The 71537-nt window shown below is 47.8% G+C and overlaps 3 protein-coding genes and 1 long non-coding RNA gene across 4 annotated transcripts; all 4 read left to right on the top strand.

Annotated features, from left to right (window-relative positions):
• The first annotated feature begins 4268 nt into the window (after nt 1-4268).
• On the top strand, nt 4269-8974 carry LOC120639317 (polyubiquitin-like). The gene is made up of 3 exons (XM_039915285.1): nt 4269-4279; nt 4934-5150; nt 8528-8974. Exons 1-3 carry the CDS (start codon nt 4269-4271, stop codon nt 8972-8974), a joined length of 675 nt encoding a protein of 224 aa, XP_039771219.1.
• A 7247-nt stretch (nt 8975-16221) lies between these two features.
• On the top strand, nt 16222-18674 carry LOC120711283. Its single transcript, XR_005690234.1, has 2 exons — nt 16222-16421; nt 16795-18674. It is a non-coding gene; the product is annotated as an uncharacterized LOC120711283 (long non-coding RNA).
• An 11683-nt stretch (nt 18675-30357) lies between these two features.
• LOC120711282 (receptor kinase-like protein Xa21) lies at nt 30358-34483 on the top strand. The gene is made up of 2 exons (XM_039996747.1): nt 30358-33188; nt 33282-34483. Exons 1-2 carry the CDS (start codon nt 30434-30436, stop codon nt 33641-33643), a joined length of 3117 nt encoding a protein of 1038 aa, XP_039852681.1. The 5' UTR covers nt 30358-30433; the 3' UTR covers nt 33644-34483.
• Nucleotides 34484-47300: 12817 nt separating this feature from the next.
• LOC120711281 lies at nt 47301-48159 on the top strand. The gene is made up of 2 exons (XM_039996746.1): nt 47301-47568; nt 47655-48159. The coding sequence occupies exons 1-2, from the start codon at nt 47382-47384 to the stop codon at nt 47969-47971; spliced, it is 504 nt and encodes a 167-aa protein (XP_039852680.1). The 5' UTR covers nt 47301-47381; the 3' UTR covers nt 47972-48159.
• The last annotated feature ends 23378 nt before the right edge of the window (nt 48160-71537 follow it).

Raw genomic sequence — 71537 nt, 5'->3', positions numbered from 1 at the left:
TCCCATGTCTATCAGGTACCTAATTAAGAAAATCTGTCTCAAGGTGCCTTTGGATTTTTGCCCGGTAACTCGGCAGAAGTTCCAAATCCATCAACAAGCACGTCGTTGTTTCATGAATTTCTTTCCCAGCACACAGCCGAAAAGAAGGGGCAATTTGGCCTTGTTTGGTCCGTTTCTGTGCTAGGAATAGTTATATTTTGACCGCTAATTATGGTGTCAAACAAAGCCAATTTACAAAATTAACTTCAGAATCCCTACGTTAGGAACCCTGAAGAATCTAATGAGATCTTTGACCGCGTGATTAGAGGATGGTTACTGTAGCATCACTGTAGCCAATCATTAATTAATTACAATCATTAGATTCGTCGCGAAAAGTTACAACCATCTCTAAAAAAGTTTTCCAAATAAACTTCATTTAGTACTCCATACATATGAGATTCTTCTCTCGGGAAATATGCGCGCAGGAACCAAACAGGGTGTTTCCTGAGCTGGAGCCTTGAGCGGATAACAAACTCCAAGTTTGTGCCCACGCCACTGTTTCACAAATTTCGTCGAATTTTCAGCGCACAACATAAAAAAATAAAACTTGCGTTCACTGAGCTGGAGTATACTAGTAGATAGTAAACTCCAATGAGAACGAGGAAATGAATTTTGGCCGCTGTCTGCGCCAGCAAGTTGACTGAGATTGGTCATTGAGAGCTGCAACTTGACTAACTCTGAATCCCCACAAATCGAGCGTGGCACACAGTTGCTGACTTTTCCGGGATGCATACAACCTCGCTCTGACCAAGTCAACACACGGATTCCCTCGTGCGCACTGAAACTGCAGCTTTCTCCTTGATCTGCCTCTGAAGTCTGAACCTGGCTCCTACTTGCATACAATACATAACTCCATACTGAAATGAGAAAACACATTTTAGACTAAGGAAAAGTTAACCATTGAGAATGTTTAAGGAAAAATTAACAATTGAGAATGTTTTTAAGCACTGAAGGAAAAAAAAAAGATAAGCAAGGGGACTTTTTCTGTCACTTTAATTAAGCCTCTGAAGTCTGAACGAGCATTTCCCTCCAGCTCGAATAAGGAATCACTTTGATTTCCTTGAATATAGGGGAGAGAATTGCTAAGCATTTCCCACCAAGTGGATGCATGCATGTCTCCATGCATTTCTTTTTCTGTCAGCACATGCATGCTTGAGTTTGACCAGACGGCTGCAGTTCTTCGCATGCAATTTGCAGTCGGCAGCATGATGCTGGACCTAGCTCATGCTGTCATGCATGCCTTGATAGCCATGCGGCGCAGCTCCAGCCTGCTCTGTTCCAAACTGACAGTTGCTTTCACACAAGATGACGGTTTCGAGAGATTTCATTCTGCCTTCACTGACAGACAAACCCGCTGAAGTTTTAGACCCTGTTTGATTTCAGGGATTTTTGCATAAGTTCTTGAGACTTTTGGGGCTAAAAAAACCAAACAGGGGAATTTTTTTAGACTAAAAATCTGTTGGGAATTAAAACTTGGGAAGTCTTTCAAGAAAAGCTTATATTTTCCCATTCCACTATACCCCTAGGTCCACGCACGATTCCCAACAACCTGCCCCCACCCAGCGCGAGGCCACCCACTCGTTGAGGGGGCCTGGTGCGCATGCAGCAGGCTGCGCGAGGCCACCCACCTGTTGAGGGGGCTTGGTGCGCATGCAGCAGGCTGCGCACGGCCCGCTGCATGCATGGAGGGGTAGAAGAGTACTTTATGAACTTCATTTAATAACTTGTAATTTCTTTAATCCCAAGAATCAAACAAGTAGGGGCTAAAGATTTTAGCCCCTAGACTAAAATTAGTCCCTGGAGGATTTGTAACCAAACAGGGTCTCAGAAATCAACAAGACAACAGCCTGTGCCGTTAACAAGGAACTGCTTATCTAACCACTCCCCGTCCTCTGACCTAATTCTCTTCACACTGTCGTCGTTTTGGAGAAGAGTTTATGTAAATCTCCCTGTCAATTCAGGTAGTCATCCGTACGCAACTTCAGCCGCAAAAGAAGAGCGCACACACCACAGCCAGCACGACAAATGGACAGCCGCTGTTCTTCTTGAGCACATGTATGATGTATCCTGCCATCATCACTCCATCTGGTCAACAGAGAATTGCAGTGGTTGCAAGGCATCCATCAGTTGGGTAGCTGCTTAAGTAGTACGAAGTACTCTAGTACTAGCTTGTTGCTGATGAGCGCTGACAACTCCGCGTTGACGATTTGGATCAATCGTGCGGCTGTCGTGCATGTATCTTGCCCGTGTTGACCTGCCACCGGTTGATGGGGGGTGGTAGGATAGATTAAGGACAAGTGGTTAGCGTTTCGGCTGGAGAATCCGGAGGCAAGTGATGTCGCCGACGCGGACTCTGAGGAAGATCGCGTACGCTATCCAATCGAGTGCAGACAATGCACAAGTCAACGAATCGAAAGGTTGCATTTTTCAAAAAAAAAAAATCGGCTGTGGGCTCTTTTCAGTTCATATTTTGAATTGGGTTCATCTCTTTAGCAATCGGAGGATCCAGCTTGTGTCCGAATATATTTGAATCAGCTAACTTTCTTTTATGCTGAAGAAGAAATTCAGGCAAAACGTAACGAGTGCCATGCTGTTAGCAAGTACAATACTCATGGCCCCACCGTTTTTGCAGTATTGATTCCACATATTTAGGCCCAGTTTAGTTTTCAAAAAGTTTTCTATAGTACCCGTCACATCGAATTTTTGGACACATACATGGAGCATTAAATACAGTTGAATAAATAACTAATTACATAGTATAGCTAATTAGGACGAGATAAATCTTTTAAGTCTAATTAGTCTATAATTAGACATTAATTATTAAATAATAACGAAATATGATACAGTACCAAAATTCAAACTTTTCGCGAACTAAACACTGACTTAATACTTTCTAGTACCATTGTCTATGAGGTACTTCCTACTTTTCCACCACTTGATTCTTCTCGATGGAGGGTCCTTTTTTTTTCAACCATTCTAAATCATGGATATAGCAGGTAGCGATGTCCTTATCAGATCACGATCGGTTTTTTCTGAACTCGGAAGCATACGGGAAGTTTCAGAGAAAAGGGAAGGGCGCCCCATCGGGCGGGCGACGTTGATTTCACGCGGCATGCTCGTCCGCATCGTCTCCTCTCCAGCCACTGTCCTCACACCTCAAGGACGACGGCAAGCCAGCGTGCAGCAGCAGCAGCCAGCGAGTGACGGCGACAGCGGACCGCGCGGCAGGGTGTGAGCAATGGATGGATGGCGATCATGCAGCAATGGTGGTCTCTCCTCCCTGCACTGCACCTGCTGGCAAAGTCACTTCCTGCTGCTGTGCTTGCTGCTCCTGTTCATCAGGACTGACTGTCGCCGGGTCGTCGGGGCGGTGACTTGACGCCGGAGCCGGGCGCCAGTCAACGGTCTCCTCCTGTCCTCCATATCTGCAGCGACGCCGCAGCATGGCCATCCACTCCGCCGATGGCAAGTGCGGCGGCTTCCCGGAAACTCCCGTGCTGGCTTTTTTTTTTTCTTTTGAGAAAACCGTGCTGGCTGGCAGGGGTACCATAGCTCTGACAGAAAATAATAGGAGTCAGCTCTGAAGTAGAACAATTGTTCCAGCATTGAAAATAAATTGTTCCGGCGAAACGCTTTTTTATTACTCCTATGTTGAAACAATTGTTCTAACTTCATAATACAATTGTTCCACGTTTTAAAAAAATATTCCATAAAAAATTATAAAAATATATTAAGTATGCTTTTATTTTAAAAATTTCATAGTAAGAAATCTAGTGGTGCAGTCTGATTTTGATTTGGATATACAGAATTTGATGGGCTGGGCCTTTCTTCCGCCCGCTCCTCTACCGAGGCACGTGGGCTGGGCCTGCTTCGGCTAGTATGGGCCCAGGCCTGTAACAGCTGCTACAATGATCGGCCTTCATTCAAGTCCGCACCAACCATCAAGCCCGCACCATCATAAACCCTAACTTCGCTTTCCGGCGGAAGCAAGCGAAGCAGCAAGAACGCCCGCAGATCCGATCCGAGCAGCAAGCACCTTCAACTCGTCGAGTCAAGGTACGCGAGCGAGCTGTTTAGTTCTTGCCTGTCTCGATCGATCTACCACCAGCGGCCGCATCCATATTCGCGGTGAATTTAATTTAATTTAATTTGTGGCTCATCTCGTATGATCTCTTGGATCTTAGGGTTCTACTAGTCCATCGTCATTCTTTCTGTTCATCTAGAGAGCGATGGGGGCGCGGTATTAATTAGATTTGGATAGGAGTTCTTGATCTGTATCCCTGCCGCGATAACTAGCCAGATGGTTTATTTTCTGCCCTGAGTTAATGAATAGAGATATATATATAATTATATAGCCTAAACGAAAGCAATACTAAATAAAGCATCTGCTGCCAATTTTAGATGCCAGCGTAGATCCTGTTTTTCGACTAGATCGATGCATTGTTGAAGCAACCCTCAAGTGTGCGCTAGCTTCTGTAACACTGAGCGTCTTCTTCGCTGGTTTGGCATTCGCCTGTCGTCGATTCATCTGTACATATGTTCTAGTAGAAAGTATTCCGAAAAATGAAAACTGCATACTGTTCAAATTAATTATCTCGTCAATGTACAGAACTGAGTGATGAACGACCATGATAGTTTTTTTTTAATGATTGCTCAGGACTAGGCTTAGTGCGACACCTTGTTATATATGTCTAAACAATGTGTATCAATGCAGTAGATTTCTGTTCCTCGCTTCTACTGTTTTATTGATGATATATAACAGGTTCTTGCTTCTACTAACTGATGGAATTGTAGGTGTCTTTTGTGTAAGTGTATTATTGTATAGCCTGAATAAACCTGGATCAATAAAGCATTTTTGTCTAACAGATTGGTGTTGTCTGGTGTGGTCATTCAGGATGCTGATCTATGTGAGGAGCCCCACCGGCAGGACAATATGCCTCAAGGTCCGGCCATCAGATACCCTGAATACTATTAAGGCAAAGATTCTGGAACAACACCACCTTGTCTTTGATGGAGTGCAGCTAGAGGACAACATTACATTGGCTGAGTACGGCATCGAGCATCAATCCACAATTGACCTCCAAGAAAAGATGCAGATCTATGTAAAGATTGTCACGACTCGAAATTTTTTAAACATGATTAACATGTTAACCACATCATCATGAGCATCATTAAGGAATAAAGGAGCATCATGTGCATGTGTGCTTTGTTTTGAATTCAATTTTGTGTATGTTTGAATGTGTGCTTGTTAAGAAAGTTCAAATTTTGTTATGCAACTTGGCCTCCAAAAATTTTATTTAAATACTAGATTTCAAATATTGATTTAAAAATATTTTTTCAGGATTTTATGACTTTTGAACAGAGCCACAAAATTCTAGGAAATTTCAAAAGCAGCCCCTTTGTTCTTTTTGCTGCGACCAAATTACAAAAGCTTTTCGAGTGATTCTTATTGCATTGTGTTCTTGGTGATTTTATCTATCTCCAGTAAACATTTGGTGAATTTTTGAGCCCGGAAATACCTTCGTTTCGAATTTCAAACTTGAACTGCTTATTTTCCTCGCCTGGGCCCACCCGTCAACATCCCCTTCTCCTTCCCCCTGCTCTTCTCGGCGCCACACGCGTCGCCACCACCGCCGGCCAACCTCGTGCCACGCGCCAATGATCCTCGCTCTGTGTGCATCCTTATCCGTGCCGAGACCGCCCTCCCCCCTTTGCCCTCTCCTTATCCGTGCCCGACCGGCCCTTTCCCCTCCAAACCCTAGCCCCAAATCCACCATGGCCGCCACGGTCTGAGCTCCGTCGCTGCCGCGATTTACCGCCGCCGGTGAGGTCCTCCCCAATCTAGCGCACGTGCCACCTAGCCCTCACCCAGCCTCCTCCCCCTCCCTCCTGGGCCGCCGGTGAGTGCCTCCGCCAGTCGCCGCCGTTCGCCGTTGCGCCGCCCCCTCATCGCCATTCCCCACCGTCCAAGCCGCTGGTGAGGTTCGCCGCCCTCCCCTCCACCCCGTGCGTACCTTCCCTGCCCCGCTCCGGCCTCGCCTCGCCGCGCCGCCTCGCGCCGCCGCCGCCGCCGTGGCCGCGCCCACGGCGCGCCCTAGCCGCGCCCCCGCCACGGGTCAAGGCCCCTGGTTGGCCTTGACTCGGGCTAGGGGCCGCTGGCCCATGGGCCCCGCCTGTCAGCCTCAGGGCTGGCTAGCTGTTGTGTGGATCTAGCATTTTCGACGAGTTTTCTTTAAGCAGCAATCTTTCAAAATGTATAGAAAATTCTATATACCTCAGAAAAATATGAAACTTATTTTGTTGGGTTCGTATCACTCAGGTCTACTTCGGAAAAATATTATTTTTTATGTTACCTTTCTGTAGATTTACCTATAGTTTTATCTTGCAAAAGTGAGTTTAATGATTATTTATTTTTATATTATTTTGAAAATGTCAAACCAAATTTTTCTAGACTCCTTGTGAAGTGTAGTTTCTAGTGGTGCAACCTTCTCATAGGTTTCCTTGCTGTTTGTTAAAGTTTTGGTGTGGTTTTGTATGTTCTTTTTGAAAATGGTTCAATGTAGAACTTTTTTCTGGGAAGTGATAAAATGATGAAACCTATTTTGTTAGCTTTTTACTTATATCTAGTATCTATGATAATTTTCTTGGATTTGTTTAGTCAAATTTTCATGCCTTTTATGATTTATCTTGTTTAGAGTAGCTGAAAGTTGACATATTTATGATTAATTGTAGGAAAATGCTTTTGCTGCAAAACTAATTTTCATGAGTTCTTTGTAATGTTATATACTTGCTCAATTTGTTACATGATTTATGCTTGCTGTATAAGCTCATTTCTTAATTCTTGCATCGCATTCATGCATTATAGTGACCGAACCGTCGGAGGTCGAACCCGTGGAGCCCGCCGAGTCCGTTGGGCCTGAACCCGGAGTCCAGTTCGCGGTTGAGCCCGAAGTTAACCGAGGCAAGTAGCTAAGCATGATCCCTTGCTCCTATTGAATCTGAGTTATTTAGATATCTCACCGGATACTGTTTGGTTATATAGTATGTATGTATTGCATTCTTGTACCTAGTTTCCTGCATTATCTTTCTTGAATTGTTATCCATGTCCTTGCCACTTGTTAGTTAGTTAATTACTTAACTTGACTAGATGCTTAGCCCAGCTTAGAATACTCATATCGCTTGCTAAGAAGGAATGTCTTGAAGTATCACAATTACCGATAATCCTTGATTGCACTGGTTCGTTGGGATAATGTTGGAGTGGTAGTATCGAGATTCGAGCGGAATGGTAGGGCCTAGAGAAGAAGTCACTTGGGCATAGTCCGCTTGAATCGTTTAAGGACCGTCCGTGGATGCCATCGACTTTGAGCACCTTTCCGTGCTACCACATATCCAAATAATGGTACGGATGAGCCAATTACATTCTTTGACGTGATCGTTGAGGCCCGGTCCCAGATGCGTGGCCAAGGGGCTATGTAGAGAGGCTTAGGGGTGTCCCCGGTGGACCTAGGTTACTCTCCGCGCAAGCTGGGCGTACCCTCAACGGTTGAGCCTCGTTGGAAACGGTTGACACGAGTACCCCCTTATCCAACTTTGCCGGTTGGGTGAGCTGCATGGTCCTTGTGTCGTGTGGGTAAAGTAGTACACCCTTGCAAGATTTTAATCAATTCGAATTGCCGTGCTCTCGGTTATGAGCAAGCTCTTGGTTCGTCGAATTCCTCGTAGAGAGTTTCGGTTATGTTGGAGTGGTTCTTGCCACCTTTGAGATCATTCATATATTATGCTCTTAATCAACTAAAACTTTTGGGGGTTTGGGCAAGAATAATTAATCCTGCTAGGTGATAGATTAGAGAGCTCTTGCTATGCAATAATTACTTAAACCTAAAGCTTTCATTTTAGCCTTTGCATAATCCTTGCTTATTTAATGGCGTAAGACTTGCGAGTACATTTGTACTCAGGTTGCTTTCTAAATCTAGTTGCAGGTGAGCCGGAAGTGGTGTTCGGCCACTTCTACCCCGCTGATCCAAGTGCGGGGGAGGAGTATGTCGTTGTGGCTATAATGATGTCCCTGAGCAAGGCATCATTATCTTAGTATGTCTTTATCGTAATCGAACTCCGTGAGAGCATGTAAATTCAATAAACTTAATGTTCCTGTTTAATATGTCGTTCGTGAGCCCAAGGCTTGTAAAGAAAGATTAAACCCACCTATATCGAACTTGTAATATTAAGTGTGTAAAACTGCTCTTTGTGGATCATTGGTAATGTACGTGCTTATATAACGGTACGTGTGCTTAATTCTGGGTATGTGGCAAACACGTACCGGGACTACCGGATTTGTGGTCGTTTTAAGTGAATTGTATTGATTAAGTGCCTCTAAGATGTGGATTAACACGTGGCGTGTCGTGAGACAGACACGTGTTAACCCTCATCTTAATGGATTAATTAATAATTTTCAGTTAAACCGAGTGTAAATTGTGCGGTTCTCACAAAGATGAAAGTAGGTAGGACCATCACTCTTGAGGTTGACAGCTTAGATACTATTGATGAAGTGAAGACCAAGATTGAAGATTTCGAGGGATTGCCCAAGGGTCAGCAGTGTCTCATCTTTGCCAACAATGAGCTGGAGGACAACAGCACATTGGCGGACCACAACATTTGCAAGGAGTCCACCCTTCTCCTTGTCCTCCATCCATTACCAAGAGGTACTATGCGAATCTCGGCGTTGACATTAGATAGAGAGAGGATACCTCTCGAGGTTGAAAGCTCAGATACTATCGGCATTGTCAAGTTGAAGATCTATGAGAAGGACGGCACTCGCCCCATACAACAACGCATCATGTTTGCCGGCAAGCTGCTGGAGGACGGACGCACCCTGGGGGACTATAACATCCGGAATGACTCTACCATCCATGTCTTGCTCTGCCAATGTGGTTGTTGAGACGGGCATGCGAGTATGCTTTTGCTGCAGTATTGTTTCTATACATGCAAGTAGTGGTGTGTTATTAGTAAACGCTTTTGCTGCAGTATTGTTTCTAAACATGCCAGTAGTGGTGTGTTATTAGTAAACTATCATTGTATTGCTGCAGTCTACTTGTTTTTTTCCAGTAGCGTGTCATCGGTAAAACTTCCATTGTAGCATGCATGTTAAACTGTTAATGTTTGAGATCTTATATCAAGAGTGGTCCCTGGGTCTGTCTTGGCATCAGTTGGTTGAGAAATATAGGGGATCTTATTAGATGCGTCTCTAATGGCAAATATAAATCAGTGTTCAACGTGAACGACAGAATGGTGCATGGATTCTTAGGCAGGCAAAGTCAATGATTCAGCTTTTTACCAATCGAACAGAGTGAGTGCCGTGGCTTCATCATCGATCCTCTTGTCACCCGGCCAGGCCGGAACAGAGTGAACTTCTATTACTCTATTCTACTACCTGCTTGTTTTGAGATGTTAATGTTTCTGTCTATTATTCTTAGTTGCTGGCGGAAACAAGTAAAGGCTGCGTATTCTGTTTGTGGCTAGCTGCAGATAGCCTGCGAGAACATGCGCGCATGGTGTGGCTAGCTGCAGATTACTACTAGAACGCATAGTGGGTCGTCGTCGTTGGCTTCGCGCCGCCCGGGCGCCCGGCCGGCGAGCACGCGGGTCAACGATCTCGATCGATCGTCAGTGACATTGACGCATCGCTGAATTAATATGGGCCAGTACAAAGCCATCTATAATGGGATGGGCCTTCGAAGTGTACTGGGCCGGGCCTTCGAAGTGGAAAGGCCGGCCTGCTCTCCTCCGGCGCTTGCTCTGAGAAAGAAACGCCGTCCTCCCGGATGCGAATCCCTCTCCCACCCGCACTTTCTCCGGGGCTTCCGGAGAAAGCCCCGGAGAAAATGCCGATCTGATCTCCTTGTTGATGTCGTGGGATGGGATGCGAAGCTGATGCCCTCCTTTTCTGCCGCTGATCCGTCGAGGGCGCCATCCGCAGGTGATTTTTTTTTTTTTGTGTGCGTCCTCTCATTTTTCCCTGCTGTTGATCAGAGCCATGATTGTACTTTGCATCACACCACACCAGTCGCATGTTCAGACCTTGCGTCACTCTGGTCCTTCCTGCAGTCAACACATATCTACGTCCTACGTGCATATGGAATCAAATCAAAACCAAGGCAGATTCCGATTCTTTAAAGGGACAATGATCTCAGTTTTATCTGTGCTGGCATAACCAGGTTTCAATTGACCTTTTTCTTGTCCCATGTCGATCTTTTCAGATACATTGTGATATGTCTCTTCACCTTCTTTACAGTAGTCGAATCATTCACAACATGCCTTGAGTTTCTAATTTCACTGGTCAAGTATTCAAGTTAGTTTCATAAATGAGAACAACCTTGGTTTGCAAAATAAATTTAGCTTAGCAGCATGCAGCTCCGTCTACTGTTGGGAAATGAGGAATGTTGAGTACCTTCTCCTAGCTATGATGAGTGAATTGTCAACCGTGCGGTGTGATCGTGTGCTTGGTCTTTGCTTGCAGGTACACGGGCGTCGAGTGTCGACGGAGAGCTGCCGTGGAGGTGCTGTGGCCGATGGACCGTGCGGTGGACGGCGGTGAAGGGCAGCCGGGACCGGAGCTCGGGCCGGGCGGCAGCTATGGCGTCCACTCCGGGATCGAGGGCGCAAGCACCGGTGGATGGCGGGTTTCTTGGTTTGCGCCACAAAACCAAGCTGACGGGCGGCGGTTGAAGACACCAAGTCATAGAGGCACGGGCGTCGGTCTCGGGACTGGCGGAGGAACGGGCGTCGACGGCGTCTAGGGCCTCGCTGCGAGCGAGGAGGTAACGGGCGTCGGGTGGCGTCTAGGGCCGTCAGGAGGCCGAGGCGGGAACGGCGTCCTGGGCCACGGCGTGGAGGCGGGAATCTTCCCGTGCGTGGAGTTTTGGCGGTTTTCTCAAAACCGGCCACCTACCCGGGTTTCGCGGATCCTTCAAAACCGCGGACCGGATCTTTATCTACGTGGCGGCATCGCGGAGAAGACTTTGTTTCGAAGAAAGAACCTCGGCCGTCGGATGAGATCATGTAGATATTTCCGGTTTAGCCTCTACGGGCGTTTTAGTCTCTAGTTTAATTCTAAGGGTATTTTGGACCCCTGCGTGGGCACCATAAATACCCCCTCACCCCCTCTCCTCTCTCTCTCTCTTTCCCTGGCGCCCAGACGAGCCGCCCCCTCCCCTGGTGTCTCCCTTCTCTCTGTTCTTCCTCCCTTCCTTCTCTAGGAGTAGGATTCAAGGTATGGATTTTTGAGACTTTGTATTGAGATTGAATGGGAAAGGAGGCCCTTCCCTCCTTGTGCCCTCCGGGGTTTTGATTTCGTTTCCATCTCGTACGTCTTGTGCTTAGTTTGTGACGAATTCGATTTTCCTTTGTCAATTCTTGAGCACGAGATGAGTGGTTGTTTCTTGATGATCACGTGACTCTTTGAAGTGATTCTAATCCATCTAGCCTAGTACTAAAATCCGCGGAATCACGAGTCCCTTTAATTCGAAGTTTTTGAGTTCTAGAGAAAACCCCATTCTTGCTCGGGAATTCCTCGATTTCTCCCAAACCATGGAGTGATTTGTCGATTCCTTTGATGGGTATGTTCACAAGGTCTTTGTGATCGTGCCTGCAAAATTTGAGCTCCTTTGGACTTGGTTTGATCCTCCAATTGTCGAGTTTTCAAAATGACACGGGCTGTTAAACACCAGTTCTGCTCGGGCTGGGTTTTTCGTTATCGCCGGTTGAACCGACGCTTGAGATCAAGATCGTCGGATCAACCGGTGAGTAGAAGTTTCGGTTTTTAGGGTTTTTGGCCTTTCTGCTTGGTTGCACCGGTGCATTAGTTCCACATGCATCGGTTCAACCGGTGAAGCTTCAGCAGAGACCGAGTGGGTGCTGTTTGGCCCGTTGCACCGGCGTATAGTATTTTCGCAGCGTCGGTTAAACCGGTGTTCGGTGTTGTTGCTTTTACTGTCTCTCTGGACAACTGCACCGGCGCTTTGGACTTGTTTTCGTCGGTTCAACCGGTGCTTAGAAAATCATTTTGAGGCCGCTCTGGACAACTGCACCGACGTTGGAGTGTGATTTTGTCGGATCATCCGGTGTATTATCACCGGTTGAACCGACGCTTTGTTAATCTCTACGTCGGTGTAACGAACATGGCACCATTTATGCCATTTCGAGTGATTTTGGTGATTGAATGACAACACAACACTTGGACTAATATGATCGTTAAGATGATCATTCTCAGTCTTTTAGGTTCAAGTGATGACAAAGAGAAAGAGAAGATAGGCACCGGTTGAACCGACGGGTCAAAAAAGGGCATCGGTGCATTAGGCGTCCTATGTTCCAGAGACGATGCAAGTCGCGCAAGAGACAAGTCTTCAGCACCGGTTGAACCGGTGAGGCATCGGTGCATACCATCGGTGTAATGACGTCAGCGCCCAGGAGAAGATTCTTAAGCACCGGATGAACCGGTGATGCATCGGTATAATGCATCGGTTCAACCGGTGGTCACTGTGTCAGCAGTCAGAAGCTCAACGGCTATTTCGTGTCTTAGAGTGACCGGAAGAACCGACGCTACCCCTGCCAGAGGCATCGGTTCTTCCGGTGATACGCAGATTTTCAGCTAACCGTTGGAGCAATGGCTACAAGACTTGGTGGCCTATATATACGCCTCACCCCGGCCATTTGAAGATTGCTGGAGTTGCTAGACATCCCACACACTTGGAACATCTCCAAGCCATACAAAAGCAACAAGATCATATCCTTAGCCCTTAGCACACTTTGAGAGTGTTGTGTAAAGGATTAGCTCTTAGAGAGTGAGATTGCAAGGCTTGAAACCTTTGTGCTGTGGTTCTCTAGTGAACCAAAACAAGAGCTTGGTGCGCCGGCACCTTGGAGCGTGAAGCTCGCCGGCAACGTCATCGACCCTCCGACTTGGTGTGGAGCGGCGACGACATCTTTGTGCGGGGGACGTGGAGACCCCCATCCTTTGTGGAGAAGCTCCTTAGTGGAACCCGGGGACAAGGTGACCGTGATTGTGTTCACGGAAGAGACTTGGTGGCCGAGTAGCAATACTCTTAGTGAGTGCTACAACAACGTGGATGTAGGTGTGCCTTTGTGGCTAACCGAACCACGGGATAAACACCCGCGTCAAGAGTTTGCTATCTCCTATCCCGCTCTTTAAGCTTCCGCATTTCATACTAGCAATTTGTGTGCCTTTACTTTCATAGAATAGTTTCTTGATAGGAAAGGCTATAGGTTGGTAAACTCTTTTGGGATAGGGGTTTCACACTAGAACAACCTAGTTGCACATCTAGATAGCATGTTTTAGTTTTAGTTTTGTGCAAACTAGTTGGAGCCATAGGTCTAAGTTTTTATTAGTGCCTAATTCACCCCCTCCCCCTCTTAGGCTAGAGCACCCGATCACTTTCAGTCGGATCAACCGGTGCTCGTTCTTCTTTGCTGCCGGCTCTGTGACGTCGGTTGAACCGGTGAAGGCTTTCTTCACACGTCGGTTTAATCGGTGTTCATATACCGAGCCGATTTTTGTGCTATTCTTCGTGTTTGCTTCCACGATTGTTCTCGTTTGTTCCTAGGGTTGTTTTGTGTTAGTGTAGTTCCTTTATAGCTACTCTGCACTTCACCTAGGACTCTAGGATTGGGTGCGCACTTGGGATCTTAAGCCGAGCTTCCGATTGCGATAATTTTTAATCGGCTCCCATTCACCCCCCTCTGGTCGCCTTTTCGGTCCCTCAGGAAACTGTGGGCTTCATTGTTAACTCAATGATATTGGATTTGCATTACCTCAGTTCTGAATTACTTGTTTTAATGTAGTCTCAACCTTACATCCACTGGAGTTCTTATTATGTCTTTTTATTGCTATAAGTTGTAGCTATCTGTTGGCTAAACCACTTTCAAGTAGATCAAGGAATTTGTTTGGTTAACATTTCGAGATATCAGGTTACTTTGGTCTGATCCTTGATATATAATCATGTATATTTCTCACTCCAAAGAGCCCGCATTTAATAATAACAATGCCAGCCATAAGCAGTGGGTCAGCCTTCCTTATATACCACTTTTACATTTTATATACAAATTCCAAGGGCTAATAAAAGACCATCAAGGTCAACTGAAGAATTATTTCATGCATCTGGCATGTTATTATTCTTGTCAAAATACCATGAACCTGCCACTGTCAAAATACATCAGCAACAAAAAATATATATAAAACAATTTTACATCATCGATCCATATTCAAAAATAAATCAGGTCAATTTTACATTCTTATTTTCTACTTACCTTGTCATAAAGCACTGCGTTGATGATTTCTGAGCTGAATAATTTTCTGACCACCTGAACCTTATAACTAGAATTTTCTTATAGTAGCTTCTTGGTTGTAGATGATTGGACACTAAGGGATTGAAGTAGCAGTACCGTAAACATGATATATTCCATTGTTCTTCAGCCGGGAGGCAGAATTTGGAAAGAGTGAACCCATATGACATACTTATTCCATTGTTCCAAATACAGGATGGTTCAATACATTGATGATGGAAGCTTCCAGGTAACTTCATTGCCTGATTAAATATCTTGTGCGCTTTCTACAATTTGATGGATGACGGCTTGATTATGATGTGATCCTGTTAATTGACGCATGATGGCTTGATTCTAATGTGACACCTAATAGATTCTAATAATAGGTGAAAACTGCATAATGTTTATATGCTTTCCCACGTCGTTCAGGTTTAGTACAGTACCCCACGAGGACTGGCGGAGCTGTATATTGTTTCTTGTCATGCTGAATGACTAAGAAGTTTCATTCTTCACGGTAATTTTTTGGGCAGCATTAATCTATTGTTGACCATGTTTTTTTTTCATCAGCAAGCAAATAACAGAGGTCAAATTTTGTGGGGCTAAATATGTTAAGAAATAAATTTAACTAGGATTCCTTTTACGGTTTTCCTTGAGTAGACAAAATTAAGGACTTGTGATTTTTATATAGAAACATGTATGGCTAATATATATGGCGTGTCCAAAAAAAAGCAGATATGCACTTAGGTGATTCTAGATGTTTGAGCTCATGTTGCCTGTTATATCAACACCATATCGTTACCCGCAAAAAAAATAAAAATAAAAATCAACACCATATCGCTCATGTTCGTGTAATGCACTGAATTTTTTTGCTACCCATAGCAATGCACGTGCATGAACCTAGTTTGTAATACAATCATTAGGTCTCTTGCCTGGTTCGTTTTTTTTAAAAAAAAAAGCACTCGAGCTTCTTCTTCCTGGTCCTGGAATGAAATTCCCGAGGCTTCTATCTATATTCCGGAAGATGGATAAGCCATCCATCGCATGGACCACCTAGACCCATCTTCGTCTTCCCTTATCATCTTCTAACTCTCCGGCCATCCTCCACCCCCGCCACTCGTCCTCTGCTCTGGCCGGCGGATATCGCCGCCATGCTGCCCACCCCCCGCCCACTGTTGTGTCGCTCGTCCACCACCAACTGCCTCCTTCGACCCCCTCCCTTCTTCTCGCCACCGCTCACCGGGGATCCTACCCTGGCCGAACCACCACCGCTTCCAAGCCGCCGCCGCCTCCGACTCTCCTCTAGAGCCGTCGGTCATTTGAAGCCCCAGCAACCCAGGAACCCTAAGCTTCGCCACCTTGACCACATACCCCGACCATCGCCGGCCTCACCGGCGGCCTCTCCCGCACCTCCCAACCCTCGCCGGTGGCCGCTCCCCCCTCCCGTAGCTCGCACTCCGAGTGGGTGTGGCGTGCGACGAGGCCGGCGGGGCAGGCGCGCAGGGCCGCTGGTGCCGTGGAGAGGTCACAAAGGCGATGCGTAGCCACCCACGGTGGCAGCGTGAATGGCGGAGGTAGAGGAGGGGTTGGGCTGGAGTTTTGGGGAGACGATCCAACAGATGTAATGTTTAGCACAAATCTCAAATACTAGAAGGTGGGGAAGAAAAAATATCTTCAAGAAGATGTATAGGATTTCTAGAAATTCCTTCTCCGACCACCCAAGGGCCGGGCTGTGGGGCATGCTAGTGCTAGGCCTCTTTCCGCTTCCAATACTCTGGCCCACACGCGAGATTATCCTTGCACTGTCTATCTGAAGAAGAGAAACGGGCCGTGCCTTATAAATGGAAAGGCCAAGGCTGGCCTACTCCAGCTCGTTCATCCGCATGATCGAGACGACCAAACCGTTCCACTTCCTCTAGCCTTCAAGTAAATCCCTTCCAAACGCATCTCTCCCGAACCCTAACTCCTCCACTTCCCATCCCCATCCCTGCAGGGCTCTCCGTAGGCTGAATCCCAGCAAGAAAGGCATCCATCTTCGGCGGGGACATCAGGTTAGGCTCCAGTTAGGCGGTTACTTTCATTTGTGCCTACCTCTACTACTAGCAAGCAAACTTCATTTTTCCCCTGATATCTTATTTACCCTGTAACTAAGGAATTTGCATTGATATATTATTTTTATGTATTCATATATTATCCAGAAAAAATATCATTTACCCTTTAACTAAGGCATTTACACTGATATATTGATTTTATGTATTCATGTAATGAACAATTTACCCAGAAAAAATATCATATTTGCCATGCTGCTTGCTGATTCCAAGAAAACCTACCAGAATTTGAAAAAACAAAGACAAAACAAGTACCTCTTATAATAGACATCATTGCCAATGATATGATCATTTAGTTGTATGGCCTTGTCAGCAGGTGGTTGTCGAAGCTGACACAGAGGACAACTGAAAGGGGACACAAGATCAAAATTCTTCAATCTCTATGGAATTTCCATTTCAGTATTCGGTTCTACAAATATCCTGCCTTTCTGACTCTTTTCTGACGGGGCAGGGGCATATAGTTTTTTCTTCTTCTTGATTTCCTGCAAGGCAGTGCCATCCTTTTCCAACATATGCAAAACTTCATCCCACTTTCTTTTATTATAGGTTCCAGTCATAGATTTGCTTTCGTGGAAGACTACACCAAAGTTTAAATACTTGTAGGAAGATACAAATATTGGCAAATAGATGAATATTTGAAAAAGAAAGGCCTTACTGCGGTCGTCGACAGAAAATCCTTGGGCAGTTTCACTTTTTTTAACTTGTGGTGTATAAGGTACATGAGAATCGAAGCTTTTTGTGTTAGATAGGAGAGCGCATCCTTTTGCCAATTTTGTTCACCATTATACTGCTCCATAAAGAGCATGGCCAATGAACCACCGTCGTAGTCAAAATTCGTCTGCATGCCCTCCCATGCAACACGGGCTTGCTTTCTATGAGAAACTAGCAATTCACCTAACACAACTTCTAGTTTTGATATGACGATCGCACAGTTTTTCTTGACTTTAGCCAAGGATTCACTGTAGTTGTTGTTGCACCTCAGAAATTCAAATTGACTGTGTTTTCGGTTGTAACAAAAGACAAACCATTGGTCATCACCACCAATTATAAGAACAAATATCTATAGAAACAAACTTGTAAGGCTCTGAAGATAAGTCATACACACAGACGCATGGAAGACACATGTAAATTCATTTTACCAACTATAATTTCTTCACCGGAGTTGCTTTGTCCTCATCTTTAGACAGCTGCAGAAAAATCTTCTACTAATATTTCGTCATCATCAATAATCAACTGCTGCACTTAGGAAAAACAAGAGGAAGGTTAGTTTGCTATTGGAGACCATTCTGTCAATTCATGTTGTGTCGAACTTACCAAGGATTGTGGCAAGAAAAAAAAGTCTGGATCCCAAAAGTATGATTTTTGAAGCCATTCTGCAATCAAACCTGAAGCAATCCACAAATGCTTTGACAATGCTGAGGCCGATTTTGCTAGTGGACTCAAAGGACATGGCGAGTACAATTCCAGTAATGGTCAACCCACTGATATTTATTAATACATCTCTATCAATACAATTGAATACATAGTCAGATAAATCTTATCCTAAGGGTAAATGAGTGCTACAGGTAGGTAAATAGAACATGACAAGTTTTCAGAAACTTACTCTTTATGTAAACCGTGGTTGCAACACACAAGATTCTTGGTCTGAGAGATCACATCTTTTCCCATTTGCTTCTGTTTGTTAAACTTCTTGACTGGAGATGCAAATGGATTTTTGAGGCGTCGGGAATGAGCCCTTGTCCTTTTATTTTTTGGTTTTCTTCTCATCTACTCAGCTGCCTTCATCCTGGTTAAATTCCCCTTGAGGGCTGAAAGAAGATGTGATGAAGAAGTAGAATTGTTCTGGAGGGCTGAAAGAAGATGCGATACATAACCAGAATTGTTCTTGGCTATAGATGAAAGATGACTTTAAAGCCAATTTCCAATGCCTGGTGACTCTAAACTCTCAGAAGCATTGACAATAGGGTTGGGTGACTTTGGTACCAACTCAGTAGTATATATGAATGTCCAACTCGAGAGCTTTCTCTTCGTTCTGAAGTTTTCTTACCATAACTGAGCCATGTGCACGCACTATATCATTGATGGTGCCCTCAAGGCTGTGTACTAAGTTTTGCCGAGAGTGATGTATGCCAAGGTTGAATGAAGCTTTCTGCTGTGCTAGAAGCTTTTCAATAGTTGGCACCAACAATTCTTTAACGAAACAATGCACACAAATGTGTCATCTTCATATTCCTGAAAGTGGCAGTTTGGCACATATAGTGTGTTTTAGCAGAACATTTGCGCTCAACTTCAATGTACATTAACGGTTACATTTGTGTACCTTTTCTTTGTTAGCAAGGGGCATGTTTGGAAATACGGCCTCAGATTCAACAGCCTCATCAACAATGTCCTTAGGTTTAACATCTTCAGCATCAGCCTGACGACCATACACAATATTGCCCCATGGTCTTAAGCTAAAAGCAGGCATAGAAAGTGCATTTTAGTGATTTTCGTAGGCATAATTTCAACAATTTATAGCATATGGTAAACTTCATTGGTAAAAACATTACCTTTAGTTTCTTATGATCTAAATGCGAAAAGTTATTAATATGTTCATTATAGTAATTGATTCGAGGAACCATAAAAGCATTACCCATCATGACTTCATCACATTCAACATTGTCCATGAATGCCAGGCCTAATTCACTATTAGAGAGGGAATTTTTGTCCTAAGAAAATGAAAAGATAGAGGCTTACAAGCATGAGTGCATCATTCATAATGGATCCACCCTTAATTTGAGATACCAGAGATCAAATTCTCCAATACCATCTGGCACCAATCAATTTGACCTATTTTCTCCAATTTCTGAACCAATTTCATGTCTTTTGGAAGAATGTAGTGTGATGTACTTGGTAGCAGTATCTTGTTAAATAGCAGTAAAAAGAAGCACTTAGCTTTGAAGTTATCATCCCCACTCCTCTTAGCAAACTCAATTGCTTATTTGATACCATGTAGAGTAATACTTTCGCCCTTATCTGCTCTAAAGGCCCAACATAGCCCCTATGAATGACCCTTCTTATCCTTCAATGGCCTTACCTTTGATTCCGAATGATATGGAACACCATAAACCATGCTCACCACATTAGGCGTGATGAAGCATTGACTTTCAGGGTCCACATTCAGCACAACACATTCACTGCTGTTGTAATTCACCACCTTGTATTTTCTTGCTAGCCCTCGGATCGTATCCCTGCTTATTAGGTCCTTAAAGGAGAAGTCAAGTGAGTTTCAAAACCAAGGTTTTGGATCCTCAAGATCGCTTGTTCTGACAGTAGTGGCACGATGCTCAATAGATGTTTTGCGCCAAACCGCATGTTAGATCCTTCGTTACCCTATCAAACAAATAATAGTTTCGTTATTTTGTATCATTAAATTAATTAATATAAGTTGGATGATAGTGTGTACAAATAAATTTCCACTGACTAGCGTATACCTATTTCATATATGGTTCATGGTCACTATCCAGTACATAATTCATGTTCGCCCTGTAATTATAAGGAATTATAAATATCAACATATTTCTTAACCTTTCAATCCATGTTGTAACTATCAAAGAGTCAAGTCATAAACACCTATTCTGCACCACGCATTATGCAATATAAATTTCTAAGATCGTTGACATCATTACTAAGGCCATTGAAGGAGAAGGGTACTTCAGAGTGGCTACGTTGGGCCTCTAGAGCAGATAAGTGCGAAAGTATTACTATACATGGTATCAAACAAGCAATTGAGTGTGCTAAGAGGATCGGGGATGATAACTTCCAAGTCAATTGCTTCTTTTTACTACTATTTAACAAAATTCTGCTACCCAGTACATCACACTACATTCTTCCCAAAGACATGAAATTGGTCCAGAAATTGGAGAGGATATATCAAATTGATTGGTGCCAGATGATATTGGCGAATTTGATATCCGATACCTCAAATCATAAGGGTGGATCCATTATGAATGTTGTGCTCATGCATGTAAGCCTCTATTATCTTTTCATTTTTCTTGGGACAAAAATTCTCTCTTAAAGTGAATTATGCTCGACAGATATTTTTTTATGGACAATGTTGAATGTGATGAAGTCATGGTGGGTGCTGCTTTTATGGTTCCACGAATCAATTACTATAATTAACATATTGTGAAGAGCTTTTCACATTTAGATCATAAGAAACTAAAGGTAATATTTTTATTCTACGATGTTTACCATATGCTATAAATTGTTGAAATTATGTCTACGAAAATCACTGAAATACACTTTTTTGTGCCTGATTTTACCTAAGACCATGGGACGACACTGTGTATGGTCATTAGGCTGATGCTAACGATGTTGAACATAAGTCTGTTGTTGATGGGGATGTTGAATCCGTGGCATTAGTCCCAGACATGCCCCTCGTTGGCAAAGAAAAGGTATGCACAGATGTAACCATTAATGTACATTGAAGTTGAGCACAAATGTTCCACTAAAACACACTATATGTGTCACACTGCCACTTTCAGGAATACGAAGATGGCACATTTGTGTGCATTGTTTCATTGAGAGAATTGTTGGCACCAACTATCGAAAAGCTTTCATCACAGCAGATAGCTTCATTCAACCTTGCCATACATCACTCTAAGCTACACTTAGTACACAGTCTTGAGGGCACCATAGATGATATAGTGCGCGCACATGCCTCAGTTATGGTGAGACAACTTCAGAACAAATAGAAGGCTCCCGAGTTGGACATTCATACTAATGAGTTGGTACCAAAGTCACCCAACCCTATTGTCAATGCTTATGAGAGTTTAGAGTCTCCATGCATTGGAAATTGGCTTTCTAGTCATCTTTCATCTCTAGCCAAGAACAATTCTAGTTATGCACCGCATCTTCTTTCACCCCTCAAGAACAATTCTGCTTCTATATTGCATCTTCTTTCAGTCCTCAAGGTGAATTTAACCAGGACGAAGGCAGCCGCAAGAAGATGAGAAGAAAATAAAAGGATGAGGGCTCATTCCCGGCGCCTCAAAAATCCATTTGCATCTCTAGTTAAGAAGTTTAACAAACACAAACAAATGGGGAACGATGTGATCTCTCAGACCAGGAATCTTGTGTGTTGCAGCCATGGTTTACGCTAAGCGTAAGTTTCTGAAGACTTGTCATGTTCTATTTACCTGCCAGTAGCACTAATATACTGACTATGTATTGAATTGTATCGACAGAGATGTATTGATAAATATCAGTGGGTTGACCATATTACTAGAATTGTACTGTCCGAGTCCTTTGAGTCCAGCTGCAAAATCGACCTCATCATTGTCAAAAGCATTTGTGGAATGCTTCAAGTTTGATTGCAGAACTGGCTTCAAACATCATTCTTTCAGATCCAGACTTTTTTCCTTGCTACAATCCTTGGTAAGTTCGACTCACCTTGAATTGACAAAATGATCTCCAATGGCAAACTAACCTTCCTCTTATTTTTCCTAAGTGTTCTAGTCGTGGTGTGCTAACCCACAACCGGGTGGCGGAATGCACCCGCCTAAGCCCTATGGGAGTATGAACTCGAGGGGTAGCTGCGCTTAGTTCGATCTTGATTTAGAACACAATGAACACCAGTGTTTAGAGTGGTTCGGGCCGCCGAAGCGTAATACCCTACGTCCACTGAGTGTTGTATTGCTTGTGTCTGGCTTTAGAGAGTGTTGAGTGTGCAGCGAGCGCCTCCCTTTTATATCTCAAGGGAGGCGCGTACATGGTCATTGAGTCCCCGACAGGTGGGTCTAACGATGTTGTATTTAATACGAATGGCCTAGCGCTATTATGGTGTTACGCCTGGTAAAGATCTTATTCCAGGATTTCCTTGTTTTGCCCGTGGGAATCTTCCGACCAGCATAGCCATGCCCTGTCTTGTCGAAACAGCGCCAGGGCGTAGCTTGCGGCGTAGCTTGTCGTAGCCTGCCGCGTAGCTGAACGGACCGTGTATCTTGCGGCGTAGGCGGTATGATGAAAGAGTGTCGTGCCATCGTATCCATTTAATGCGGCAGACGGGCTCTGCGCGGATGCGGCGCATGCGGCTGCACTATGTACCTCGGTAACTGGCGATCCACAGTGTGGACCGACAAAAGCTGCCCTGTGCCTAGCGGCAGCAGAGCAAGTCTCAACCACTCGCACTTAATGCGGGTGGGTGAGGGAGCTTCCAGCGGAAGGCTTGCGCCTGCGCCCGCGTCTTCGTGACACGCGGCGGCTCCGGACCCCTCCCGAGCAGCTAGCTGAGCCGAGAGCTCACGGGAGTCCGGATGGCACGTGGGGGTTCCGGACCCACCTGCGGGGCTCTGGGTCCGCGGCCACAGGTGCTGAGCATTTCCACCTCTGGGACACGTGGTGACACCGGACCCGTCCCCGAGCGGGAAGCGGGTCCGGGACCGTTGGTCCGGTGAGATGGAGTCGGACCCCAGGGGTCCGGCTGCTCAGCTCCTTAGGGCGTAGTTACGGATAACTACGCGAGTCTTGGCACAGTAGGAGTGGGTACCTCAGTTGCATGGTACTGACAAAGGCCCCCGGGCCCGCCTCGGGAGAGGCAACGAACCCGCAGGTGGGGCCACTACTGTGAGCAACTTGGCTGCTTCTGGCGCCCAGCGGTGCGCGCCGCAAGGGTCTTGTCCTGCGTCGTCCATCCTTTGGGTCACCTGTTGCATCATCACGTTTGGAACTGCACATGACTCAAGATAGATGCTTAGTAGCATGCCCACGGGTCCCAAATCCTGTTGGCTGTGATCCTTTGAGATAGACAACTAGGCTCAGTGAACGGAGCTCAAGGGGCTGGCCTTTAGGTTAAGAGAAAGTCCGGACCTCCAGGTTCCCAGTCCTAGGTACTACGACACTCATTCACAGGAGGTGGTGCGTGCAGGCTTAGGGTACGGAACCAGGCTAAACGGCTACACGGCTCCGGACCTCCCCGGAGAATGAGTGCGCTTCCCTGAACCTGCAGGTTCCCAAGGGTCCGAACCCCTCTCTTCCATGAGGGGTCTCGAGCTAAGTCACTAGCTAGCCAACTCAATTCGGACCACAATCACCGCACAAGAGTAAGAAGCCATGTGGGGGTTAGCGCAAACAGAATGCGTAGATTGAAATTAGAATGTAACATCCTTAGAGGCGAACTGAGAATAAACTTTTCCTTTGTAACTAGATGTACATGAGATGTGCGATATAAGCCAGAACACGGGTTTATGAGGTCGGAGCTGTCCGGACCTCTGGACCGCCAGTCTTAGGTACTACGGTACTCGCCCTAGGGAGGTAGAGCATGCAGTCTTAGGGTACGGAACCAGACTAAGCGGCTACACGGCTCCGGACCTCCCCGGAGGGTGAGTACACTTCCCTGAACCTGGTTCGCAGAGGTCCGGACCCCTCCACGGGGGAGGCTCACCGGACTGGACCACACGGAAGTACTACCTAGTTACAAAGGAAAATGTTTTATTCCCTGCAGGGCCTCTAAGGGTAGGACTTACAGAGATGTAGAGTCGGAGGTGCAATCGGAGTCGGCTTAACATCGGAGAGAGCCACCAGAGTCGGCTTAGTGCGACCGGAGTGGGCTTTCCGCTAGAGCGGGCTTGGTGCGACCGGAGTCGGCTTTCTGCCGGAGCGGCTTGATGCGACCGGAGTCGGCTTTCCGCCGGAGCGGGCTTCCTCACATGAGTGAGGTATGCTGCGAGCTGGGATTTGTTGAAGCTGTGCTCCTCCCAGACCTGCTTGATGACGAGCTGGGAGAGGATGACCCGCTGTCGCCATCCTGCTGACGCGGGCGCTTGCCGCGCGAGCTCTGGCCCCCGGGCGCTCGCCACAGCCGGGTGGCGTCGTGCTGGAGCTAAAGGAAGGGCCTCGGGGCGTCTGGCGAGGTTGTAGCAGCCGGAGGGTTGCGAAGCAACTCCCTAGCTGCCGCCAGCGCTCCGCCACTCGCAGCTTGTGAGGGGGCCCTTGACGGGCGCTCTGACTCTCGCCGACGTGCAGTGCGCGCCGCTGCCGATGGTGGCTGCTCCACGGGCACGGTTGCCCTTGGTGCAGGAAGGCGAGAGACGCATGGCGCGGGTGACACCACACCCTCCGTCATCTCCACGTCGTCATCGTGGTGGGAGTGCTCAACCACCTGAACCATAGAGATGAGCAAGAGATGAACTAAAACTAGCTAAAGCTTCCCCTACCTGGCACGCCAAATGTCGTGGTGTGCTAACCCACAGCCGGGTGGCGGAATGCACCCGCCTAAACCCTATGGGAGTATGAACTCGAGGGGTAGCTGAGCTTAGTTCGATCTCGATCTAGAAAACAATGAACACCAGCGTTTAGAGTGGTTCGGGCCGCCGAAGCGTAATACCCTACGTCCACTGAGTGTTGTATTGCTTGTGTCTGGCTTTAGAGAGTGTTGAGTGTGCAGCGAGCGCCTCCCTTTTATATCTCAAGGGAGGCGCGTACATGGCCGTTGAGTCCCCAACAGGTGGGCCTAATGATGTTGTATTTAATACGAATTGCCTAGCGCTATTACGGTGTTACACCTAGGAAAGATCTTATTCCGGGATTTCCTTGCTTTGCCCGTGGGAATCTTCCGACCGGCATAGCCATGCCCTGTCTTGTCGAAATGGCGCCAGGGCGTAGCTTGCGGCGTAGCTTGCCGTAGCCTGCTGCGTAGCTGAACGGGCCGTGTAGATTGCGGCGTAGGCGGTATGATGAAAGGGTGCCGTGCCGTCATATCCATTTAATGCGGCAGACGGGCTCTGCGCGGATGCGGCGCATGCGGCTGCACTGTGTACCTCGGTAACTGGCGATCCACAGTGTGGACCGACAAAAGCTGCCCCGTGCCCAGCGGTAGCAGAGCACGCCTCAACCACTCGCACTTAATGTGGGTGGGTGAGGGAGCTTCGAGCGGAAGGCTTGCGCCCGCACCCGCTTCTTCGTGACACGCGGCGGCTCCGGACCCCTCCCGAGCAGCTAGCTGAGCCGAGAGCTCACGGGAGTCCGGATGGCACGTGGGGGTCCCGGACCCACCTGCGGGGGTCCGGGTCCGCGGCCACAGGTGCTGAGCATTTCAACCTCTAGGACACGTGGTGACACCGGACCCGTCCCTGAGCGGGAAGCGGGTCCGGGACCGTTGGTCCGGTGAGATGGAGTCGGATCCCAGGGGTCCGGCTGCTCAGCTCCTTAGGGCGTAGTTACGGATAACTACGCGAGTCTTGGCACAGTAGGAGTGGGTACCCCAGTTGCAGGGTACCGACAATTATCAGAAGTTTTTTTCTGCAGCTCTATCTAAAGATGAGGATAAGGCAACTTTGGTGAAGAAATTATAGCTGGTAAAATGAACCTACATGTGTCTCCCGTGTGTTTGTGTATGGCTTATCTTCAGAGGCTTACAAATTTGTTTTTACAGATATCTGTTCCTATAATTGGTGATGATGACCAATGGTTTGTCTTTTGTTACAACCAAAGACACAATCAATTTGAATTTCTAAGTTGTAGTAACAACTCAAGTGAACCCTTGGCTGCAGGCAATGAAAATTGCGCGATCATCATATAAAAACTAGAAGCTGTGTTAGATGAATCTCTAGTTTGTCAAAGAAAGCAGGCCCATGTTGCATGGGAGGGCATGTAGGCCCCGTTTGGGAGGGCTTCTGGAGCGGCTTCACGAGCGGCTCCAGGTGAAGCCCTCCCAAACGTTTGTTTTGTAACTGGATTCACGTGTGAAGCCGGTCCTAAAGCCATCGGCGGCTTACACAGGTAAGGTGAAGCCATGAAATCGTGGCTTCACGCGGCTTACACATCAATCTAACAAGTGAAGCTGTTTTGCCAAACATTTTCTAAAACGGCTCCAACTCCACCAAAGAAGCCGCTCCATCTGAGGAGCCGGAGCCGGAGCTGTTTTTGGAAGAGCCGGAGCCCTGCCAAACAGGCCCGTAGATGAATTCTGACTATGATGGTGGTTTACTGGCCATGCTCTTTATGGAGCAGTACAATGGTGAATAAAATTGGCGAAAGGATGCGCTCTCCTATTTGACACAAAAATTTTCAATTCTCACGTACCTTATACACTACAAGTTAAACAAAACGAACCTGCCCAAGGATTTTTCGTCGACGACCACAGTAAGACCTTTCTTTTTTCAAATATTCATCTATTTGTACCTTTTTACAAGTTTTTTTACTTTGGTGCGTTCTTCCAGGGAAGCAAATCTATGACTAGAGCCTATAAAAGAAAGAGGGATGAAGTTTTGCATAGGTCGGAAAAGGATGGCACTGCCCTGCAGCAAATCAAGAAGAAGAAAAAAGTATCCTCCACTGCCCTGCAGGAAAAGAGTTAGAAAGGCAGGATATTTGTAGAACGGAAATACTGAAATGGAAATTCCAGAGAGGTTGAAGAATCCCAAACTTGTGTCCCCTTTCAATTAATTGTCATCTGCATCAGCGTCAGCAACCACCTGCTGACAAGGCCATACAACTGAAGGATCATATCATTGGCAATGATATCTATTATAAGAGGTACTTGTTTTGTCTTTGTTTTTCAAATTCCATATCTGGCGGGTTTTATTGGAATCAATAAGCAGCATGGAAATATGATATTTTCTCTAGGTAAAATTTTCATTAGTACATGAATACATAAAAACAATATATTAGGGTGAATGGTTGTAGAATGAGGCCCAGCAAAGGCCATGCAGCTTCAGTGAGTTTGCCGCGGTAGGAGGACCGTCTTGCATTGCGTTCTTGAATTTTGGATTAGATTGAATCTTTTTGGATGATGTGGAGTTGGATTGGACAGAACTGGATGTTAGAGACTACCTGTTAGGATTCGATTCGATGGATTCTTAATTTTAGTTGGACTTAATTTGATTCTACCGATTGGATTTTGGATATCAATCCAATCCCAGGAGTATATCAGGGTAAATTCCTTCGTTAAAGGGTAAATATGATATAAGAGTAAATGATATTTCCTCTGGGTAAATTGTTCATTAGTACATGAATACATAAAAATAATATATCACGATAACTTCCTTAGTTAAAGGGTAAATATGATATTGGGGTAAACAGATTATTCATTAGGGTAAATAGGTTGTGACTTGCACTCAATATCTAAAGCTTAAGTTCCATAGCCCATGGAACTTGCATCATTTATTTATTTTTATTTCCAATTAGCAGCATAGTTCTCATCCAACCACACAATCAGCTTTGTGATTCGTAACATAATGTGTTTGTTACCGGAGAAGATATAACACAACAATGTGTGAAGACATGTTTCTTTCTATCTTCATAACATGCCTTAAACAGGATGAGTGTTTATCCAAACCAAGCTGTGTTGGTTACAACTTCATTATGTATCCAAGTATTACGGTACTTAAATAATACCTATAACTTTTGATTCTTTTACCTTCCACTCATCAATTTTTCTCATTAATGTTTCTTATATTGTTAAAATCATAGGCGTCTCTGCATCCTCCATCATGTCGCCTTAAAATTTTTGATGAAAAAGCTCTGGTCAAGTCCCTTGTAGATTTGTACGAGGCAATGGATATTTGAAATGCCCATCATGTAAGTGCAAACTTTCAACTTGTACTATCTGAAAGCTTATGTTAAATATTTGATTTTGACTCCTTTCTATAATTTGGTCATACGCGGATATTTCTACCACTGCTCTGTAGTACTCATTAGACATTATGGGCATGTTTGGAGCACTCTACTCCAAAAATATCAGCTCCACTCCACAAACTCCACTCCACCTTCCAGCTCCACTCCAACAATTTTTCCCCATCAAATTTGGCTGCACTCCACTCTACCAATTTTGTGGGCCCATATCGTCATAGACACCCAGCCCTCCTTCCTCCTCTGTGCATGCTGCAACTTGCTCCTCAGGCATGGCGTCGCCGCTACCGCCTTTGCCGGGGCCAGCGCCGTGACCGGCACAGGCGCAGGTGGCTCGCTCGGCCCCGGACTCCCCGGCCGCAGCGCCCTGCCCGGCGATCTGGCCGCCGGCGAGGGGAGCGGAAGGAGGCCCTGCTCTATCTCCTCTGTCCTCATGGCCTCCGGCATCATCGAGAGCCTCTGCAGCGTGCTGGCGCCGTCCTCCTAAACCGACAAGGCCCTCGCCATGCTGCTGAACCTGGCGCTCACCCGTGTGGGCAAGATGGAGATCGCGGCCACCGCAGCGATGGGGGGCGCCATCGTGCTCATCCTGGACAACAGCGAGCCTGTACATGATCTGCAGCGGTGACGAGGGCAGCATCCAGACGGTGCTCCAGGAGGGTGTGATCCCGGCGCCGGTGTCTGTGACGGCCAACGGCACGGCCCGGGCCTCGCCGGCTGGAGTTGGTGAAGGAGACAACCCAATTTGGGGGTTTTCTATAGGGCCGATTTCGGATGCAATTGAGACACTGGGGAACTCGTGTGGGGTGTGGGGGTTCAATTTTGGAGTTTAATTGGGCCAATGGAGGTTCATGGCGACCGTGGCCGGCGGCCATGGCGGCGCCATGGCAGCGCATGCATAGGGGTACGGCCGACAGGATGGGATCTCGCAGAACCGGCAACGGGATCTCGTGGAGGCGGCGGCGGAGAAGGACCGGTCGGCGGCGGCGGCGTGGAGATCGGTGGGCGGCGTGGGAGGCCGAGTTCTCGGGGGGAAAGGGGCGGCGTGGGAGACGACGGACGGAGACTTTTCTTTTTTTCGGGTGCGAACCGAAACGGTCTAATAGTGGCAGGTGGGTAATAACACGCAACTCCACCAGCTACAGTTTTTTTTTAAGCACCTCTTAAGTGGAGTGGAGCTAATATTTGGTGGAGTGGAGTGGAGCTAGATTGGAGTGTTTGGGTATTTTTTCCTGGAATTGAGTCATTTTTTGTGGAGTGGAGCTCTCCTAAACACCCCCTATATATCGTTAACTTTCGTCACAAACAAGTTGTTATCTTGGATTCCTTTGGAAAAAATGGAGGCAGACATTTAACCTACCACCGTTCATCCGTGGAAAAGATATTAAATTAAACAAGTTCCACAAGGCGTTATCTACCGTAACCAATAAAAGAATCACTGACTTTAGGTGTTACACTCCTTGCTTTCCTAGTGTTCCTTCCTAGATCACGGACAGTAATGATTGCTTATTCATATCATGGCATATGTGGAGCACTATAATGCTGACAAACGAGAGCTTGATTATACATTCCCGGTAATTTCTTAACACCCGTCTTATACATCTTAGATTCATTATTTGGTAATGATTTCATTATTTGGTAATGATGATTCTATATGTAACGCATGCCTCTGAACAATACAGGAATCCAATTTTGAGCTCAGGGTCAAGTTTCTTCATTACATGATATTCCATCTTACTTTGGCGTTCATCACCGTCAGACTCAACTTTTGGCGTTCATCAGTGACAATAACAGTTACAAGTTCTTGAGCAGCAAACTTTGCCTAATCAAGTTCAATAACGAACTGGGTTCCTCGCCAAAAAAAAAGGTTCAATTATTTGGTGAAAAACAGGGTGGAAGCTGACTAGCTGAGGACTGGGAGTTATGCAAACTGCCACAAGTAAACTACGGCCAGTGATGAGATTGGTGTTCTTATTTCTTTAGATGGACATGTCAAATGGGAAGTAATAATTTCATCATACAATAAAAGGAAGACGAACAACGTGAACAAACCGGCAGCACCAAAGACTATACAATCCAAATGCCTATCCTTATCTTTTTTTTTTAAAAAATGACACAAACAAACAAGTGCCTACCAAGATGGACTCTTGGACTCCCAGTTTAAAGATAAAAAGATGTGTTTCGACATGATTTCGACTGAGATATGTTTACCAAGTCGAGTAGTACTATTAGTTTTGACTTGCAAAAAAAAAAAAAAAATGGAGCCACTATTAGTTGTTTTGCTGCTGTGCTGCACGAGCAAGCGAAAAAAGATAGCCACCATTTGACACACTGCAGCTGAAACCATGAGTACTCTGCATCTGCTCGTCCTCATGCTCCTGCTCCATTCTGTGTGCACCCATGCATCTTCCTCCTTGCAGCAGCAGGAAGTGGCTGATGGTGATCGGAGAACCCTGCTGGCAGTCAAGCTGGAGCTCTCCGACCCCATGGGCTGGCTGAACTCGTGGAACAGCACGAGCTCCGATGTCTGCCGGTGGACCGGCGTGACATGCAGCAGCCGGCACCCCGGCAGGGTGGCGTCGCTGGACATGTCATTGAGACAGCTCTCAGGCATGATCTCTCCGGCGATCGGCAACCTCACGTTCCTGCGGGAGCTCAGCCTTGAATCCAACATGCTGGCTGGCGAGGTGCCACGCACCATCGGCCGGCTACGCCGCCTGCGCTTCCTTTCTCTGTTCAACAACTCCTTCCTTGGTGAGATCCCTCGAGAAATATGCAACTGTTCCAACCTCTTCCACCTCAACCTGGGGGTTAACCAACTGGAAGGTGAAATTCCTGCTGGGTTTGGACTGCTGTCTCAGCTTCAGATCCTCTTCATCCACTACAACAATTTAGTAGGGAGCATCCCACCATCATTTGGTAATCTCACCTTGCTTCAGACTCTTGATGTCCTTGAGAACAGACTGGTAGGGAGCATACCTGTCAGCCTTTCCCATTTAGATCATCTCACAGGCTTTGAGGTGGGCAGGAATAATCTCTCCGGCACAATTCCACCGCTGCTCTTCAACAAATCATCGCTTCAATATTTCGGAGTTGGATCAAACAAGCTGCATGGAAGCTTGCCAGCTGATGCAGGCGCTAACCTGCCAAGCCTCAAAAAGCTCTTGTTGACTAACAACCGGCTGTCCGGAACAATTCCTAGTTCACTTGGTAACGCCACCATGATCCAAGTGCTAGGTCTTTCAAGGAACAGGTTCCAAGGGAGGGTGGCACCAGAGATTGGGAAACTCTGCCCGTTTCAAGTCCAGATGGGTATAAATCAGCTCCAAGCAGAAGATGAACAGGGCTGGGAGTTCTTCACTCTATTCACAAACTGCACCCATCTTCAACTGATAGATCTACCCCTGAACAGGCTAGGTGGAGTCCTTCCTACTTCAATCACAAATTTTTCAACCCAGCTCCAATGGCTCAGCATCGCTGCCAATGGCATCTCTGGGGTGATCCCTTCAGGCCTAGGGAATCTTGTCAACCTTAGCAACCTAGACATGACTGAGAACAACCTGCATGGTGTAATTCCTGAAGATATTGCAGAACTTACAAATCTGCAAGTATTATTGCTTGGAGATAATCAATTATCAGGGAATATACCTTCCTCCTTCGGCAACCTCACACAGCTGCAATTGTTTTCCTTGTCAAACAATAGACTTAACGGCCACATTCCTAGAAGCCTTGGTAACCTGAAAAACCTACCTAATCTGGATTTGTCCTCCAATCTGCTCACAGGTTTCATCCCTCCTGAGATCTTTGGCCTTCCGTTACTGACAGATTTCCTACTGCTATCTGATAATTACTTATCCGGAGCTATCCCCCCACAAATTGGAAGCCTCAAACATGTCCAAACTCTCAATCTGTCAAAAAACAACCTTTCCGGAGAAATACCAGCTACAATCGGTGACTGTGCAGCTCTGGTGTTCCTTGGTTTGGCTGACAACTCCTTCACAGGCAGCATACCCAAGTCGCTTGGTAATCTGAGAGGCCTCACCACACTGAACCTCACAAGGAATGCTTTGTCAGGCAGCATACCGCAGGAGTTGGGAAACATCACTGGTTTACAGGAATTGTGTCTGGCACATAATAGTTTATCTGGAATGATTCCAGAAGTTCTTGAGAACATAAGAAAATTAGTTCAACTAGACCTCTCCTTTAATAATCTTGTTGGTGAGGTTCCATCACATGGGGTGTTTGCTAACATGACTGGATTCTCAATGGTTGGAAATGATGGGCTTTGTGGTGGCGTTCAAGGTCTAGAATTGCCTCCATGTCAGGATATGTCACATAAGAAGCGGCATCATGCACTGCTTAGGGTTTTTCTTCCCATTGTTGGCACTATTATATGCATAACTCTTCTCTTGTTTGTGCTCTTTCTGTTAAAGTGGAAAATAACACCTGAAAATACGAACACAGATAGCCTTGTTGGATTGACCTACAAGTATCCCAGAGTTTCCTACCACGAATTGTTTGAAGCTACTGATGGATTTGCACTCGCAAATCTGGTAGGTGCAGGAAAATATGGTTCTGTATACAAAGGAAGTCTGTCTCTTCCGGCAGTCAGGAATGCTGCTGTAGCTGTGAAAGTGTTCGCTCTTGAGCAATCTGGTACTTCAAGAAGTTTCTTGGCAGAATGTGAGGCATTGGCACGGGTGAAACATCGAAATTTGATCAATATCATTACCTGCTGCTCTAGTGTTGACACTAGAGGCAATGACTTCAAGGCACTAGTATTTGAGTTCATGCCCAACTACAGCCTGGATAGATGGCTGCATCAGCGAACAGATGAGCAGCAGCAGAAGTTAAATCTAATCCAACTCTTGAATATTGCAATTGATGTTGCAGATGCAATAGACTATCTTCACAACTATTGTTGGCCATCAGTTATCCATTGTGATTTGAAGCCTAACAACATCCTCCTAGACAGTGACTGGACTGCTTATGTCGCCGACTTTGGACTTTCAAAACTGATTGGTGAATCCATGAACATATCTGGCTCATATACTGGAAGCTCCATAGGGATAAGAGGAACTGTTGGATACGTTGCTCCAGGTAATTGCAATGTCCACCATACTCAATTCTTAACCCACTTAGTTTGTGCACTGATCAGAACTGAGAATTTAATCATCAAGATACTTGTCGCAGAATATGGAGCAGGAGGGCAAATATCCACTGCCGGTGATTCTTACAGCTTTGGGATTACCCTTCTGGAGATGTTCACAGGGAGAGCACCAACTGACGATATGTTCAGAGAAGGGTTGAGCTTACACTTGTTTGCTGAGATGGCATTGCCTGACAAGTTGACAGAAATAGTGGATACAGTGCTATTAGAGGTGCAGCCATGTGAACTCGCTGCAAAGGATGACAAACTACTGGCTTACTTAGCTTCGGTTGTCAGAGTCGGCATCTCGTGCTCAAAGCATATCCCGTCAGAACGGATGAGCATGAAAGATACAGCCATTGAGCTGCATAGAATCAGATATGCGGTAATGGAGCCCTCTATGTAGAATCGGACTTTTGATTCCCTATGTTCTCCTGGTCATGCTGTACTTTTCAGGCGGCAACTGAGGGCAATAGAAATTTCCTTGAGATGTAGTACAGGCCCCCACATACAACATGATAGCCATACAACAGCATGAATCTGTCAAGCAAAACGGGCACCATCAGATTTCATGTATGTAGTATTTATGTGGGACTTAATTAATAAAATAACCATACATGAAACAATCAATACGCCTCAGTCAAGGAATGGTGGACTGAGGTGGCAATCCAACAAAGTTTACCACACAAGGCTTTTCAATTCTTTCCTTGATAATGTCAGTGGTTTGGTAAATTTGAAAAGAGCACAATGCCAGGGTCTTCCAATGAAGGCACAGGTCAGCCGTTTCACTTCTAGCAAAGATCAAAGATGAAGTTGGGCATGGTGTATTGCCGGTGCAGAGCACCTTGCTGAGCTCCTAGCCCACCTGTAATTGTTTTTTAGCCTGAGGACATTGGTGTGCTTGGGTGGGAGGCTCCTCTGCTATTTTTCTTTTCTTTTTCTTAAGCTTAGGCCTTGTTACTTCTCCTATATTAATTAGTAAAACAGTATGTCTTGCCAGTTTACGTTAAAAAGATATATATGAAACAATCAGGTTCAGATGAAAATATAGACAGCCGTTTTCCTCTTGCTTCACATACAACACAGGGCCATAGGGGTGATGAGAAGTAAAAACTGTGCTATTCATACAGAGCAAAGCTACACCAAAGCACTCTTTCAGTCTTTTCTCTCAATTTGGCTTGAACGTAACACATTGTTGTAATTAATCGATCTCATTTAACATTGACTTCTAATTCCTATCAAAAAATTCCATGTACTTGAAACAAAAACTATTATTTGAATCTAATTGTACAAAATTAAATATTTTGATTTAAGTGCAGTGAAGTACACCATAACTCCATAAGTCCATAAACGGCTCACAAGTCGCAACCATGTTCTAATTATATTATAGCACCGATCAAAGTAGGGGGGCTAGCAGGCAGGCATGCTCATGCTGTCATGCACATTCCTGAGCATTGGTCCCTCGCAGGCAAAGCAGCGAACACCTGGTGCGCAAGCGCTGGTGACATGCCTAACGAGGTAGCAGACGAGCGGAGACAGTGGCATCGGGGTCAGGCAGGCGTGCGTACCTTGCAGAGCAAAGAGCAACCCGAGCGGACGCGCTGCGGTCGTTGAGGCGAGAGCGTGGCGAAGACGAAGGCGAACGTGGTCCCGGCGTATGCAGTGGCAGCTCGTCGAAGGTGAACGGCGACGACGCGCGCACTCCACGGGTGTCGCGCACGAGCTAATCCTCCGCGTCGAGGCCGGTGGATCTCCAGAAGAGCCGGGTCAGCCATCAGCGGCGTCGACGATGTCATGACACTTCGCGCCCGGCGAGCAGGAAGCTCGTGGTGACCACGCCCCCGGCATCCCCGGAGCCTCTCGTCGCTCGCGGTCGCGGCGAAGTGCGCGACAGCCTACAGGACATGGGAAGTCGTCCCAGACTGGCAGGCCGGCGCGGCGGCGCTCCGGCGAGCGACGGCGCACCGCGAAAGCGGCGCCGCGGCCACGAGCAGGGGTGGACGGTAGACGAAACGCCGACCAGGGGTGGAATACCGTCCACCCTTGGGTCCCTGCTAGCCGTTGGATGGAGCACGCACGGTCCAGATCAGGCGAGATACGAACGGGCAGGGACTTTGGGTCGTCGTCCTCAGTCGTCTGGCTGGCAGCGCGCCGGAGCTGGGTGACCGCGCGGTGGCGCGGCGGTGCTCGAGCTCGGCGTCGGCGGCGAGTGTCCGCCTGCCAATGCCAACAGCGCCCGAGACGTCGCCCGATTAGCTCTGGCTTCGGCAGACCGCAGAGATGCGCGCGGTCGCCAGCTCGAAAGTCGAACCACGTCGCCAACTTTGCCGGCGCCCAGCTGCCTCTCCTGCTCCATGTTTGCAACGCAGGGCCCGGTGAGCGATGGCATCCATCCAGGACCGCTTTTGGGCTCACCGGCCGTTTCATCACCTGCCGACGGGTCAGCTCTCCGGCAGGATCAGATCATCGGAGCCCGGAGGCTCTCTCGCTCGCGGTCGCGGAAAGGTGCGAAAGGATGCTGGAAGTCGTCCCAGACCTGAACGGCGAGGCGGCGCTCCGGCGAGCCATGGCATGCAGCGGAGGCGGCGTCGCGGCCGCGACGAGAGATGGACGGCGCCGACCGGGGGTGGACGGTAAATGAAATACCGTCCACCCAGGATCCCTGATAGCCGTTGGATCGAGCATGTGTGTTCCAGATAGGGGGCGCGGATCGCCCGCCTAGGCGGGACTCGGTCGTCGCCCTTGGTCATTTGGCTGGCGCGGGAGCTCTATGGTGCCACGCAGGGAGACCGCTGAACGGCGCGGCGGCGGTGCTCAGACTCGATGCGAAATGTTTGACGACCTCGACGACGGCGCGGCGGCGGTGCTCGAGCTTGAGCTTCTCAGTCGTACGGAACGGGTCGAGGGCATGCCGCTGCAGCCGATGTGGAATAGCCGAACAGGCGGCGTCGATCTTCCCGAGCAACGGTGTCGCTGATGCCTCTGCCGTGTGCGAACCCAATCGATCCCGACGCAACGTCGCCGTCCCGAGACGGCGCAAGCGGCGGCGCGAGTCCGTCTGCCCCCAGCACGCCTCCATGCCGAGGCGGCTCTCGCGCGCAGCGCTTCTCGCTGCCTGCGCGGCGGCGGTGGTCGAGCTCGGTGGCGACTGACCGCCGGTCGACAGCGCGATAGACTGGGGGGGAAAAATTAGATGGACTCGCCCGGTTAGCTGTGGGCAAAAGCGCAAAGCGTCCGTCGCCAGCTCGAACCACGTCGTCAACTTGGGATTGAGATCAGTCAACTGTAGTCGGTCACTGCAGGAACTGATTCCTCAACTTGGCCGGCGCCCAAGCTGCCTCTGCTCCAAGTCCAAGTTTGCAACGCATGGCCCGATGAGCGATGGATCCAGAGCGAGCGAGGCAGGCAGGCCTGAGTGCTACACTGTTTCGCATGTCCGTTCCAGTTCAGAGTTCAAATTGGCTATGCATTCCAGCCAAGACACTGCCATTTTTATTAGAAATTAAATAGAACCATGCTTATCGCTGCCAATTTGTGGCGAGGGCGATGATGGATGTGGTACCACGGCCGGATGTGAACACTTGCTGCGAGACTTTATATCAGGCCAGGACCATTCAGTTAAACGGCAACTGCGACTGCATGCAAGCAGCCGGATATGCAGAGGTAGGCAGCAGGCCAGTGTTTAGTCGGAGTGTCATGATGGACACTTGTCCTTTTTCATACCAAAGTGCCGTCAAAACACAATAGCATGCCTCATGTTCTTTGGCAAAAGAAAGAGACTCACATGATAGTTTGAGAAAGCAAAGAGTCGGCATGATCACTATCGGAAAATCTAAATTTGCCATGTGTTTCATTGTTTACCATGTACTTTCTATCGGGCACACGGCAAAGAGCTACTTTGTCGTGTGCTGCAACAAAAACACCCGTCTTAAAAAAAACACACGGCAAATCCATGCTTTTGCCGTGTGCTTTTTTTGGCACACGGTAAAACCATGCTTTGCCGTGTGCCTTTTCTTTGGCACACGGCAAAGTCAATAGTTTGCCGTGTGTCAAAAATAAGCACACGGCAAAGTCAATAGTTTGCCGTGTGTCAAAAATAAGCACACGGCAAAGCATGAATTTGCCGTATATTTTTTTTGACACACAGCAAAATAATAATTTTTTTCTCCTTCGAACTCAAAACTTTTTCTACTCCCTACATATAACTTGTGGTACTTGATATTAAAATTTGGTACATTTTTGTGTTTGTTTGCTATATAATAATTTCATTTCAAGCAATTTTTTAAATTAAGTCAAATTGGAACCGCAAGTGAATCAAAGTCTAGAATAAAATGAGTGGAAAATGATAGATATTCATGCTATTTAACCCAGTTTGAGACTAGACCCATCAAATGAAAAAAATATCGAACATATTGTCCATGAAACATAATCACGAACGTGTGTCTGAATTATTTAAAAATTTTAAAAAAAATACATGAAGTCTGAAAATCAAGAGATTTGTTGTGATGTGATAGTGTCACACCCGGTTTTAAGGACAAAACCTAATGCAAAGCTATATGTATGCCAGGATCAAGTTTCATACATATAGAGACATTATAAGTGAATAATCAGCAACAATATCACGTAATAACAATAATTAAAAGATTATCAGAGTTATACAACTTATTCTGGAAACGATGGCTTCAAACTTCACAGGCAACCGACTGGGGGTTGCGTATGCCTAGAACTCAGCATCATTTCAAAAGACTTCACAACAACTTTTCCTTCTGAGCAGCAGTAAGCAAGGGTGAGTACACTTATGGTTGGTACTCAGCAAGGCCACAAGAAATAACCAAAATATGATTTAAATCCATCTTTAAGTTTATTAATCATGTGAGGGTCCAAGCCGCTCTTGACCGTGAGCACGGCTAAACGGTTAGTTTTAACTCTGCAGAGGTTGTACACTTTCACCACAATTCGCGTAAAAGTTCTGAAGAACTTTAAACCCAACCACGCAATGTGCTAGCTAGGCACAATACCACACTTCCGAGGTGTGATTGTATAGGGACGCTACGAGGCCTTTACAAAGAATCCCTATATGTATGTGTTGGTCCCTGCCGTGCGGTCCCTCAGAAGACACAGCTTCCTTCACCCGCTCCACAACACAAACTCATAACCACCAAGCGGAACAACCCCAACACAACATATAGTTCATCTAATTACTTAGCCAAGACCAGAGCCCATTAGTATTGTGGTTGTACTATTTTCTTGGGTGGTTCTCCATGTTCCAATTAAATCACAGTACTCTTGTAAATAAAGCATAGGTAGAAGTATGGTTAGGGTCACTTGCCTTTCTCCAACGAAAAGCTACTTTTACTGCTCTTCAGCTCTGGCTCACTTGGAAATCTTGATTCTTCAATCTTCGAACAATGATCCTTCTACTCGGAACAATCATCGGGCAAACATACAAAGCAAACAACAAGATACATCTAAGAACAATACACCAAAACAAAGAAAGGGTTTAAAAGAACGCACTAAAGGATAGGGCTCGCTGCTATGGTTATGAGAGCGCAAGAAACACAGAAAACGGAGAAAGGGTTGAAAAGAAACAACTATCGGAGGATTTACATTATAAAAGAAAAAAAAACTATGAGCTTCATTTGTTTTAGTTAGAAACCACATGTAAAGATATTTAAAGAAATATCCTTAATTATAATTAACTCACGTTATACTTTTATTTGCAAAGGCGAAGTAGAACTTAGTCCAAATTTTATATGTGATTGTCTATGTATAAATTATACTAATGAAACAATTAATTAGAAAGAAACATGCGAGAGCATCTAAACGCACAGCTTTATATGACTCATGTGAACTAACCAAATTAAATTACAAACACATTTGAGTTAATATTAATCAAGTTAACATTAATTATTAAAACCGGATAAACATCTAATTAGCTTTTAAATTAGGAAAACTAGATGAGAGAACATTAATCAAATTAAATCTATATTTAATTTAAAAACAAGAACTATGGCAAAACAATGTTACTAAATTATAAACTACAGCTCATCCTAAAATGAAGCTAACGGAGCCATAGTGGATCTAAACCGAAATAAAACCAAAACATATTACAAAACCGTGGCAAATTTGTAATTACCTCGTCTTCATCCTTAGCTCCCGTACGAACACAGCCATGGGAGACGGGGGTTCTGTGCTCCAAAATTCCGACTGATTCCTTGCATGAGGAACTCGAGTGAGTGGGGGGTAACGGAGAGGAGGCAATGTAGATTCTATTTGATGGTTTACCAGCGTTGGGGAGCACAGCTTTGGCCAGAAGCTCGCGGCGTGCAGTCTGCTCCGTCCCAGCGAGCTCCTGCTCATGGTTCATGGGCACACGGGGACAGGGGAGTCAAAGAGCGGTAGAGCTGGGCTCGTAGCACTGAGACGAAGTGAGACATGCAGCCTCAGGCACTTGCGATCTCGATGGGGGCGTGGTACCCGGCATGCTCGCCCAGTGCAGGCAGCGACGGCGCTGTGCGAGGAGCGAGGCGGCGCTGCAGGGGGGCAAGGCGCAGCGAGTCGAGCAGATGGGGTCGCATGCAGCAGGGTGCTCCCGCACGGCAGGAGGGCGCGCCGTAGGGGGAGGGTCGCAGGGAGCCACGGCCCACGACGCGCGGGCGTCGTTAGTCTGTCCGTGACCAGCGAACAGAACGGCGAACGTGACGAGGGGAAGTGCGCAGGAGTGCAGAGGCGATGGGGGAGGGCGAGCAGCGATCCCGGGCGGCGGTGGCGCTTAGGGACGAGCAGACCTGGGCGACGCAGGGCACGGAGGAACGCGCATAGGGGTGGAGGCGCGGCTGTAGGAGGGTCGGCGGTAGCAGGGGAGATGCGATGACCTAGGGCCGGCGGCGTTCCAGATGCACGGCGCAAGGAAATTAAGCAGGGGATTAGGAGGGGGAGGGGCGGTGCTTATATAGGGTGGTCGAGAGTTCTTGGCTTGCGCGTCAAGGGAAGAAGCGGGCCGGACTGCTGGTTTGGGCCGAAAAGATTTTTCCTATTTTTTTCTTTTTGCACAAAGATTCAACAAATTCGATTTGAATTTAAACTCCACGAATTTAAATTCAAATCAATCCACAAGCAATAAAACAATGCAAAGCTGCATGAATGCAAACAAACAACCTCATTTAGATTTAGAAAAACAACCAATTATTATTTATTTTTACTAAATTCTCTGTGAAGAAAAATAAATGCTGTGAAAATTTTAAAATTCTGAGAAAATTGTTGTTTTATTTTTAGTTTTAATCACATCCTGAAATCCAAAAATTTCAGGGTGTGACAGAACTACCCCCTTAAAAGGAATCACGTCCCGAGATTCACAAGGTTAGCAAGAGACAAAGGTTTAGGTGGGTACCATCCGACACATGTTAACTTTCTTCACGATCATTTGTTCTTACAATACATGCTCAAACATGCTTCTTTATTCTCTGCAACTCACATCAAATACTTCATGGTTACTCAGTCTAATTTCTACTTTAACCATCCATTCTTTCCTAAGCTTCGTTGGCCCATCCATCGATGAACTTCCATCGTACCTTGAGTAAGTGATTTGAATAGAGCTTGGTTGTTTCTTTCTGGCTTGGGGTCTTGTATCACCTCTCAAGTCTTCATGTACTTCTGTCTTGGAGTTAATTATCATTTTTTTCATTTTTTTTACACCAACTGGCAAGGTGCCCATCTTCTCCACACTTGAGACAGTATAGTCCAATATCATGGAATCTAGTCTTCTTACGCTTTGTTGGACATCCATTGGTATAGTGCCTTTCTTTACTACATATTGAACACATTCTCTTAGCATACTCATCCTAGCTTCATCGTTTTGCGGAACATCTGTTGGCATAGTGCCCTTTTCCACCACATTTATAGCATAGTACTCTTTTAATACGTCCATCTCGATTACCTTTATGCTGCATCTCCACTCTTGGTGGAATGGCTTGTGCACCAGGATTCTTCTTGATAGAGTTGTTATATGGAGGTTGAACCACTTCAGGTTGTAGTTGGTTGGAACTGGGTTGAACACTTCTATCTGCCAATGGTTGTGGTAACTCCATCTTCTCTTGGCTTGCTTTACCAATTTGTTTCTTGGACTGCTTGCTTCTTTTAGGCTGAAACTCTTTGAAAGAGATAGTCCAATCATCGAGGTTTATAGTCTGAGTACGGTCTTCATCTTGGGCAACTCTTTCTAGAACTGGATCTTGGGTAGATAACTTTCTCTTGATATCTGAATGATAACGTTGTCTTACTTCTGCTGTCATTAAGCTATCTTCTTGAAGACACAGACGACCATAATGCTCGCATCATTGACATGTTCCTGGAGTCTTACTAATCTCATGTTGTTCCTCTATCAGTGGCTTTGGTGCTTCATAGTTCCTCTTGCGCTTTTCATTGTTCCATGCTTCAGCAACTTGCCTCTTCACTGGTCCAGTGGGGACTTCTGTCTTGGTCATCTCCATGTTATTCGAGGATGTTGTTGTAGATTGCAACCTTCCTTGTAGGACACGAGCTTGCATAGCTAATAGCTTCTCTTTATCAAACGCTGGCAGACCGGTTGGGACTTGATTATCACTGCTAACAGGGTTGTGGCACCTACGAGAGGAGGCTTGCTCTGTAACATGCTGTTGGTTGTTGACCCTGATTGGAACCATTGCTTGTACTCCTTGAGTTTGTGCTAGAATGTTGATGTCTTCTTTCTCCTTTCTGCTGGGGCTCAACATCTGGTTGTGTGGTAGGGACAAGGTCAGTAGAGAGAAAGAAAAAGCGAGTATCAAGGTAACGTCCATATTATCATCTTCACAAACTCTTGGTGGTTGCAACTTAAATAAATCAAGGAGGAGGTGAGAAAGATATGGGGGTAACAGAAAGGAAAAGAGAGCATTCTTGTCTTCAGCCTCTTTCATTTGTCGATCATTGTAGATGAGTGTTGCCATAAACTTCCTTCTTGACATCCATTAAAGGATTAGGTAGAAAGACAGAGGATAACATGGAGGGGAGGTATAAAAGAAGAACCCATCTAGGCAACTGATGTCATTCCACAATACACCAACAATCATTACAAAGGAGCGAATCAGACAAGGTCATAAAAACAAACATCATCATGCAAACACTGAATTCCACCAGTCAACACAATCAAAGACGATGCTTAACGTTGTTAATAGGGCTTCAAGGGGTACTCCTAAGCATGGTTATATCTTCTAGCTTCGTTGTTGATGACACATGCCTCCTTCAACTTGTTCAGCGTTGACTTCACCTTTATGATTGTAGTGGCAGTGAGAGTGTAATAACTTTGCTCAGGCTTGATTCTATGGTAGTGCTCTGAATTCTTCATCCAATATGAACAGAATTATGAGCAGGTGGTATAGTATCCAATTAGCTCCCGTACGAACACAGCCATGGGAGACGGGGGTTCTGTGCTCCAAAATTCCGACTGATTCCTTGCATGAGGAACTCGAGTGAGTGGGGGGTAACGGAGAGGAGGCAATGTAGATTCTATTTGATGGTTTACCAGCGTTGGGGAGCACAGCTTTGGCCAGAAGCTCGCGGCGTGCAGTCTGCTCCGTCCCAGCGAGCTCCTGCCCATGGTTCATGGGCGCACGGGGACAGGGGAGTCAAAGAGCGGTAGGGCTGGGCTCGTAGCACTGAGACGAAGTGAGACATGCAGCCTCAGGCACTTGCGATCTCGATGGGGGCGTGGTACCCGGCATGCTCGCCCAGTGCAGGCAGCGACGGCGCTGTGCGAGGAGTGAGGCGGCGCTGCAGGGGGGCAAGGCGCAGCGAGTCGAGCAGATGGGGTCGCATGCAGCAGGGTGCTCCCGCACGGCAGGAGGGCGCGCCGTAGGGGGAGGGTCGCAGGGAGCCACGGCCCACGATGCGCGGGCGTCGTTAGTCTGTCCGTGACCAGCGAACAGAACGGCGAACGTGACGAGGGGACGTGCGCAGGAGTGCAGAGGCGATGGGGGAGGGCGAGCAGCGATCCCGGGCGGCGGTGGCGCTTAGGGACGAGCAGACCTGGGCGACGCAGGGCACGGAGGAACGCGCATAGGGGTGGAGGCGCGGCTGTAGGAGGGTCGGCGGTAGCAGGGGAGATGCGATGACCTAGGGCCGGCGGCGTTCCAGATGCACGGCGCAAGGAAATTAAGCAGGGGATTAGGAGGGGGAGGGGCGGTGCTTATATAGGGTGGTCGAGAGTTCTTGGCTTGCGCGTCAAGGGAAGAAGCGGGCCGGACTGCTGGTTTGGGCCGAAAAGATTTTTCCTATTTTTTTCTTTTTGCACAAAGATTCAACAAATTCGATTTGAATTTAAACTCCACGAATTTAAATTCAAATCAATCCACAAGCAATAAAACAATGCAAAGCTGCATGAATGCAAACAAACAACCTCATTTAGATTTAGAAAAACAACCAATTATTATTTTTTTACTAAATTCTCTGTGAAGAAAAATAAATGTTGTGAAAATTTTAAAATTATGAGAAAATTGTTGTTTTATTTTTAGTTTTAATCACATCCTGAAATCCAAAAATTTCAGGGTGTGACAGATAGTATCACACGTGGATGCTATGATAAAAAGTTGAGAAGATTTCACACACTTTATCATGATGATGTTTACAAAATTGAAGTACCTCACAAGAAGTATATGTGTGATTGTATATGAGAGAGTTAGTGATTGTATTTTTTGAATACAAACTTTTTTATATGATCTCATATGCCAAAAAAGTTTATACCAAAGTCATGCAGCTCGATCAAATCTAAAACTTTGTAGTTGTCAACTTTTGTATTTGAGATTGTTTAATATTCTAAAATATTATTATAAGTCATCTAATTTGAAATCATAAACTTTAAAGTATTCAAATGACCTCAGATGTAAATAAGTTCTGTGCCAAAATTGTACAACTCAACAAAATATAAATGCTTATAGTTGAAAATATTTTTATTTGAGATTGTTTAGTACTTCAAAAGTATGTTATAAGCAATCTGATTTCAAATTTTAAAATTTTAAAAATTTCAAATAGCCTCGGATGTAAATAAGTTCTATACCAAAGCTGTAGTGGTCATTGAGATCTAAAACTTTTTAGTTGACCACTTTTTCATTTGAGCTCATTTATCTATCAAAAAATATAATATAAGTCCACCAAAGACACACAACCCGCCACGTCAGCAATCCAGGTTTTGAAACGAAGCTTTCCTATTGGCTGAGCTCCTTCCCCCTTGGATCCATCCCCACCAGGCCTCTATCCTCCTTCTCTCTCTCACGCGGATAAGGCCGCATGGGGCTTCAGGCCCCTTTTTTTTCACATCTGGCGCACGCAGGCTTCAGGTCGCGGCGGCGCGGTCTCTAGAGCCGGCGGGGGCGTCCGGCGCAGCTGGCCGGCCGGCCGGAAGGCAGCGACCGGGGCGCAGGGCGGCAGGCTCAGCTCCGGCCGGCAAGGGTCCGCCCTGCAGCGGTGGCCGGCGCACCCCGGCATGCGCGCACGAGCTGGTGGCAGGCCGGACAGGGAGACGACGACGAGGGCGCGAGCTCAGCTCCGGCGATGGCCGGCGCTCCACCAGCCGGCGCGCCCTAGGCATGCGCGGGCCGCCCCTCTCCACGTCGTCGGCCACCTCAGAACCACTCCCCGGCGGCAGCGGTGGCAGGCCGGACGGGGAGACGATGACGAGGGCGCGACAGTCAGCCCGGGCCGCCCCTCTCCACGCCGTCGGCCACCTCGGACCGACTCCCCTGCGGCAGCGGCGGCCGCACCTCCGGCCGTACGCAAAGGCCGGCGTTGGGTCTGCGTCCCACGCATGGTGGACCTACGCCTGCGTGGTGGGGCCCGGTGGTGGGCCCCAGCAGCGGGGCACGAATTTTTTTTATGTTTTTTAAATTTTTTTGCCGTGGGTGAGAGGTGCACACGGAGAACTCTTGTGGTCGTGTGCCTGATAAAAAACACATAAAATAAAAGTTATTTACTGTGTGGTTTTTGTCGTGTGTTATATACGGTAAAATTTTTGCCATGAGTAAAATGAACTTTACCGTGTGCAACAGTAACACTGCAAAATTCCTGTCTCCCGTAGTGGATACAGTACATATGTACTATTGTGTTTAGAGATTTTCTCCCTAGAAATATATCTAGGGGTGGTAAAGGGTCTCAAAATTTAGTCTAGATAATTTATGTACTATTGTGTTTAGAGATTTTCTCCCTAGAAATATATCTAGGGGTGGTAAAGGGTCTCAAAATTTAGTCTAGATAATTTAAGAGTTGGATCTAAAAGAGGCCGGATTTTTATCAACATTTGCTCCTAATCTAATTAACACACTAGAGAGGGGGGGGGGTGTTAGGTAGGTTTAGTTTTTGAGGACCTAACCGACAAGATTCTTTCTGAACTCTGAAGGTGACAAGATATAATATGTGTTTGTGGATAGATAGGAGATTATCATTGCGTTCGGCTGGTCTCCAACCCTCCAGCCCTACAGTATTTCTCTCTCACATCACTCCAGCTCCAGCCACCAGCCAAGTAATAGTATTTTTCTCTCACATCACTCCAGCTCCTGCCTGCCGAACACGGTGAATGTGTTCCATTCGTGACACAACACACTGTAAAAGTGTGCATTTAATATTCCTCCTCTCTTTCTACTCAAAGTGGTGGGGCCTCTATCCAGAGAGAGACGGCGCGGGGCGAGGTAGCCACTGCCTGGATCTGGCGTTGGGTTGGGGGAGAGGCGTGAGGGGTCGGAGCGCTGGGTTGGGGGAGTACGGCGGGTGCGGTCCGCCGATGCAGCGGAGATAGATGGCCAGGCTGAGGGCTCGCTGGTGCCGGACCCCTCATGCCACGAGGGATGGTCGGGGCGGAGAGGGAGACAACCGAGAGCAGGGGAGGAGAGAGCTGGGGGAGAAAATGAGGAGAGCAGGAGAGAGCCGGGGAAAAGGGGGGAAGAAAAATAGAGCAAAGGGAGAAAGAGAAAAATGAGGAAAAATACGAAAGAAGAGAAAAAATAAGGAAAAGAAAAGGAGGGGAGAAGAAAGAAGATGATATTTGGAGATGGTTAAATAAAATATAAAGTAGTTGATATAGAGGATTGAATATAGAGTATGATGAGTGTGTGGGAGAAATTGGTTATGAGTGTTTTGTGCAAAATTACAACAAATGATGTGCGGATATTGCAGGTTGATTATCTGAGATATCAGGAATTTTTGTGCAAAACGTATATGAAGGACCATCGGATTCCATACTGGTTTTGGGAAAGAAATATGAAATATTCGATGCCATCCATGTCCGTGAAGAATAAATGATCTAAAACAGTAATGGCATCCATATATCCGTGAAGAATAAATGATCTAAAACAGTAATGACATCATATTCGATGCCATCGACCATTTCAACTTTTTAAGTGTTATCTCTATGGATAATTAATTTTAATAATACTAAGATTAAGTTTAATTTAATTTCCATATGGTGAATCATATTAATTTAAATAAGTTAGTTTTATTTTATATGAACTTATTTTTTATACATGTTAATTTATTCATCTCTTGTTAAATATTTATATAGTACCAAAATATTTATTTATGCTTTTATATATTTACTTATTGATACATTTATTTATATAGTACTTATTAATTATTTATATTGATGAGATATTTAGTTCCATAAGCCTTAGCCACGGGAATCGCTGTTTGTTCACAGGGATTAAACTTTAAAAAGAATTTTGATATTTAGAGTATTAAATAAAATCTATTTACAAAATATTTTGTACAGATGGGTGCAAATTCCGAAGACAAATATATCTATGATATGATTAATTACTCTCATTAAATTCTTCTTGCGAATTAGCACTCATCTATATAATTAGTTTTATAATTAAATTTTATTTAATACTCTTAAATAGTAAGATTCTTTTTAATATATGCTTAAATAGTAAGATTCGCTTTAATAGGACAGGGACTACTGAATCAGCATGCACCTCACTAGTCTTGGCCCTACTCCCAATTCTCTGGCACAGCCTGCTAGCTAGCTGGGCACATTACACCTATAAATACCGTACCCCTTGATCGTTCAGCACACATGCAACCATATCTTCGTGGCAACTAACTTGTAAGTAAAAATTTGCACCGACTGATCACTAGCTAACACGATGGTCGCCGGCAGCATCACCGAGGAGGTTGCCATGGCCGCGCCGGCCGAGCTGGTGTGGAAGGCGATCTTCGAGACCTGCGACGAGTCCTCCCTGCGCAACCTGCTGTCCGGCGTGATCGACGGCGTCGTGAAGGTCGACGGCGACGGCGGGCCCGGGAGCCGCTACACCCTCAAGTTCAGCCCCGGTACAGTACCTAATAACTTATAATTACGATGGCGTGTCGCCAGGAGTGATCGGCCGGCCTGTAATCTCGCTCTCTGTATGATACAGCCGTCAGCGCAGCGCCGGTGCTCCTCAAGTGCCGGCTGGCGGCGCGCGACAACGCGGCGCGCGCGATTACCTTCGACGAGGTGGCGGCGGAGGGCGGCGAGGTGGCGCCGGCGGCACAGCTCAAGTCGCAGGTGGTCCAGTTCAAGGTGGAGCCCGCTGGCGCCGGCGGCTGCGTGATCAAGATCGCCGTGGAGTCGGAGCGCCCCGACGGCACGCCGGTGTCGCTGGCGGACGACCAGGCCAAGCTGACCAAGCTCGTCGTCCACCTCATCAAGAAGGTGGAGGGGAAAATCGTGCCGAGCCCCCAGTGCGCCTGATGAGCTGGCCCGAAGCTCAGATGATCCACCACAAGACTGCCGCGCGCCATTATATAATAAGAATAAGAATCGATAGCACGGTAGTATGATCTATCGATGCATGACCACCCCGTTTGCGTTCTGTTGTGTTTCCAGTACATATAAATATATATAATAACCAAAGGAAGTGAGATCCTTTGTTTTGTTTCGTCGATTGTGTTTGTGAGGAGAATACAGTGTCTTAAGTTCATGACCAGAAAATAAACGAGGCCAGCAGGGCCCTCCACCTATAGTCAGGAAGGAAAACTTCTGATTGCTATGTATATAGTGTCATGAGATGGCCTCTTTATAAATTACATCGTGCAATGACATGTATAGCAAAAAAAGAAAAGAGGTTTTTTTTTTGGCTTAGATAAAGGTGACGGGGATATCCTAGGCAAATAATTTTTTTAAAAAAACTCGACCCATCAGGGAAGACCTCCACAAAGGTATTGTGATTAAGGTAGAAGATAACTTTGACCACGGACTGAGAAATAAAACTCCCGAACTCTGGCTTTTGCGGGTAAGGGGATTTTTTAAAAAAACACCAGGCCCGTAAACTCGGATTCGAACCCGGACCTGTTGGGTGCTCGGGTGCTCTAACCGCTAGGCTAGAGGAAAGTACCCCAGTGTCATGAGATGGAAAGCAGTCAGATCGACAAGGCAGTACTGACATAGGATAAAAACCAGACTTTGTCGATAAGATCTGTTTGATCTATTAGTTGTACGTGTTATTAGCTTTGTTACCTGGGTGGTTAATTAGTATGGCTACTAGCTGGTCTATTATGAGACCCAAACATGATCTCAGCTAATTTGTATAGCAAATAGTTGGCTGGATCTCAAGAAATTGGATGGTAATTATTTTCTTTCTTGAGAATGGTTAAAACTTTTGACAGTTAAGAAAAGTATCTTTGTTTGAACAGATGAGTCGTTCAAAAAAGAAAGTTTACTCAGGTTCCTTTACCAAAGAAGTTCTGCTTTGCCCCACGACGAGTCATCGTCTAAAAGGACCCTCGCTCCTTTCTGTGTGCAACTCTTGAATTGTTCGGTCAAGATATGTCGCATCTAAAAAAATAATCTTAGGATGAAAATAAGTAGCAATAGTAAATTTAAGTACTTTAACACGTTTCTAAGCTTTCCCACCATTTATAAAGATATCAAACATTTAATTGTAGCTAGGGAATAAATTATTTTCTAAAGTAATGCTAATTAATCATAGTATATACCCATGTTTGTTGCATTCATGCTCCTACATTATTTTTTTTCTTTATTAGGACTTTTTTTTGTCTAAATTTATTCATGCTTATATTCAGTCTCTCTGAATTTAGTGGATTTCATTGGAAAGGTGTTTTTCTCTTTTCCGTCGCGAATTTTCTATTTCAGCTCGACTGGCCTCGTTTTCTAGGCCCAAGCCCCTTAAGCAGCAGCAACGTATAAACTATTGGATAATGCTGCTGTGGCATGGTAACAGACCTAGGGCTCCCTAGGGATCGGCGACTTTGGCGGCGATCTCATCGCCGGTGAAGGGATCACGTCTACCTCCACAGCCCTGCCTCCCCCTCGTTCGGGCTGATCACGGGGCTGCCCTAGCGCAGCTGCCCGGCCCTGGCGAGAGGTGAGCATCTAGGGTTCAGTGGGGGTAGCTCTAAGAGACCTTCTGCTGCTTCTCGTGTCCTTGGGAAGAGGATGAAGAAGGCAAGAGAGAAGAAAGCGTCTGCATCTCGAAAAAGAGCGAGGCGGCCTCCCAAGAGGTGGATTGCCAATCACAATGAGCTGCTTAAGTTGGAACTGTCGTGGATTGGGCAACGGCGCGACAGTGAAGGAGCTTCGTGATCTCACGAAGAGTGTTGCTCCGACTGTGTTATGTGTGCTGGAAACTCAAGTACACAAGACACGTGTCGAAGGTCTCAAAACTACTCTTGGTTTTGATAATTCTTTTGCTGTAAGCAGCTCGGGTCGCAGTGGTGGTTTGGGTATATTTTGGAACAATGACATAAAGATTGAAATCTGGTGAAACACATAAAGTCATCGAACGCACTACCATGGGTGTGCATTGGCGACTTCAACGAAGTTTTACATCGATCGGAGCATGAAGGAGTACAGGAGCGTAGTTATGCCCAAATTGAAGGCTTCCGAGAGATGGTGGATGTATGCAGCCTCCATGACTTCGAATTTCTTACTGGGCACGCGAGCGCTGGTAGTCGGTTGCAGCGAACACGTGCCCGTGCTTAGTCAGACAAAACAATAGTTGCAGAATTAGACGTGCGCCGGGAGCCGGTTGCAACGAACATGGGCACATGTTTACTACTTAGTCAGACAAAATAATAGGTGCAGAATTAGTCGTGCAACCTCCAAAATACATTTTTAACTATATTCATGATTGTCGGTACCCTATAGCAGGGATACCCACTTCTACTGCAGCAAAGCAGGACTCGCGTGATCAACCGTAGCTACGCGATAATGGGCGGAGCGGCCGGGCCCCACGGGTCAGGTCCTTACCTCACCGGGCTAACGGCCCCGGACCCGCTCCTCGCTCTGGGACGGGTCCGGCGACGCCACGTGTCCCAGAGGAAGGGAAGCTCCGAACCAACAACCGTGGGCCCGGACCTCCCATAGGGGCCCGGGGCCTCCCGGCGTACGTCCGGACCTCCCTGCGTCCGTCCGGACCTCCCACGCGCGTAGAGCCAACATACCGCTGGGGGGTCCGGACGCTCCACGTGTCCCGTAGGTGCGGGCGCGGGCGAGGGTCTTCCACTGGAAGGCTTACCCACCCACCGCATTCAATGCGGGTGGTTGAGGCGTGCTCTGCCAGTACGGCACACGGGGCAGCCTTTGTCAGGCCTCACTGTAGACCGTGTTTTACCGAGGTACACAGTGCAGCCGTCTGCGCCGCACCCACGCAGAGCCCGTCTGCTGCATTAATTGGATACGACAGCACGGCACTTTTCCATAATGCCGCCTACGCCGCAAGTTACATGGCCCGTTTCGACAAGACAATGCCTGGTCATGCTGAACGGGGGATTCAAGGAGCAGGCAAGGAAATCCAGGAGAGAGATCCCCTTCGCCTGCATCGCCATAATGTATGAACAATATGTTATTTTATACTACACCAGTTGGGCCCACCTGTCGGGGACCCAACGGCCATGTACGCGCTTCCTTTGAGATATAAAAGGGAGGCGCTCGCTGTACACAACAAGCTCTCCAGAGCTCACACACAGACGCACGCTGGACTCAGTTCCAACCCCTTCAGTCTTGAGCAATACAGCACACAGTGGACGTAGGGTATTACGCTCCGGCGGCCCGAACCACTCTAAACCTGCTGTGTTCATCGTGTTCTTGAGCGAGATCGAACTAATCCTAGCTAACCCCCGAGTACTCACCCTCTGGGCTTAGGCGGGTGCATTCCGCCACCCGACTGTGGTTTGCCACACCACGACATTTGGCGCGCCAGGTAGGGAGCTCTAGCTGGTTGCAGTTCATCTCTTGCTCGTCTCCATGGTTCGGGTGGACGACGTGGAGATGACAGAGAGTGTGGCGTCCTCCACGCCACACGCCTCTCGTGATCCTGCTCCAGCGGCGACCGTGCCTGCGGAGCAGCCACCGTCGGCGGCGGCGCGCGCTGCTCGTCGGCAAGAGTCAGGGCGCCCGTCGAGGGCCCCCTCACAAGCTGCGAGCGGCGGAGCGCTGGCGGCGGCTAGGTAGTTGCTTCGCAACCCTCTGGCTGCTGCAGCCTCGCCAGACGCCCTGAGGCAGTGGCGGGACGATGTCGACCGTCTCCTCCATCTGGCTCAGGCCTCCCCCAGTTCTGCAAAGACTGGGCAACGACCCCCGCCTGGCAATGCGGTGGTACCCTACCACCGGCGCCAGGGCGGTGCATCGGCATCCGTGCGCCCCCCCCACAGTGAGGGGTGCACGAACAGAAGACCTGCGGGCGGAGCTCAACCGCAGGCGCGCGGGTGAGGACGCCCGCATCTCCGTGGAGAGGGCGCGAGAGCGCCGTCTCAACATTGAGGGCCGCAACCACAACGCCGACTTGGACGTGGTGGCACCCAAGCCTCCGGTGAACGCCCGAACACAGTCGGGTGCTCTGGTGGCTGGGGTGGTGTTATCGCCATAAATTAACAGGGTTAATTTATGGGCCGAAAGCAAGTTGGGCTTAAAGCAGAAGATTAAGAAGGCTTGTAAATCGGCTCCTGCGTGAGCATTTGGGCCACATGGACCATGTATCCTTAGATTTAGTTCGAGATTAGAGATAGAGTCCGATTGGGACAAGATAGAATTAGATTGTTTCCCAAGTCTCCGGACTATAAATATGTACCCTATGTTATTCATGAGAAGAAGAACGTCATCACGTCTCACAAAACAACAACTCTTGGCGCACCGCCACCCCTAATTTTAGGGTTTCATCCAAGTAAGCGCCATGTTGCCCTGATCGCTTCTTGCGATCAGGGCAGCATTGTTCTTGCTTTTACCTTGGTATTACTTGTACTGAAGCATTTTTTATGGAGAGTAATGCTAGTTATCTTGGTGTTCGTAGCATGGCTTTTAGTAGATTCATCGTGCTTTCATTGCATACCATCTACGAATATCATGTTGTTTCTGTGCAGTCATGTTTCAATCTTATGCTAGTTCTTGTTGCATAGAATTAGTTGCACAAAGACAACACCCTGCTTCTTTTCCATCTAATAGATCTAATCTGTTATGGTTTGCTCTTATCCTTAAGAGTTGGTGTAATATCTGCTAGGTTAGGCCTTGCAAACGGATTGGATGATCCGGTGATGTAGTAGATGCTTTATTTTAGCCTTGATAGGGATTGTTCCGAGAATCGGCTCTTGCTAGTTCTTAGGCCTCTGTTTTGGTTAAGGTTCAGTTATCTGTTACGTTCATTATGCCCAATCACGTGTAGGATGTTCCGATCTAACAGTGAAGTTTTTACCGTCGTGGATTAGATTAACTAGATTGAATTGAAGCAGCCTTACAATTATTTGCTTTATTTATTGATATCCGGATGCAAGCAGATCCAATCTAACACCGGGACTCGATCGGCTCTTTAAAGCCGATGCAAGAGTCGTCCCGGGGAGCCGACCACGTGTTTGTGTATGCAGGCAAATCGTTGCAAGCACGTTCGCACCTTCCTGATCGGGTATAGGTCAGGTGGCACACCCTGCGTCTTCACAAGCCGCGGCGTGTGCTAGAATTGCGGGCCGTTGATGAGGGAGCAGTGCCTGCCAGCACCCCAGCGACCTCCCGGCTCTTCGTGTTGCCTGTCGCTGCTCGCCGGTGGGTTTCGACCGACAACACATTCTGGCACGCCCGGTGGGACATTCATCAACGACAACGCCCACCGCAGAGATGGCAGAAGCTCAAGACCAAGCACCAGTTCCGCCGGTCATCAAGCCTGTCACGTATGAAGAGCTGACTCCGGAACACAAGCTAAAATATGATGAGGTCAAAGCTCAGTTCGAGGCCGATCTCATCGGCTCTTTTGAGAGGACCCGCAACCACGGCATCAGGTGGAAGGGGTTCTCACCAGAGGGCGCTCTCGACAATGTTGATCTGTCCGTGCCTTCAGAGGAGCGTACCAGGGCCCTAAGCCAGGAGATGAACTATATGGTGGCTCATGCGCTTCATCGGCACTCAGAAAGCCTGATGAACGAGCTTGAGCGCATGGCACATCACGTTGTCCAGGAGGTGATCAAGAACCAGTACTCCCCATCAGGGCAATTCCTAGGGAGCCACAGGGGAGAAGCTGTTTTGCAATCTAGGCCGCCAGTATCGTACTCACTCACGGCAGCAGGGTAGCAGGGTTCGCCGATCTACGTCGTATACAAGATCGGCGGTGACCCCGGAGAAGGACAGTTCCTGAGCGAGCCGCCCAAAGAGATCCCGCACGGCTACACGTGCGTGTACATACCTGACAACATCAACGCAGCACGCATGGGGCAGCTGGTAGGTACAGCAGCTTCAGGAGCAGACGCAGAGAAGCAGGCATGGCTGGCAAAGTACGCTACCGGGCCATGTGCTGAACCCTCGGTCCCAGGAGTTATTAGTGTGGAGCAGGTCAGTGCATTACAGAGGGATCAGTTTGGCATCCTGCCCAAGAGAAAGGCGATCGGCTATTCCAAACCGTATCCAAGTGACTATGATTTGATCCCGTTGCCACCCAAGTATTGGCTTCCGGAGTTCACCAAATTCAGTGGATTAGAAGGAGTCAGCTCCATTGAACATGTGAGCCGATACCTGACGCAGCTTGGGATGATCTCAGTGTCGGATCCTTTAAGGGTCTGTTTCTTCTCCCAGTCTCTCACGGGTTCAGCCTTCGGATGGTATACATCACTACCCCCAGATTTGATCCGGACTTGGAGGCAGCTGGAGGATCAGTTTCACACCCAGTATCATTCAGAAGCTGCTGAAGCCGGGATTGCCGACCTCGCTCAAGTCAGGCAGAAGCGAGGGGAAACTGTCTCAGAGTATGTACAGCGCTTCAGAGAAGTCAAGAACCGATGCTACTCATCACGCATCACGGAGAAGGAGGCAGTTGATTTGGCTGTTCTGGGACTCGCTAAGCCGATCAAGGATCTGGCTTTCCAGTTGGAATTTTCCTCGCTGGCACATATGGTACAGAAGCTCATGGCATATGAACACTATCATCCTGATCTGTACCAAGAAAAGTTCAAGCGCCATGTTAATATGGCCCAAGCTGGTGATTCCGATGATTCTGGCGAGGAACAAGAAGTGGCCGTGGCAGAGTGGACCCGGGGGGGCAAACCCCGTCCCGTGCAAGTGGGTCAGACAACAGGGGCTTGTAAAGGGCTTTGACTTTGACGTGGCCAAGGCAGAGCAGATATTCGATCTACTGCTCAAGAAAAAGCAGTTGAAGCTCCCAGAGAATCACAAGCTGCCGACGGCACAAGAGCTGCAAGGAAGGCTGTACTGCAAGTGGCACCACTCATTCACCCATGCCACGAATGACTGCAAGGAGTTGCGTCGGCAGATTCAATCGGCTATCGAGCAGGGCCGATTAATTCTGGCCCAACACACGATGAAAGTGGACAGTCAACCGTTCCCGCAAGCTAACGTGGTAGAGCTGTCGGATCTTGGACCTGAAGGCCAGAATTTGGCGTTTCAGATCAACATGGCGGGACCCATGTGCCGTCGTGACGAGCAGAGGAAAGAGGCCGCTTCTGGCAAACGGCTCCAGGATGAACATGATCTGGAACAGCAACATGTGACTGAGGAGCAGGTGCGTCACATCCGCAATAAGCTCCCAGCTTCTAATCGGCTTCTGGAAAAGTACCAGTATCAGTACAAGTTGCGTCGCCGGTATGAATCGGAAGAAGATGAGTACGAGCACCGCACAGGGAGGACGCTGGGGAGACGCCAAGCTATACGAGACCACTGGCATTGCCCATTCTTCAGGTACTGTTGGAACTCCGGCATGAGCCGATTGCCTACTATAGATGATTGCTTGGAGTGCAGGCCTCGGGGACGCCAGCAAGACGAGACATCAGTGTTCCAGCGCTTAGGGCCCAAAACACGTCACGATGACCGTGTGAGGCGGCCATTCAGGGATGATCTCGAGCCAGAAGAGGAAGATAAGTATCATCGTCCATGATGGTGTCCTGATGGGCTCAGCCGATCACAGAAGTGCAGAGTGCAGCGCCTACTCAATCTCGAAGAGGCGGAAGCAAGATACCTTGATGTGCTGAGGAAGGCGCGTCCAGATCTCGCGGAGCAAGTCAGGCGCCCGCAAAGGGTGGAGAGGCGTCCTCCAAGGAGAGAGTGGTGCCCCAAGCAGCCAAGAGCCGATGACAAGCCATCGGCTGATGTGAACATGGTGTTCGTGCTCCCGTCAGAGTTTCGGGCACCTCAACCGGAGGAATTGGCCATCGCACAGCTGGATCTCGGCCCACAGCCGATCATCTTCGAGAAGCCCAAGGAGAAAAGCTATAAGCACCTGAAGGGATTGTATCTCAAGGGCTTCATCGATGGCAAGCCTGTGAACAGGATGTTGGTCGACACTGGCGCCGCAGTCAACCTGATGCCGTACTCAGTGCTGCGCCGATTGGGTCGTTCTACTGCTGATCTCATCAAGACCAACGTTATGCTCAATGATTTCAACGGTCAGCCGTCGGAGGCACATGGTGTCCTCAACGTAGAGTTAACAGTTGGTCGCAAGACCGTCCCAACCTCGTTCTTCATCATCAACAGCAAGAGTACGTACATAGTGCTGCTTGGGAGGGATTGGATTCACGCCAATTGTTGTGTCCCTTCCACGATGCACCAGTGTTTGGTACAGTGGGATGGCGATGAAGTGGAGGTGGTCCGTGCAGATGACTCCAGCGAGGTTTCGCTTGCAGACATGAACGCCTAGGACGTGGAAGGGCAAGAGCCGATCTCAGGGATCGCGCTGGAATATTGTGATCGGATCGAAGCGACAAAAAATGAACTGAGGCTGGTCTTATCCACTAGCCTCACAGAGTAGACATATCCTGCCAAACTACGGAATCCAGCAAGGTTAGAGAAGCCGGTCCCAGCGACCGGCCCCAAAAAATGAGTAATATGTACTTGGGGTCTCAATTGTTATATTATGTGCAGACAATGGCCTTTGCTGAGCATTTAGTTCTGGATAATAATGGAAATGTGGGAACGGCCAGCCCGTACGATTGGCCGGAAAAATTTTCTTGTCATCTCCCTGTGTTTGCTGTCGATGTCGATCTTTCAGACGGCGGCAAGTTAGGGTACGGGTTTACGTCTGCTGACGATTTGGAGGAAGTCGATATCGGTCCCGGGGATAAGCCGCGACCGACATTTATCAGCAAAAAGTTAAACCCGATCTTGCGTGAACAAATGATAGCGCTGTTGAAGGAGTACCGGGACTGTTTTGCATGGGATTATACTGAGATGCCTGGTCTAGATAGAAATATCGTCGAGCATCGGCTCCCGCTCAAGAAGGGATTACGGCCGTTTCAGCAACTAGCACGGCAGTTGAAGGCCGAAGTCCTAGAGGAGGTTAAGAAGGAGGTTCAAAAGATGCTGGATGCACGATTCATCAGACCATGTCGGTATGCGGAGTGGATCTCTAGCGTGGTCCCTGTACAAAAGAAAGATGGCCGATGGCGAGTCTGCGTGGATTTCAGAGACCTCAATAGAGCAACGCCAAAAGATGAGTATCCGATGCCTATTGCAGAAACATTGATCAACGCAACAGCTGGCCATAAGATGATGAGTTTTATGGATGGTAATGCCGGCTACAACCAGATTTTCATGGCCCCAGAGGATGTACACAAGACCGCGTTCAGAGTACCAGGTGCAGTCGGGTTGTTCGAATACTTGGTCATGACCTTTGGATTGAAAAATACCGGTGCAACATATCAACGTGCCATGAATTACATTTTCCATGATCTCATCGGCAAGTTGGTAGAGATCTACATTGATGATATCGTGGTCAAGTCCACGTTGGCTGGGGGACACCTGGAAGATTTGCGTCAGGTCCTGGAGCGGACTCGGAAGTTTGGGCTCAAAATGAACCCAAAGAAATGTGCTTTTGGCGTGTCGGCCGGTCAATATTTGGGATTCCTGGTGCATGAACGGGGAATCGAGATCGGCCTGAAGAGTCAAGAAGTTGTGAAGATGATGAAGCCACCTACTACGAAGAAAGAGTTGCAGAAGCTCATCGGTAAAATTAACTTTGTCAGACGATTTATTTCTTATCTGTCTGGGCGCATCGAACCGTTCATGTGTTTAGTGAAGATCAAATCCGATGATGAGTTTCGCTGGGGGGCAGAACAGCAACAAGCTTTCGATGAAATCAAAGAATATTTATCAAAGCCTCCAGTGTTGGTTCCTCCTCAGCAAGATAGGCCGTTCTATGTGTACCTATCCGTGGGTGACACTTCCATTGCCTCGGTGTTAATCCAGAAGCACGACGGCCAGGAGAGGGTGGTTTTCTACCTCAGCAGGCGCATGTTAGACGCCAAGACTAGGTATCCTGAAATCAAGAAGCTTTGTCTTTGGTTATTCTTTACATGTACAAAGCTTCGTCATATTTTGCTCTCGGCGGAAACAATTGTCATATGCAAATCGGATGTCATAAAGCACATGCTGTCGGCTCCTGTTCTGAAAGGCCGGCTTGGAAAATGGATGTTTGCATTGTCAGAGTTCGATATTCGATATCAGCCTGCAAAAGTAGTCAAAGGACAGGCACTGGCGGATCTTGTTGCAGACAGGATCAGCACTGATATTGCTGCACTATTTATTCGTGCTTGGGCCATGTTTTTTTTTGACAGATCGGCTTGTGATGATGGGTGCGGCGTGGGAATTCTGTTGGTGTCGCCTCGAGGGGCGACTTACTCTTTTTCCATCAGGATGACTGCCCCATGCACCAATAATTTGGTGGAATATGAAGCCATTAGCAAAGGGATGGAACTGCTCCTCGAAGCTGGTGCAGAAGCGGTGAAAATATTTAGAGATTCGAAGCTGGTGATTTCTAAGCTCACGGAAGAATATAGATGTGAGAGCGAGGCTCTTTTTCCGATATGGATGCAATGCCGTGAGTTGATGTCACGATTCAGATACATTAATTTCCACTGGATACGGAGGACTCTGAACAATGAAGCCAATGATTTGGCACAGATGGCTTCCGGGTATAAGGGAACGGCCGATGGGGTCGACGTAGAGGTCCAGTTTCTAGAACCTGGAGATTGGAGAGCCGATATCTTCAATTACTTGAAGGATTCGGCTCGAGGGGCACCCAGGAGGATAAGACTCAAGGCTATGAAGTATGTTCTGATAGGGGATGATATGTTTTACAGAACCTTGGAAGGACTACTGCTTAAATGTCTGGGACCTTCAGAGTCAAATCGGCTCTTGCATGAGGTTCACGAGGGAACCTGCGATACTCATCAATCAGCTCATAAGATGAAGTGGCTGATTAGGCGATCGGGTTATTACTGGCCCACTATGCTTGAAGATTGCTTCAAATATTATAAGGGATGTCAGGCATGTCAGAAATTCGGCAAGATTCAGATGGTGCCGGCTTCAGTAATGAATCCTATTATTAAGCCATGGCCGTTCAGGGGTTGGGCCATGGATATGATTGGCCAGATTAACCCGCCATCAAGCAAAGGTCACCAATGGCTGCTAGCTGTTACGGATTATTTCACAAAATGGGTGGAGGCAGTACCCATGAGGTCGGTGACATCAAAAGATGTGATTAGTTTCATCAAAGAGCACATCATCCATAGGTTTGGGATCCCTCAGACCATTACGACCGATGGAGGTTTGGTCTTTATTTCGGAGGAATTCAGGAAATTCGCCGATGACACGAGGTTCAAGCTGATCAGATCATCTCCATATTATGCCCAGGCTAATGGACAAGCTGAAGCATCCAACCAGAGCCTGATCAAGCTGATCAAGAGGAAAATTGATGAATATCCTAGGCGCTGGCATGAGGTGTTGTCAGAGGCTTTGTGGGCATATCGTATTTCGTGTCATGGATCCATCAAGACGTCACCATACCATTTGGTCTACGACCAAGATGCTGTGTCACCATGGGAGATTACGGCCGGATCGAGACGTGTTGAGTTTCAGAATGATCTGTCGGCTGAACAGTATGCAGCCTTGATGAATGACAATGTGGAGAACCTGACAGAGCTAAGACTTTGGTCACTGGAGAAGATTAAGAAAAACAAGGTTAAAGTTGCTCGTGCATATAATAAAATGGTTAGGCCGAAAGAATTCCCGGTTGGAGATTTAGTTTGGGAGGCAGTGTTACCATTGGGAACCAAAGATAGAAAATATGGCAAGTGGTCTCCAACTTGGCACGGGCCGTACAAGGTTGATCAGGTTTTGCCTGGAAATGCCTACATGCTTGAGGAGTTGGATGGTGTCAAGTTTCCTGTGGCGGTTAATGGCCAACACCTCAAGAAATATTTTCCTAGCATGTGGGAGGGCGACTAACAAGAGCCGATAAGATCCATCTGGCTGCAGTGTAATAGGCCAACAAGTTGAGTTGGCCAATAAAAAAAAGAGAGAGAAAGAGATAGGCCAACACGTTGAGTTGGCCAGTAAAAAAAATGAATGAATGAGAGGCCAACACGTTGAGTTGGATAGTAAAAAAAGAGATAATATATGAGAAGCGAGAGAGCCGATGTGTGACCATCGACTTAAGGTGTTTTAAATGAGTACAAGTGTCAGGTTTAACAGGCGACATCAAATGTTTTCTGAATAAGTTCTACTAGTTCAGGAATCCTTCTATGGCATGGATGGCTTTTGCACGTACAGCGTCAGCTCTTGCAATGATTTCTTCGTCGTCCTTGTCATCGCCTGATATTATCTGTCGACTCAAGGTGCTTATCTCTGCAAACTCTACTTGTATTTGTTCAGTCATTTCTTGGGCTTCCTGCTTGGAGTTTGCGATCGAAGCTTTTTCCTCTTGGATTAGTCTTTGGGTATTGCGGACCTTTTCTTCAAGCTCCATCAGTTCCTTTTCCAAGAGGTTGAGTCGTCTTGTGCTCTCGGAGATATCAGCTTTAGCATCCAGAGTTGCCTTCTTTTGGTTAAGTAGTTTGCACTTCTGAGCGATATCGGCTTTCAGAGGGATTTGATAATGACGCAGTTCTATTCTCTGTTGTGCTGCCTTCACCTCTGCCCGAAAGAAAGGAAGATGGCCGGCTGGCCAAAGTTTGACTCGAAGTGATTCTGGAAGCTGGGATTCTATCTGCTCAAGAATTTCTTTTATCTTGCTAGAATCATCAACCAGAGTAATGATCGGAGCAGATAGTAGATCCTTGATGAGTTGAAGCTGCCAAGTTAGCCGATTGCTGCAAAGATGGTGCTTTTGCTCCAGGGGCAGTCAGACCCATTGATGCCAGGTCAAAGGAAAGCAAACCTGAAATGTCAAAGCCCTATGGACATATCTGAAGTTAGAGCAAGGTGCATTTGTGAAGCTATCGGCTGGCTCAGAATTGGCTTATAAAGTCACCTGTTCTGAACAAGGAGGGATGATCGGTTCAAGTGTAGCCGATCCAGTTGGTTTGGATGTGACAACAGGGATTTCGATTATGTCAGCCTGTTCGTCATGCACATCCATCAGAGTATTGGAAGTTTCAGTTGCTCTAGCATCAGCTTCATGAATGATGACTTCGTGTTGCACTGAACTGCCAGCGTTGAGGATGTCTTCAGTTGCGTCCAGGAGATAGAATTACAGTCAACCAGAATACATGTGTATGCTAAAAGGAAGAGGTTTTAGGAAAAATGAATTACCTGGTTGGTGTTAGACTCTGATGGACTTGGGGAAGCTTGTGTTGATTTCTTGATGACTCGCCTTGTGATCATCTTCCTTTTCTTGGTTGGGATTCGGGGGGCAGCACTTGCAGAAGATTGTCTTCGTTTAGAAGCCGACTGAAGTAAGTCTGGCTGAATAGTCATTATCACTTTCTTCATTGATGGTGATCCCTTGCAGAAGATTACATCAGGGGCAGTTGGAAGGAAGTGGAATGGCTCCCCGTTGCTGGTCATAGGTTCTGGATCATCTTGTTGCTGCAAATAGGGTGAGCAGGATTAGTTAAGAGAAGATATAGAAGACTTAGAAAGAATGAATGCATAAATTCAGTACCTCTTCTTCGGGGATTACGTATTCAGGGTCAATTTGCTGCAGTCGAGGACCTAGAGCTCTTCTGAAAATGTGAGTTTTCCACATGTCCCACCAAGTGTTAAAGCCGATTGATGAGGAAATGAAGGGCAGATCGGCTGGTATTGGAATGTGGAGATCATCGAACATGCTGTAGCATCTTGAGCTGGTGAGACCATCAGGCAGATCGGCTCTACTCTCCACCAAGTGGTGGATATGGAAGTGGGGAGGGACTTGTCCTAAGCCAAATTGCCGAGTTGCTATGATTGGTTGATAGGTTTCATAGCCTGGTTTGATAATTCTATTGGAAGTACTCATGCCAATAGGGAGGAAACCAGGTCGGATCATCAGGGAATATAGATGCAGAGTGCTGTCGTCATCGGCAAAATTATCTAGTCTGAAGGCAGTTGGGTTCTCAAAAGCTTCAGATTCAGTGAATGGAAAATAAAGTGGGTTCTCTAGACCTTTGTAGAAGACTCTGAACCATTTTGCTGCATCTGTCGGATTCAGTCTGCTGCCAGAGCTTGGCCATAACTAGTACATCTAATTGGTTTGCCACTCTCATCAGGAAAAGAATTCATGGTCAGGCCTTGAAAGTTTGGGATTTGGTGCTGAAAGTATAGTTGTGCCCATAACTGAATAAACCACCAAGAGCCTCCAGTTCTCAGTTTCTTTTGGTTAAGCAAGTTAGATGTCATCAAATGGAGATACCTGTAGGTTTCTCCAAGGAAAAGTTTACCTAGGCCAGTGCGGTTGCCGTGGGCCAAATGATAGGCCAAGGGAAGATAATTCTAGCCAAATATTTAAGAAGGTTGTGTGTTCTTTTTCAGTCACTGGACCTTTTGTTTTCATATGCTGGTTCATGTAAGTGCCCCAGCTTGTGCAGTTAACCTTGGATGAAAGTTTAAAGGGGACTTCTGCCATTTTGTGGGCAGCAGGATTAGTAGATCCAATGTCTAGGCCAGTGATCATGGTGACATCTAACAGAGTAGGGGTCATGGGACCATGACCAAAGAGAAAACAATTCAGGGCATCAGACCAAAAATAGCCGATAGTTTTCAGAAGATTTTCATCTTTGTCAAGGGGTGATAATGATAAGCTAAGTGCGTCGGCTATGTTCAATTCCTGCCACAAAAGCATATAAGCTTTTACTACTCTGCTGTACCATGTAGTCCAGCTCTCAGGGGGTTAGGCCAGGCTCTTAAGCAGTCGGACCAGAGGTTCAGATCGATGTTTTGACTCACAAAAGGAATCCTATTTGTTTCACAGGAGATTAAATCTATGGGATTTTCATGAGTTCGTGGGCCAAGACAAAAGGATTTGGGATTGGAAGGATGTGGCAGAAGAATGTCTGACACCTGAAGTTCAGAAATTCAGAAATTTACATGTGGTGCCATATTTCATAGTTTAATTTGTTCAGAGGTGTAATGAACTGAAGAAGTGAAAAGAATTAAGCTGAATATTACCTTCAGGCCGCAGATTGCCGCATCATCGATTGCAGAATTTGTCATCTGAGCTACAGAATCCGCCATGGTTCAGATCTGTTGGATTAGGGTTTGATTCCTATGGGTTCTGATTTGAATTCCGGATGCTTGGAGAAGTTCTTGCTCAAATTTGTAGAGCTGGGTTTTCGAATTACGCTCGGCTTTGAGAGCTTGTTTCGAGTTCGGTTCAAGGTGGAAGTAATACTCTACTCTTGTGCGGGTTGCATCTAGTTTGAATTTCGTCAGCTCTTAGATATTTATAGAAGCCTGATGTGTTGCCATCGGCTTTTTGGAAGATAAATCAAACACATAGCAGATGAAGGAAATTGACTTCATTAAAAGGAAAGGTTTTTACAAGGAAAAGCCAATTTTACAAAGGAATTAATCCTTCGGCTTTACAATCCTAATCCTACAGTACTACTTCTACTGCTCGTAGGTACCTAGTACCTATGGCGTTTTGGGCTCCGGGCCGGCGTATCTCCTCCCTCGTCGCTGTCATCGTCGTCGTCGTTGTCGCTGCCGAAGGCGCTGCTGCCGCCCTCGGACCCGAAGTCGCTCCAGCCATCGCCGCCGCCGCTCTCTTCCTCGTTGTCCTCCTCGGAGGACCCGAGGAATCAGAAGGATTTCCCTCCTATCAGGTCATCGCCGGAGGAGGAGTTGATCTCCTCTTCCGAGGAGGAGTCGACTCCCTCCAAGGAGGAGTCTTCTTCGTCGCTCTCCAACTCCTCCTGGAATAGGAGTTGCAGGTCTTCTCCCTCGGTCTCGGGCTCGTCCTCCTCGGAGACGACCCCGAAGTCGAACTCCTCTGCATCCCAATGCAGAGGAGCCAGCGCCTCGTACGCTGCTGTCGGGTTCAACTAGGGAGTCGGCTCTCGGCTCTCCAGGATGGAGTCAATGGAAGAAGCAGAGAGAGAAGAAGAAGAAGGAGAAGAGGAGAGGGAAGAATCTCCGAAGGAGTTGGAGCCGGAGGAAGAAGAAATCGCCATGGCTGCTGGAGGATCGGGGTTTTTCTATGCTACTTGGCTTGGGAGGAAGATGAGTTTGCCGTGAAGAAGAGCCGATTCGGGGTGAGATTAAATAGTAAAAGGGTGGAAGATGGATCGGCAGTTTCACATTCTATGAGGAGCCAGTTGCAGAGACGTTGCGTCTTCCTTGGTGGTTGCAGCGGTTTTAATGAGCATTAACGGGAAGATGAAGTGACGGAGTGGTTTTGGAATTATCATTGCCAAAACCAGGGGGGCATGTGTTATCGCCATAAATTAACAGGGCCGAAAGCAAGTTGGGCTTAAAACAGAAGATTAAGAAGGCTTGTAAATCGGCTCCTGCGTGAGCATTTGGGCCACATGGGTCATGTATCCTTAGATTTAGTTCGAGATTAGAGATAGAGTCCGATCGGGACAAGATAGAATTAGATTGTTTCCCAAGTCTCCGGACTATAAATATGTACCCTATGTTATTCATGAGAAGAAGGACGTCATCACGTCTCACAAAACAACAACTCTCGGCGCACTGCCACCCCTAATTTTAGGGTTTCATCCAAGTAAGCGCCATGTTTCCCTGATCGCTTCTTGCGATCGGGGCAGCGTTGTTCTTGCTTTTACCTTGGTATTACTCGTACTGAAGCGTTTTTTATGGCGAGTAATGCTAGTTATCTTGGTGTTCGTAGCATGGCTTTTAGTAGATTCATCGTGCTTTCATTGCATACCATCTACGAATATCATGTTGTTTCTGTGCAGTCATGTTTCAATCTTATGCTAATTCTTGTTGCATAGAATTAGTTGCACAGAGACAACACCCTGCTTCTTTTCCATCTAATAGATCTAATCTGTTATGGTTTGCTCTTATCCTTAAGAGTTGGTGTAATATCTGCTAGGTTAGGCCTTGCAAACGGATTGGATGATCCGGTGATGTAGTAGATGCTTTATTTTAGCCTTGATAGGGATTGTTCCGGGAATCGGCTCTTGCTAGTTCTTAGGCCTCTGTTTTGGTTAAGGTTCAGTTATCTGTTACATTCATTAGGCCCAATCACGTGTAGGATGTTCCGATCTAACAGTGAATCTTTTACCGTCGTGGATTAGATTAACTAGATTTAATTGAAGCAGCCTTACAATTATTCGCTTTATTTATTGATATCCGGATGCAAGCAGATCCAATCTGACACCGGGACTCGATCGGCTCTTTAAAGCCGATGCAATAGTCGTCCCGGGGAGCCGACCACGGCTCGGACTTATGTTTCCACGTGTTTGTGTATGCAGGCAAATCGTTGCAAGCACGTTCGCACCTTCCTGATCGGGTATAGGTCAGGTGGCACGCCCTGCTTCTTCACAAGCCACGGCGTGTGCTGGAATTGCGGGCCGTTGACGAGGGAGCAGTGCCTGCCAGCGCCCCGGCGACCTCCCGGCTCTTCGTGTTGCCTGTCGCTGCTTGCCGGTGGGTTTCGACCGACAACAGGTGGGCTGCACTGCGCTGGCAGATCACCTCCGCGTAGTGGCATGGCCGTCCAAATTCCGCCCGCACCTGCCAGAGAAGTACGACGGTACCACTAACCCGTCGGAATTCCTGTAGGTGTATGTTACCGCCATCACAGCAGCTGGTGGTAACAACGCCGTCATGGCAAGCTACTTTCATGTAGCCTTGACCGGGCCAGCCCGGACTTGGCTCATGAACCTTACTCCTAGGACGATCCAGTCCTGGGAGGAGCTCTGTGCGAGGTTCACTGCGAACTTCGCCAGTGCGTCCCAGCAGCATGGTGTGGAGGCCCACCGCCACGCCGTGAGGCAAAAACCCGGAGAGATGCTCCGGGCATTCATCTCGCGCTTCACCAAGGTACGGGGTACCATTCCTCGTATCTCCGATGCGTCTATTATCACTGCTTTCCACCAGGGGGTACGTGATGAGAAGATGCTCGAGAAGCTGGCGACGCACGAGGTGGAAAGCGTTACCACGCTTTTCTCCCTGGCAGACAAGTGTGCCAGAGCCGCTGAGGGCCGCGCATGGCACTCAACCCCCCAAGACGGAGACGCCAAAGCTGGTGGCTCTGGTGCTACCGCTCAGGGCGGTGTCAAGAAGAAGAAGAACAAGAACCGGAGTCGCGGGGAGCCACATCCTGGCGGACCAGTCGTTGCAGCAGCGGCTGGGGGCCAGAATGCACATGGCAAACGCCCTCGCCCGCAAGGTGGAAGTGGAGGATCGTGCCCAGTGCATCCAACCGCTCGCCACATGGCCGCTGACTGCTGCGAGATCCAGAAGTTCGTGATGTGGGTTAGTGGGCGGCATGAGCAGTCCTCCAAGGACGGTTCACCCCCTCCTCGCCAGCGGCCTGGTAAGGAGAAGGCCTTCGACAGTGGGGCCGCAGCCGGGGAGAAGGAGCTGGGGTACCAATCCCCCGCTCGGGAGCTGAAGGGCGTGTACCACGACGACAACTCCGACTCCGACAACGACGACCGCCGCAAGAAGCTGTACGTAATGTACGGCGGAAGCTGGGAGCTCGTCTCCCGGCAGGATGTGAAGACCCTTCGCCGAGAAGTCCTTTCGGTGAAGCCAGGGGTCCCGAAGGCGGCGCCGCACCAGAGGTGGATGAACACCACCATCTCTTTTGGGCCATCCGACTGCCCAAAGAATATGGCTGGGGCCGGTGTACTACCTCTAGTCACTGCCCCTGTCATATCCAACGTCAAGCTCTACCACGTGCTGATCGACGGTGGGGCTGGCCTCAACGTCATCAGCTATGCAGCGTTCAAGCAGCTGCAGATCCCGGAGTCCAAGCTGACTCCCTCTCGCCCATTCTCCGGAGTGGGCCCACATCCGGTGTTCCCTCTGGGGAGCATCACACTGCCGGTCACGTTCGGGACCGAGGAGAACTTCCGCACAGAGAGCGTTCAGTTCGATGTTGCGGAGGTGAACCTCCCGTTCAACGCCATCATTGGCCGGCCGGCTCTCTACCGCTTCATGGCCATTGCCCATTACGGGTATTTGGTCTTGAAGATGCCTTCTCCTGCCGGTGTCCTCACCGTGCGGGGTGACCGCACCGCTGCCGTCGCTGCAGTTGAGAGACTGCATGCTCTGGCGGTAGAGGCTGCACGTTTCGAGGAGGACCCATCCACCTCGCAACCCAGGGCGCCTACAATGGCACCTAGGGTTCAACCGTCTGATCCGGACGATGTTCCCGTGAAGACGGTGCAGATTGCTGCGGGGAACCTGAAGGAGAAATAGGAAGACACGCTCATCACTTTCCTCCGGGCAAATGTGGACGTGTTCGCCTGGGAACCGTCACAGATGCCCGGGATCCCCAGGGAAGTGATCGAGCACAATCTGAGGATCTACCCCGACGCCACGCCGGTGCACCAAAAGCCTCGGAAGCAGTCCGTGGAGCGGCAGAACTTCATCCGTGAAGAAGTCCGCAAGCTCCTACACGCTGGCTTCATCGAGGAGGTCCACCACCCCGAGTGGTTGGCCAATCCGGTCGTCGTCCCAAAGGCCAATGGGAAGCTTTGGATGTGCATCGACTACACCAGCCTCAACAAGGCATGTCCTAGAGACCCCTATCCTCTTCCACGTATCGATCAGACCGTGGATTCCACCTCCGGGTGCAACCTTTTGTCTTTTCTAGATGCATACTCTAGTTTCCACCAGATTCAGATGTCTAGAGAGGATAGGAAGCATACTGCTTTTGTAACAGTAGATGGGCTTTATTGCTATATTGTCATGCCATATGGTCTAAGGAATGCCTTACCCACGTTTGTACGAGCTATGAACAAAACCTTCTGTAATCTAATTAGAGATATCGTTGAGGTGTATATTGATGATATTGTGGTCAAGACTAAGGTAGGGTCAACACTAGTTGAGGACCTGTCCCTCGTCTTCGACCGGCTGCGTGCCACGCGCACGAAGGTGAATCCCGAGAAGTGCAACTTCGGCGTCTCGGCAGGGAAGCTGCTGGGTTTCCTGGTTTCACATCGAGGCATCGAGGCAAACCCAGCCAAGATCAAGGCGATCGAGGCGATGAGGCCTCCTGGCCATATCAAGGACGTCTAGAAGCTTACTGGACCTCTCGCCGCTCTTAGCCGCTTCATATCGAGGCTGGCTGAGAGGGCCCTCCCCTTCTTCAAGCTATTGAGGAGGTCCGGTCCATTCTCTTGGACCGAAGAGGCTGAGCAAGCCTTCCAGGAGCTGAAGCAACATCTCACCTCACTGCCAGTATTGGTGGCTCCAGAGCCTGGTGAGATGTTTCTGCATCTTGCTGCGTCTGCAGAAGCGGTCAGCATGGTGCTGGTCGCCGAGAGGACGGAGCAAGCTCTCCAGGGGGACACCAGGGTCTCCCCACCCAAGGATGGTGAGCCAGACCCCAGACATGGGGGCCCGTCAGCCTCACCTCTGCTTGAAGGTCCGGACCCCGGTCAAGGGGGTCCGGAGGAGCCTCGTCCCAGTCGGAACCCGGAACCGCTGGGGGCTCAAGGACCTGACGTGGTGGATATGGACGAGCTGGACCCGGTCACCAGGGTCCGGACCATCCAAAAGCCAGTCTACTACGTCAGTGAAGTCCCCCATGAGGCGAAGGCCAGGTATCTTGAGACGCATAAGCTTATCTATGCAATACTTATTGCGTCCAGGAAACTGCGCCACTACTTTCAGGCACACCGAGTTGTCGTAGTGACCTCTTACCCGCTAAGAGCAATCCTGCATAACTCCAACACCACGGGCAATATCACCAAGTGGGCAGCAGAATTGGCTGAGTTCCAGTTGGACTTCCAGCCTCGCCATGCAGTCAAGAGCCAGATCCTGGCTGATTTCATAGCGGAATGGACTCCTTCCCCAAGCAATTCTGGGGGTCCAGACTTCAACGCCGGACCCCCGAAGCCGGAAATCAGGACACCAGTCTTCACCGAGCCCCACTGGACACTCTTCTTCGACGGGTCCGTCCGCAAGAAGTGGGCTGGAGCTGGTGTGGTCCTCATCGTCCCAAATGGAGATCAGCTGAAGTACATGGTGTAAGGATCACCGGGGTGTCCGACCCTAGAGGGGGAGGGGGTGAATAGGGTCGCTAATCGCTTTTTAACCTAGGGCTCAAACTACTTGCATAAGATAAACCTAACACGTCCTACACATGCTAGTTATGACTAAGGTTTATCTATGCTACTCTCTACTTACCCCTAAAAAGACTTGCAACCTAGCTAATCCTATTCAAACTAACTAGGAAAGTAAAGGTATGCAAGATAGAGTAAGTGCGGAAACGTAATGCGGTAAGAAAAGAGGTAAGTGCAAGAGAGATGCAAACTCCCGAGTAGACACGGTCATGTAACGTGGTTCGGCATAAACGCCTACGTCCACGGGACACCGAGGCTCTTCCGATCACCGTCTTGCACTACGCCACCAAGGCGATGCCGGCAAGCAAAGGCAAGTGCCTCTAAGACACCGAGTCTCGTGCACCGCCACCGTCTCTCTCGGTCACCCGGCCGTAATCCACTACGGAGCTTCTCCACCAAGGAGGGGGCCTCCTCTTCCCCCACACAAAGTGTCGTTGCCACTCCACACCAAGACGGAGGGTCACACGACGGATCACAAGTTGCTTGCCGCAGCAAGACTTCTCTCAAGGGAGCTCTCGCAAGAACTAATCCCTATTACAAGTACTAAGCACTCTCACAAGTGTGCTTAAGCCTATATGATGTACAATGGAGCTCTATGGTGGTTGGAGATGATCTTTAGCTCTTGTATACTTCCTTGAACTCCAGCACTACCAAATGACCCGGCCTTGGGGGTATATATAGGCAGCACAAGCAAATATAGCCGTTGGAGAAAAGCTGCCAGAAAACTGCGTAACGCCGGTTAATGCGACGTACCCCAAAAGCCATCGTCGGTTTAACCGGTGTATGTAAACTGCTAATTGAAAAACTAGCCGTTAGCAATCAACCGGTGTATCGCCGGTTTAACCGATGCAATCAACCGGTGTATGTAATATTAGCGTCGGTTTAACCGGTGAGTGTAACTTCTTCACGTTCCTCCAAAAACCACCTCTCTGGACAACTGAACCGATGCAATTGACCGATGTATCGTCGGTTCAACCGGTGTATGTATTTTCATCGGTCTTTGTTTGGCAATGCACCGACGTATATAACTTCAGTAGCGTCGGTTCATCCGGTGTAAAACCCTAGCCCGCAGACCTTCTCTGTGATTGCACCAGTGAGTTCATTTTGCCCTACGTCGGTTTAACCGGTGATAGCAAAATCGCAAAAATATTATATTGAAATATGGCATGAGAGGCCATTTTCGCTACACATGGTGCACCTTGAGTTCAAGGCCACCAACAACATGGCGGAGTACGAAGCTCTGATCTTTGGCCTGACACAAGCCCTGTCTCTGGGGGTCCGGCAGCTTCTAGTGAAGGGGGACTCTCAGCTAATCATCAAACAGGTCCGAGGGGATTGCAGCTGCAACAATCCCCAGCTCACGGCATACCTCATCCACGTGAGGAAGCTCGAGAAGGACTTCGACGCCTTGGAACTGCAACATGTTCCACGCGAACTCAACTCAGCAGCAGATGATCTCTCCGCGAGAGCATCTACCTGGGCATCCGTGCCCGAGGGCGTCTTCGAAAGACGGTTGCTAAGACCTTCCGCCCAGCCTGCCGAGCTGGGTGGAGGGGATCAGGCTAGCACCTCGAAGCTAGCGGTCCCGGCGGCATTCCACCTGTGGTGCCTGCCATGGGTTGTGAGTTCTGTCGAGGATCCTGGGGACCTCATAGAGCCACTCCCACCTGCTCAGGGAGCTCCCGATGCATGGATCTCCGAGATCCGGGACTACCTGAAAGACAATATCCTTCCTGATGATGATGTGTCCGCTGAGCGCATAGTACGATTGGCTAAACGCTACACGGTGGTAGAAGGGGATCTCTACCGCCATGGAGCCAATGGTATCCTCATGCGGTGCATTTCCCAAGAAGAGGGCCGCGAATTGCTCGCGGAGATCCATGGAGGCGAGTGTGGAAGTCATTCCTCATCTCGCACGCTTGTTGGTAAGGCCTTTCGGCATGGCTTCTACTGGCCGACAGCACTCCAGGATGCGGCTAAGCTGGTAAAGTCCTGCAAAGCATGCCAGCTCTATGCAAAGCAAATACACACACCGGCTCAAGATCTGCAAATGATTCCACCCTCATGGCCATTCGCCGTGTGGGGCGTGGATATCCTGGGGCCATTCCCCCGGGCCGTCGGCGGGTACCGGTTCCTCTACGTCGCCATCGACAAGTTCACAAAGTGGCCAGAGGTTACCCCTGTGGTGAATATCACTAAGAAACCAGCAGTCGCATTCCTCAAGTCCATTGTGTGCAGATTTGGCGTCCCAAACCGCATCATCGCGGACAACAGGACCCAATTCAAAAGCAGACTCTTCCAAGAGTATTGCGAGGACATCGGCATCCAGCTATGCTTTGCGTCCGTGG

The sequence above is a fragment of the Panicum virgatum genome, chromosome 6K (genome assembly GCF_016808335.1).
Source record: "Panicum virgatum strain AP13 chromosome 6K, P.virgatum_v5, whole genome shotgun sequence".
Classification (NCBI taxonomy): domain Eukaryota; kingdom Viridiplantae; phylum Streptophyta; class Magnoliopsida; order Poales; family Poaceae; genus Panicum; species Panicum virgatum.
Note: the sequence above shows the minus strand (reverse complement) of the source record. Positions and strands in the feature narration are given on the sequence as shown.

Bases quoted from the DNA above. Each gene is read 5' to 3' on its own strand.
- LOC120639317 (XM_039915285.1), top strand. The intron at 5,151-8,527 runs GTCACGACTCGA...GTTCTCACAAAG, and splicing joins TGCAGATCTATGTAAAGATT to ATGAAAGTAGGTAGGACCAT.
- LOC120711282 (XM_039996747.1), top strand. From the start codon at position 30,434: ATGAGTACTCTGCATCTGCTCGTCCTCATGCTCCTGCTCCATTCTGTG. The intron at 33,189-33,281 runs GTAATTGCAATG...TACTTGTCGCAG, and splicing joins TGTTGGATACGTTGCTCCAG to AATATGGAGCAGGAGGGCAA.
- LOC120711281 (XM_039996746.1), top strand. From the start codon at position 47,382: ATGGTCGCCGGCAGCATCACCGAGGAGGTTGCCATGGCCGCGCCGGCC. The intron at 47,569-47,654 runs GTACAGTACCTA...TGTATGATACAG, and splicing joins CACCCTCAAGTTCAGCCCCG to CCGTCAGCGCAGCGCCGGTG.